Source organism: Electrophorus electricus, chromosome 3, assembly GCF_013358815.1.
Source record: "Electrophorus electricus isolate fEleEle1 chromosome 3, fEleEle1.pri, whole genome shotgun sequence".
Lineage (NCBI taxonomy): Eukaryota > Metazoa > Chordata > Actinopteri > Gymnotiformes > Gymnotidae > Electrophorus > Electrophorus electricus.
Window position 1 is genome coordinate 16,412,887 of NC_049537.1, and position 72,089 is coordinate 16,484,975.

Genomic DNA, 72,089 nt, shown 5'->3' on the forward strand with positions numbered 1-72,089 from the left:
ACCACCCTGCTGGCCCTTGCAGTGGCTCGTCCCACCTCCCCCCACTCATGCACTCCATCACTCTGGCTCCCTCCCCTACCAGTACATCTAGAAGGCTCAAGACTGACTGGGCAGCTGTTTCTGGGTTGTTACAGACTCAATCGAACCAAGACTAAGACTTTTAGGAATCCAGAACATACTTCTCCTATTACTTATTTTGTTCATTGTTTATTTTGTTCCTATTGTGGTGTCCAGTGTCAATTGGAGGAGGATATATTCCTCCTTTGGTTTCTCTCAAGGTTTTTTTCATGCTGTTGGAGAGGTTTTTCTTGCCACTGTTGCCTTTGGAATGGACTCGGACATCTGTAAAGCTGCAGTGTGCCACAGCTGTTGTAAAAATCTATAGATAAATGAATTATTGTTTAAATAATTTGCTTAAACAATAGTTTGTCTCTGCATCCTGCCTCTCCTCCCATCGGTACAGTTCAGAATCTTGGATATTTGTTTACAATAAATGGATGTCTGCATGCCCAGTGGGGGATGGTGCTCTGTCCTGGTTTGAGTGTGTATGTGAATGTCTGTCTGTGTTCGTGCATGTCTAGTGGTGGACGAGTGCTCTGTCCTGGGTGTTGTCCTCTCTCCCCTCCCTGCACCTGATTTAGTCAACCAGGGGGCTTTGATTTCTGGTTGAAAGTACACTGTGCGCAACTGGCATCTCACCAGTGTGTTGATTGTAAAGTGTCCTTGGGTTCTGAGAAAGGTGCTATATATGTGTAACCTCATTTATTCATTCATCCATTCACTACAAGTAAGGCATTTCATGAATTTTCTTCAGCAATATTTGATCTATATTCAATAGTTTGGTTAATTATAGTATGAAGAGCCTAAAACAAGTTCTAACGTTAACTGGTGGCAGAAATTTGTCAATAAGCTTTAATGCTGGCTTGAGCAAGAATGTTTGACATTTTAAAGCTTTGTGCCTACCATAGCTACACTGTGAACTCACCCTGAGGGTCACTCCACACAGGGATAATATGGGTTTGTCCGCTTATGTATAGCTGGCCCAAATTCTAGGATGCTGGTGGGGTTCCAGTGAGTGGTATTCCATGCGAGTTTGTGTGGGTTTCCAGAGGTCCACACTGCCCCAGTAAGCCTGCACTGGGTCAGTAGGGGCATGTTTGCTGGGTTTCCAATGGACAATGTGATGGAATAAAATATATACTGTGCACATATAGATATATAGATTTTTCTGCATGTTACAGGTCCAACTGTCAACTATGGTGGCTGTAAAGTCCCATTGCTCTGCAAATGAAAAAAGCATATTCATCAAAATGAAATGACATGTGCAAAATTCAAGAAACACATGCAACTTCAGAAGCGCTGCAAGTCTTGCCACAACACAAAGGAAGTGTTTATGGGGAATACACAGTGGGGATGGACTCCTATGAGACCACCAGTAGCCGAGTAACTGAATAATTTTATATTTTAGATAGCTAAGGATTCTCCATAATATGACGAGCTATTGGCAATAACATAGGTTTTGTGCACATATTGTATATACAGTACAATTGTTAATAATTCATTGACATTTTCTGTATATTTCCTTTATAGAGCCATAAGGATATCAGGAATGTAGACATCAAAATAAAAACATCGAGTGAAAAGGCATTTGAAGCAGTTCTCAAATCAGCAGTACATGTCAAACATCTCATGTATTTGCTGTATAAAGGGGACAAAACAATGCCCACAAGGTGGCAGCAGAACAACCAGTAAAGTGTTAGTACTCTGGAGCCAACTGTGAATAACCTTATGCCACTTCACGACTTTCAGACTCGTTATACTGCTCACATTGCACGATATTTATCTCCTGTGACGTTTTTGTAGTTGTTGACGTAGAGGTGTACACACTACACAAGCGATCGCAGAAAAAAGTACTACATTATCTTTCAGAGCTTCTGATACGGAAATACCGCTCCTTCACGAAAATACATAGAACTGTATATAAAGGTCATTCTGCAGAAACGTCCGCATTTGGAATAACGTCGTAAACTTTATTTCATGATTCAACATTAAACATCTATGTTACAATATTAGACATATGCTTTTATGAATCAACATAAAGCTTAATGCATTTTAAGTTATAGGCTACGTTTTATGTTCTTTTTGTCACTAGTGTTACTCTACTAGTGTCACAGTATTAAAGGGCTTTTCATAAACCCTTTTTTATTTTTATTTCTCTATTTGTTCTGCACACAACCACAGCCACATTAGAATAAGAAGCCATTTTTAAAATTATTTTAATTTGGTTTTGTGAAGTGTGGAAGAAGGAATAACATGCTTAAATTCCTAACTTTTGAATGAACCAAACGTAACTCATATGAAATCATTTATATATTTTGACTTTTCGCCTAACATGACTGAATAAAAGACACAGTAACACCAGAGAGACATACATAAAAACCACCCATCAAAAATTATCCATCAATATTAATCAATTACATGAGATAAATTTTGCCTTTGGTATTAAAAGGTTTGAACAGTTTAAAACCTAAATATTTACATTTGGAACCCACTAAAATGTCCATTACAGTACATTTGCAAACTCATGCCATATACTCCCATATTACCATGTTACTGAGCTAAAAGGAGGAATGGGCTGGAGCCTAGAAACTGGCTAGATATTGGGCAAAGCCTAGATTTCCCACATACATACGAAAAATCCCACTAAAAATAAATGAAATTAATAAAAACAAACAAACAGTAAATATCTGCTCAATCATTTAGTAATAACTGTCATTACTTTGTAAAAAGCAACAACAAGGGACATGAACATTGTAATAGTACTCAGCATACATACCTGCATTGAACCTTTTGGGGCTTGTTGGGGGCCAGTGTGGGTTTCAGTTAGCCCAAACAAATCCCAACAAACATTGGCCCAACAAGGGTTTTCTGTAGGCAGGTACAGAGTAGCATACCCACTCAAACACCATGCAGGGCAACCACAGGTTCAGCCAAATATTCCCCCCACCCCCCTCCCCCTTTATGTCCAATGTATGTTTTCTGTAACATTTGTGTACCTACACAAATCCCATTAGGTTAGCCTTTGTTGGGCCAATACCTGCCCCCACCCCACAATAAAAGCTAAGTAACATTTTACCTATGCAATGTTAAGAAATTTACTAACTTGGAGCTAAAATTGTGTAGTATACACCCAGAATTCCAGCTTCATATAACAAGAATTAATTTTAGATTAGACACACACATATAAAAATAAATACAAAAATAAAAATAAATAAAGCAAGGCAAGTGGTAGGAATAGATTTATTTGTATTTACATATAAAAGGCACTGGTAGGTACAAAACGAACTTGGTTCTAAAATTTTAAGAGTCAAATGGGTGTGTGAATGTGTTTACAAAGGATGCTCATCAAAACCCCTTCTGAGCAGAAAAAAAGGACATTCAATATTCTTAGGAATATTTAACATACAAAGATGTCATTGAGCTCAAACAACAAACAAAACAGATGGAGAATATGAGTGAAATTATCACCTCACAGACATACCATCATGACCAATTATAATATATAAAAGCTTTAATTACAACCAAATATTGATGTAAAAATGTAGCAATACAACCAGGGTTATGCATCAGCACATGAATTCTCCACCTGAGTGGAATAATGCATTAGCTTATTAAAGGAGGATGGGGAAAGGGAGAGAAGGAGAAAAACAAACAAACAAACAAAAAAAAAACACTTGAAGCATAGATACTACACATCAAGACAGAGTGCTGCATACGGTTGCAGTACAGAGGACACACTTTTAAACACACCACATGCTGGTGTTAAAGAAAAGACATTTCATATGATCATCAATTAGGCCCAATGATCATCTAATCATGGGTCTCTACACAGAACATCTTTCATCTTGATACCAGACACAAACCCGTACGTTTTATACCTCACTCACTGCTGTATCTGCAAACATCAGTATGGAAACTGTGACTAGGTCCTGAATATAGCCCAGTTTTAAAGGCTGAAGACTACAGACCCCAAAAAAGATACTTGAGCATGGTCTTTGGTAATACAGCATGTATTGATCAACTTATTTTGATACAGTTCAAAAGACTGACACTTGAGTACTTGTCAGATTTTTAAGGAGCCTGAAATGCCACTTAAACAGTTTAGGCTTTTACAATGATCTGTTAGTCATGCTCCATGGGCACAAGCCACTAGGCAGGTCTGAGCTTGCTTCAGGAGGGAATATGAATGAAATGCTCTTTGACTGCTCAAAGATGATTTGCTGCATTGCAATTTGTCCATGATTGAAAAAACAAATGTGTGACCGTCAGTATCTCTCCCTCTTTGACGGGAGAGAAAATTGTCTCAGTGGCTGGCTCTCTCACTGACCACATCCTGCAGACGTTTGAGAAGGACGTCCTCGCTCTCCTGGCTCAGGCGTTTGGTAGGGGACTCTGTCTCGTCTCCCTCCATGGTGAAAGCCCTCTTTTTGCTCACACCTCCCTGACGGATCATTCGGTTGATGTCACTCAGCTCCTAAACATGCAAAATTGTAGCATCATGTCCAGAATTAACAAATGTAATATTTAAAAATATAATGTAACCAAAGTATATCTAAGCTCAAATGATGCCACCTTTTTATTTAAAAGATGGTCAAAAAAAAAAAAAAAACCCCCCAAAAAACCGCACCACAATTAAACGTTTCAAATATGTACATAACCTTATATTTAAGAGAATACCTAAGGTGAGAAATTCCTCACCTTTGACGGGCTGCCAGTGAACTTGTATGTGTACGCGGAATTGGGGGTGAGGCAAGAACCGTTCTTATGAGGAGAGAGGTAGATAGAATGTCTCTGTGAGATACGCCGTGGGGAAAGGGGCTGAGCTCGTACTGAGGGAAACGGAGACGACGGCGGAGCCTCCATCTGCGCGTGCATGCATGAGGATTTGTAAAAGAAAGGGAGAAAAAAGGCATGAAAAAGATGTTTAGTATTATATTCAATTTACATTTGCAAATAAACAGGAGAATTTAAGGAGAGGCATGTACATACTTTATCAACTGCTGGCAAGGTGTACTTAAGCGCGAAAGGCTTTAGCTTCAAAACATAAACAGAGTTGTAGAATTGGATGAGGTCACCCCTCTCTTCTGATTCTCTGTCACCTTCTGCCCTGTTGGAACGCTCTGTCCTGACGTTGGCTGAAATCAAACCACAGGAACCACAACAAATGCCTGCTTACTACACAGGACATCTAAATATTCAGACAAAAAACAGAGCCAAAATGATAAGGTGAAAAAAACTTGGGTTGGTGACTTTACACTGATCTGCTGGTGGGTCAACCTCCATATTCTCATCAGCTTGCTGATCTCGGACTCTCTTCCTTAGCAACACACAGCGGTATACCTGGATATACAATCACATGCACTCAGGTCACAAATGGAGCTTACCACCAAGTCCCATTTTCCTCTAATTAACTGGACTACTTACGTGGCTGCTTGCTTGAGGCTGGCTGCGATAGCACTTCATGATGTCCTGGAAAGTGTGCTCCTCTTTTGAGATCTGTCCAGACCAGAGGACATGTGAATGCACCATCTACTCTTTACAGCCTTCAGCAGAGAAAGTTACAAAAGTGCTTCGTTGTCTCCATGGTTAAAACTCATACAAAACATACAAGGTTTTGTATATACAGACACCATTTTTATATATGTATATTCCAATTTGTAGTGAAGCACACAAGGTTTATAGAGAAACAGGATGTTTTGGACAGATGTCCTCGCTGACAATATACTGGCAACACTGAGTGTTATGTAGAGCAAGGCAAGGTTGTTGTTTTAGTGAAATTATTTAACATTTAACAACAAGGCATTGGGACTCATTTAATTAAAACTGAACCTTTGACTAGAAGACAACACCTGTGTGTGGCAACAACATTCAAAATAGCCTCCAACAGAAAGTCTGATGCACAACAGGCTGGTTTCTCAGACATGGATCATGCCCAGTCTTGGACCAAATGAGTAAACACTAAAAGTGCTGTTTTGAATAGGCTTAGGGCTAATCTGGGTCTTGGAAATTGGCCAGAGGTCTGTGTGCCCCGCCTAAAGCTGTTCCACACGTAGTGCTACTGACCTTGGCTATGATGTAGATGGCACAAAGCAGGAGCTGATCCAGATGTCTGTCCTTCATTAGATCTGTGCAGTAGACCAAGGAGTGCTCAAAGCACGTCCAGATCTTAGCTCTCAAGTCTGCAGCGATGTCCAGCTTCAAACACAGATCCCTGAGGCGGACACTTGCCAAATGATACACCTTTTTACACACACACACACACACACACACACACACACACACACACACACACACACACACACACACACACACACACACACACACACACACACACACACACACACACACACACACACACACACACACACACAAATAAATTAATTAATTAATTAATTAATTAATTCAACCAACACAAACAAGATATATTTGCGATGCATTTATTGAACAGGTGACCTCCATCCATAAACTGAAGACTTAAATAGATGGTTAATGAATTTTCCAGTTTCATACATCAGTGACAAATCTCACATACTCTTAAGCCCAGGACTCTCCTCATCCTCACCTTTCGGAAGAAGAGGGCAAGGGAGCCGGTTCGGCGGGGTCTGCTGGCAGGCTGCACTTGCAGATCGGCAATAGGGGCTGGGCCTCGGCCCGGGGAGGTGAGCAGCACCTGGGCCGTGAGGGGGTTCATGTCGTTGGCCTGCACTTGGATCACCGTGATGCCTCCCATGTCATTCTTCACCACTGCATACAGGGACAGTCGGAAAAGTGTCCATTTGTTACTCCAGAGGTGATGTGTAATACTTAAAGTGCATCAGCTTCACTTCTGGTGCACTGTGCGCTTCATGCGCAGTGAACTCTAAACACCGCAAAAGGCAAGATTTAAAGCACATTCATGTGGTATTAAAACTCTGGACTGAAACTTTTAAGGACATGTATAGGAAGCTGGGAACTAGTTTGAAAAATTGCTTGTTTCTCATTTGGTTATCAGAAAGCAACCAAGTCTCATGACCAATAGGTCACTGCTAGCTTGTTGGCACATAGTTGACTTTGAATTAACCAGCGTTTTTGAGTTCACCATTTTTTTGTGTCAGAATTAGGCTTACATCAGGAACAATCGAGGTACCTGGTAAGGGTATGCTGAGCTGCTGGCCATTGGTGGTGGCCATGGAGAGGACAGTTGCAGCACTGGTATTCTGGCTGCTCTCTGTAGGGGTGTTTGGGATGAATTTTATGGGGGTGACAGAGATTCTCTTCACTGGAGACTGAGGGTCATCCCCAAACAAGCGCCTTTTGGCACTGCCCGCTGCTGGAGAACTGTATCGGTCTTCGAGGGAGATGGGAGAGGAGGGCACGTCTGAGAGGAGGAGAGACAAAAGCATGCATTCAAATCGCACATTTGAAAATGTATCCGTTAATTAATGAAAAACATAGATCAACATGCATTAAAAAACTATTAAATGGATTAGGCTGTAACAATTACTAAAAACTATGCACCGGTTTTTACTGACCTACTCGCTGTTAGGAAGAAAAACACTAAGCAGCAATATGCTCATACTTTTTAACTCAGGTTTGACTTTGGAGGACCAAGCATTCAGAACAAACCAATACCAGTGAAAAAAACAAAAACAAAACATAAGTAATCAGTATGTTGAAACATTTTATGGGAAGTACTGCCACCCCTCAATCTGTGGACAAACATCTGAATATGCACATTCTCTAATGGCTTCACTTTATCCAAGTGCTGTAGCCTGTAATGGTCTGAAAGCCATTTCTCCTGTGTGCTGCTTGGTCTGGTACCTTTGCGGATGCTGGAGCCCATGCCAGTACGGACCTCGCGGATGCGTGGGTGGATGATGGGGGACAGAGCCACCAAAGGGAGGTGAGTGGGGCCCCCACTACTGTTATTACCCGAGTCCAAACTACTGGGGAAATTCACCTGACACACACACACACACACGCTTTCCCATGAAATCTAATAATTACTCCTTAATGTCATATTATATGCCTTCAGGACCCCCCCCCCCCCCCTCCAAATTTCCCCTCACTGAAACAAAGGCAAATCAGAAATAATTTTATTCTGTCCATGTCATATTAATAGCATCTCAAAGTCTTGGTCACGTCATATGCTAAGACTGAACTGAGAAATCTTGTTGGCACCTTTGATTCACACCTAGAATCTGATGGGGGGGGGAGGAGGAGCAGATAATTCTATCTTAGGAACATTGCAAAACTTAAACCTCTTCGTTCCTTATTTATGTGGGTTCAGTAACTCATGATACAATGGGATTAACCGGTTTCTTTTGTCCCACCTACATTTAGGGTAGACTGTTACTGTTCGTTTACTTGGAGACAGAGTGAGAGCAAGAGAAAAAACAGCAAGTACCCTGGCTTCGGTCCACTGGCTGCCAGTTAAACTTATGATAGTTTTAAGTGACCTTTTTGCTTTTAAACCAGTAAATGATTTAACCCCATTTTATATTGCCAGTTTAATTACAACTTGAGTAATGCAGCAATCCTTGAGGTCTCCCTCACAGAATGTGCTTGTTCTAAAAATGTAAAAATGCTAAAATGTAAAAGGGTGACCATGTGTTTTCAACCTACACTCAGACTGTGGAACAGTTTGGCATGTGATATTCTCAAAACCTCAAACTGTCCTTGATTTTTAAAGACCTGCTTTGCTTACTTGCATTTTAACAGAGTAAGAGATGGTAATGTTCCATGTCTGTTTGCACATGTTAACGAGTAGGATATGGTAGTAATATTCCACATCTGTGTACATTTTAACAGAGTAGGGGATGGTAGTAATGTTCTACGTCTGTTTGTACTTTTTAGTTTGCTTGTTGTGTCACTCTTATCTTACATACTTGTCAATGCAACTGGTTTTAAATGAGCTTTATAAATAAATCTTACATACACTAGTCACTTATGTAAATTATAAGGCTCCAGGGTTCACAGATTAATTACTCCTAATTTTGATCCTGTGGAATAAACAGATCTGTATGTGTATATACTCACATACAAATGTACACAAGGGAAAAAAGTATGTATTTCATGTTGCATGATGGGGGTATCCTCAGGCTCCAGGCTAACGCACCAACATTAGGATTACTTGCATAAGATAAAAGTACTTTTACTTTTAAAAGCAAGTTGCACTGGGTGGAAAGGTACATACCTCCTCTACAGTAGGGACTTTATTATTAGCATTCTGTAATGCTTCCCACAGTACAGAGTCTTTGGTCCAGGCTCTGCTTTCCAGCACTTTTTCCTCTATAGTGTTTAGGTGCTTTACCATGTCTCTGGAAAGACCTTCCTCAGAACGGATGAACACCTCAATAACCTGCAGACAAACCCCACCCCACACCCCAAAACAAACATGAAAACAGCAGCAGCAGCAGCTTACTTGTGTTTTTGTTAAGATTTTTAACACACATTATTCAGTTTCATAAGAACCCACAATGGCCTGTAGACCACCGTCTGTCACACCAGTCCTTGAGAACCAGATATTCCACATTTTTACTCAAGCCAAGCATACCATCACATACTCAGGATTTTAATCCTGCACCCTACATTTATTTATAATTATTTATTTTAGACATCTGACCTTATAAAAGTAGAAAGGTCTGATCTGGAAAGTTTCTAAAATCCAAGGGAAGGTTCTCTGGGAGCTGTAGGCAAACAGCACCACCTCCAGACAGCAGGCCAAGAGAGAGCAGTGAAACACTTCCTGCTCCAACAGCACCTGAAAACAGGCAGCAGTCCCTCAATGTAGCACAGAAAGGAACATTTGAAAATAATTTAATTACATCAAAAATATTCATCCCAGCATTGTCATACAAGTTAACCAAAGAAAGTATTTAGCTGACTAAGAATATTCCAACAAGAGGACTAACACTTTCTACTAAAGCAGGGATTTTCAACCTTTTTGAACCAGCTCCCCCTTCTGTTTGTCTAGTCAGTACCTGCGCGTCCTCCAACTACACCCCCCCCCACCCCGACCCTGAAAAGTATTGAGCCATACAGGTTGTGCAAATAACACCAATGACAGGCTCAAAGCAACATCTAAGTGTGTTCCCATTTTATACAAATCTATGGAAAATAAATAAATAAATGAACCAATGGATTTCATTTAGAAAAGAAACATTTATCTTAAACCATTATCTCTACTCAAAGTATTATCCACCAGTCCAATTTTAAGACTGAATACCAACAGGTTGTAAAAGGTTAGCCTTCCTAGGCAAGAAGTCAATAATCAAATATTCCTGACATTCTAGCACTCTCTAGTGGGAAAATATTGAATTACTTAATATTACAGGTAGAACAGTTTCACTGCTGTTTAAACACTCCCATGAAAATACTGAATCATCTCAAACCATTCTTTATGGATTCTGGCTCCCTCTTGGGGGGGGGGGGCTGGTAGTAAAGAATGAGCACAGCAGGCATCAATAAAGCCAAGCAAACTTACTGTCATATCTTTACCCTGGAGTCTCTTCATTTCTTGAGTCATCACATTCTCCAGGACCTTAAAGTAGAGGATTTCTGCCAGCTTCAGGCGGTTCTCCGCAAAATCTACACAATCGGCAAATCCAGAGAGAAAAAACATTACTTAACAAAAATAATATAAAATATTCATTTTATATAAAATAAAGGAATATGCATTTGGGTCTTAAAATAGAAAACACATTCCTCACAAACACCATTATCACCAATCTACCAGACTCATACACTTAAGCATTAAGGAATTCTAACCCATATGAGCTCCTGGAAGGTCAGCTGTTTGTTTAGTGTATGCTTGCTTAAAAATCTCTCCCAGAGTCTTTACTCGATTTAAAATGGCTTCAGTGGGGTCACGAGAACAAGACCTAAGGGACAGAATAGTATTTTAATCTCAGGACAGGCCATGTTATAAGCATTGTTGAGAAAGCTGTTAAAATTCTCACTTGAAGATCTGCAAGAGGGTGTCACTGGGTGCGTTACGGAGGCCAGATACCATGCTCTGCAGTCGACTCACACTTTGAGTTGCTGAGGAGACCGGGGTGATCAGCACCTCTTTCTCTTTGAGGTATCTCCGACCCGTAAGTGGAGTAGAAGGAGCCAGAGAGCGTGCCTGTGCCAAGAAAAAACAAAAAAACAAAACAAAAGCCAAGCAAAACACCAACATGTTTTCACATATCACCACTTATAAAAAGGGCTTGACAAACTTAAGGTCAATTAAGTGTGTCAGGCGAAACAAAACTAAATTCAGTTTACTGTAAGAATGACTAAGCTTAGCAATCTGTTTCAGATGTTTTTCCCCCTCAAGTCTCAAAATGACAATTTCTCAGTCATGCCAAACCACTAGTTCAGGTTTAGGTAGTTACCAGATACCAAACACTATTGATCACTTATGGAAAATGAAGTTAAGGCCTTAGCATACCCTTTGCGGTTTACCAGGCTTTGTCGAATAATATGTTGTAATTGCAGAGAAAACAAAAACAATTGCAGATTCTGCACAGGGGCGTCATCTGACAACACTACACAACAAAAACTGATTGGTGGAGCGTTTGCGTCAGACAAAATAGAAAAGAAAAGTGTGAGCTTGTAAGCTCGCCAAGGCACTGTCAGCTTTGTGCAACCCTAGTCAATGTCTCAGCAACAAGTATGCTGAGCACTTTAAGGGTTTAAGTGATAGGTGTGCCCGGTACCTTCTCAAAGTGCTGCTGCAGGCTGTTCTCCACCTGCATGCGGGCAGACAGGTGGCCGGATGGCAGCTCAGTGGCAACTTTACGTGGGGTGCCGATCTCTTCATCCGCATCAGCCCCCAAAAACACCCGCTCATCAAAGTCACCCACAGTCAGGACATACTCTTCATATTCACGATTTATGGCTTTACTTCATTACAAATACACAGATAAAAACAAAAGAAGACCTATTTATAAAACATACCCATCTCCTGCAAGACCCCTAGGAATACAAGTCAATACAGATGGGATTGAACACCACTAGATCTGTTAAAGCTATTTTTCAGTCATGACAATCACGACACTTAACACATAGGCTGCAAAAACATTACAAAATCAAAAACGTACAAATGGAAAGACATTACAGTGGAGTTTCGAAGATTCCTTGGACTGTTCATAAAAATATGTCTCCAAAAAACAAATATTTCAAAGTGCTAGAAGCTAATAAAATTAGATCAAGGAAAAAAGAAAAATGAAAGAAAAGCACTTGCTTACTTATTGTCTTGGAAGTTAGGGGTGTCTAGCAATTCTGTGAGGGTCTCATCATCTCCTTTCAGAATCTGCCAACACCACATCAACCATTTGAACGTTTAGCTCTTCTGTCATTAGTTGTCTCTTCAGTAAAGAGTTGTGGTATCAAAGTGTTAAGTGAAAGATTGCTGGCACACGTGAAAGTGAAAGGTGATGGCTAGATATGAAATGCGGTTGTAAGCATTTTCTCACTTTTTTCTCAAAGAGCCGCCTGATGTAGGGTTTGAAGTAGTGTTCCTTTATCCCCTTTGCCTCTACGACAAGTCCGTCATGCAGTTCACACAACTTCTCAATCACGCAAGGAGCCTCTTCTGAGTTTTCTAGATCCTTTGGTAAACCTGGAGAGCACAGGGATATGGTTATGGTTTTCTTGCTACCATTACTGCACTTGACATGGAAATTAGGTGGCAGGGGGTGGGGGATTAGCAGTGCACCAAAGATGCAACTCAAAAATACAGTGGCATGTATTGCAGTAAGCACCTCCAACTGTGCACAGTTCCTAATGAATGTTTCTAATCAATGCAATGTTAAGGTGCATGTGAGTTTTAGTGGGGGTAGGGTTAGGGAAATATGTTCTAATAATTTGTGTTTCTGTTTTGACCATTTACTGGTAGTGGCAAGGTCTTCTGATTGAAGGTTAATCAACTCAAATATTTGCCATTATTGTTGAAGAGAAAAAACAAAACAGTAAAAAGACACCAGTGTAACTTTGTGTGAAGAAGAATCACCTTTGAAGCAGATGCTGCAGCCAGCTCCTGCAATTAAACTCAAGGTATCCCAACACCCAAGAACACCTCTAGCTCTGGTAAAAGGGTACTCCCTTCCCTCATCAGGTCTCCACACCACACTGTAAGGAAGGTTTATGCTGCCAGGAAACATGGCCCAAGCTTTACGACCCCAGCCCTGAACTGGGAGGCAACTAAAGTCATAAAAACACCTTATGTGGATGACTTAAAAAATAAAATTTAAGTATTCCAGCTTGTGAAGTTTCCCTTGATCTTTCTGAAAGAATACTGGAATTTAAATGTTCTCCTTGTGAAAGGTCTTCTTGCAAGGATCACAAGGAGACACTGATCATGGAAGATGATTTTTAACTGTTCCATTTTTGCTTTCACTTTCTTTTAACAAGGCGATATTTCAGATGGATTGTAGACAATGGATCCCCAACACCCTTCAATGATTAACAGACTTCCAACTGGACTTGTTTACTATGTACATCCAACAATGTATTGTTATGTATATAACAGGCTTAACATGCTCAATTTGGGATGAAATCTAACTATGAAGCCATTAGATCCATGCCTTAACCCTTTTATTCTAGTGTTTGCATATTAACCTTTAGACATGCAACACTTAGTGATTACCTCCTCATCTCATAGCAGAGAGGAAGATTTGCATTATTAATAAGAGGACAATAACATAGAAAGCATGATTATTGCATGTGTATCTCCCTCACTAACCAACTCTGCTTTTAAGTTGTATACTTCTGGGAAAATGTAACTGCTTTCTTACATATAACTGTGCTTTATTACTTATCAGAATGTCTACACTATCTAAATGTGTCAACCAAATGGCTCAGGTGGATTAAGGTAACTGATCCCACCTGTTGGAGTTAAAAGACATATGTCTCATAACCAAAATACCATCACCCATTTGTTTTATTCCCCCTCTTTCTATTCATTAAAGTTCTTTTCTTTTTTACTTTAACTGCCAAAGCCAGAGACAAAAGAAAGGCATGCATATGCATAAGCAAACCTGAACAATCTATCCCCCTCCCCGAGTAAGGGTTATAAACATTAACGCTCAGAAACAGTGTTAGTTAAGGAGTTGAACAGTTAAGAAATTTAAAAAAAACAACAAGGAGTTTTAGGTGGATCCAGAAAAGAATCAAGTACTTAGAATAGTCACTCATCTTATGTTTGTCTTATAACTACTGTGCAAGTTTGTCTAATTTGTTCAGAACTATTCAGTCAAGAGAGTCGAATTTGTTTTGCATCGTTGGTAAAAGTTAGAATTAATCCTGTTTGGCTAACTTTACATTTCTATAAACTACATCTAGGATACACCTTCACATTGACACAGTTGCTACATTGCTACGGTTACCGCCAACGCAGTTAATTTTTTTGGGATAGGCTAGTCTTAGCCAAGATAGTACCATAGCTAAACAGTGCTCTGGCTTTTGCAAAAGTCTGTCCCTCAGTTCTCGTCTTTGTTGTTGGTTTATTATTCGATTCATTTTTATCTCTTCCGCACCCTTCCTTTTCTCACTCAGGTGTTATTCATTAGGTATTCTGTATGCCTGAGCCAAGTCCATCATAGTCTGTAGTACCCATTTCATAACATCACTAATTTGTTTATTCATTGATCAATAAGTTTCCCATTTATTCAACAGGTTGGTTGCTGCGACAAATATATTTGAAGCAATGATAGTCACTGCACAAGATATGAACTAATTTAAGAATGAGACATAACGTTAATAAGCCTTCAGTACTTCACCAGTTAGTAGACATTGTGGGTGGTGCCACTTTTCAATAATTCAGAAAACATGCTTTTGCTACACTTTAATATTACTATGTCATACACAAAGATGTTCGAGCACCCAGCTACACACAAGGTTCAACCTTGATGAGATAAAGAAGGAGCCATGTGAGTGATGGGGAAAGAATTCCACTTTATCTGTGGTAAACTGCACTTCAGTCAGCTAAGTGACCGCAATCTAGACTTAGCTGTAGGCAGAAACAACAAAACAAAATGAATAGAATGAAGGGCATGGCAGAAATTATTTTTTATGAAGTGAAAAATGAGGAACACTCAGTAGCATTGATCATCAGTGAAAATAAGTCCACTGTGGCACTGGTAGCTCAGTGGTTAAGGTTACCAGCATAAGGTACTTGACTTGTAATTGGAAGATTATGGGTTCAAGCCCCACCACTGCCACGTTGCCACTGTTTGGGCCCCTGAGCAAGGTCCTGAACCCTCAACTGCTCAAGCTGTACTCAGTCAGTCATAATTGAAAGTTGCTTTGGATAAAAGCATCAGCTAAAAATGCCATAAATGCAAGTTTGGACAGTGCAAAATGACACGATAGTGTAAGGAAAACAAAAAGGGTAAAGCACACACATGAGCATTGTGCTTTTAAGGATGTATACACAGGTCTACCTGTGGCTTGAAGTTGGTGAGATTTAACAAAAAGACTAAGCATCACCTTTGAAATTTTGGTTGATGAGGTCTTTCCTGTTGGTGCAGAGTAGAGCATTACCATAGACCAGATCCAGACAGCAGAGGAGGAGATGGTAGGAGTTCACCAAATCATCACCAATCATTCGGAAGTTACCTGCATTACAGCATCACAACAGTAAACAATGCTGTAAAGAAAATTAAAGCTACATGGCATTACATATAAACTTAATGCATCATGTGAAACATTTCATGAATATATTGATAATATGAGCATGAATATATAATAAGCAGGAAAAGGTCAGAGTGATGTTAACCTTTAGTATACACAAAAAGTGTCCAACAGAACTTGAATACATCGCTGATATGGCACGGAAGACGCCTACAAGAAAGACCGTATTATACATCAAATGTTTTTGCTCACCTTATAAAATAGTTACTGTACAATAAATTAGAAGAGACATAATGGCTAGATAATAAATATGAACAAAGTTAAGCCAACATAAAATTCACCTATGTTTCCTGCCTCTTGGCTGACGGGGAGGTTCACCCTGAGGATTCTGAAACATGTCCAAAAAAATCGGCTCAAATTTGCGGAAAATCACAGTCGATACTTCGAAATTCCTTTCTAGATGACTTATGCGGTTACGGAAATCCTGGGAGAGGTTAGACATGTCCGCCCATTTTTTCATCTTGTTGAAGAACTCGATCAGACTAAATTCAGAAGTAAAAACAGGTGAAAGTGAACAAAAAAAAAAACAACAACCAGATAATGCATCTACAATAAGATGCATACCATGTTAAAATTAACTATTATTCTTGCTTGCCAAGACATCAGACTTGTACTTTGATTTTTCATATTAGCTTGCAAGCTACACTCCAGTCAGTTAGCTGATATTTTATTTACCAGCAAAAGTTCACATCATCAGTTTCCACCTCAATGTAAATGTGCCAGAGTTAGCTAATACATTAATTTTCATTGCAGTTGATGGGCAGGTTACGCATTGATTTATACAATTTATACACAAAGTCAGTGAGAAGTTTATAATTTAAAATTACACCAACTTAATTTATCCCCTTGTACTTTTAATACTACAAGGAAGCAAATCAGAAAGGGGATGGCATGATGCTCTATTGTCTTAAATTTTGTGAAACAGCTCGACTCTGTTCCTGGTGATAGGACGCACCCTCTCAGCCACGCGAGCGCCAGTTCTTTACCTAAGTTTGGAAGAGCGCAGTATCCTGGTGAGGGAGACACAGTTGCCCTCTACCATACCTCTGCCAATAGTGGGAGTGGAACCTTTACGGCAGGCAGCATAGAGAGAGCAGGCCAGCCAGTGCACCACCTCACCCTAAGAGTGTGCAAGGAGACAGAAAGGTGGTCTAGGGTAGTTGCACAAAAACATTCCTGTTATAGAGTGAACACTAGAAGATAAACTGCTAATAAATGTATATAGTTTACCGATCATGACAAACCTACAGCATTAACACAAAAGCAGGGTTCATAAGGGATTAGCACATCATCCTACAAGCCAGCACATTATGTATGTTTGCTAAGCAAATAGTATTAAATATGCATTAAAATACTGAAAACACCTCAACTATAGTGATTTCAGATGAGCATATTTATGCCCCAATAAATAAGCAGTCACATACACCATTTATGCTTCCTAACTTTTATAAAATTGTTCACAGCACTAACTAAATGATAGCTTGAGTTTATAACGTTATTAATCGTCAACAGCCCATCACTGGGCTAAAATACAAACCAAATGGTGCAATCATTAAAAAAAAAAAAAAAACAATTTCAAAAACTAAAATTGTGCTATGCAGTTTAACTCAGTGGTGCATTTTTTTAAAAGAACATGCTGTGAATGACAAGATGCTCACTTTATTTGTAAGCCTACTTGAAATTGCCCATACCATTTATAAACATACACACAAAGAAAACAAGGCTTAACAGAGACTTTCCCCCTTCCTTAGAACATCTACACACCCACACAACTACAGTGCCTGAGCTTTATCAGGGTCTTTAAAGGATCCAATGATGGTTCAGGCATAATATTTCACAATGCCAAGGTTTTCCATACTTTTAGCTGGTTTAAGCCATTTGTAGTCAGTCACTCATTCTATTTATATAACATTCACTATTACACTAATTTCTCTACAGGTTCAATTAACAGTTAGTGCAATCTATAGCTGTATACTAGAATTTCTTCAATATGCTAACGTTACAGCACACACCAGCAGAGAAGTTTATTGACAGCCAAATTATTAATAACAACGTGACATTCTAAAGTAATAAAATTATGCTAAAAGAAATTTGAATAGAATTATTACGCTTCTTTTTGAGAAATATGCCGTTAGAGGAAACCACTTAGCCAGCCAGCTACCCAAGCCATCCTGACAGCTTGTATGTGAAGAGACTCGATTCGCATAACTTTGATCGAATTAACAAGGTTGTGTTTTAACTGAATCAGGTGTTACAGCAAGCAAACAAAAGTCCTCAGTACAGGAGACCACCAGGACGGTTTACACAAAGACGGTGGTTAGCTAGCTAGATGCCTCAATTGTTAAAAATACCTGAATGCAAAAACCTAAAAGGATCCAAGGTCCCTCTTATCTAGCCAATATGTAGCTTTGCAATATTAGGACGACAGCTAACTAGCTTGTTAGCTAGCTACTTTAATCGATGTTGTAATCTTTAGTGAAATATTTAGCTGCACAATTACAAAACATTTGGCCCTGAACTCGAGGCTAAGTAATAAACAGCCTTAGGACAAGCGACTATAGTCTTCTAGCTCGTCGCTATATTGACATACACACCCACCACACAGAAAGGGGGCGTTTTAACTGGCACCTTAACCAGCTGGCTAGGATATCTAACGCTAGCTATTTAAGTAATGTTACTGTCGTCAGGTAACGTAGTTTCACAAACGCTGTTGATGCTAGTTAGCCAACTTCTTAAAGTGAGGGAGGCATTTTGTCACCTGGTAGAAAAACCAATTAGCTAACCTAATACATAGCTAGTTCGCTAACAATTTACGAAACCGTCTATCTAACAAAACAGGCTGTGATTATAACCAAAATAAGACATCTAGCTAGTCAGCTAACTAAAAGTCAAATGACTAGCTACAGAAGATAATTAACTAGTTAACGTTTGATAACGCTAGCTAGGTTAAGTGGCTAACACTACAAACTTGGTGTACACTGCTTACTGAATTTTGCACTAACCTACCTAAGACCGTAGCTTTAGCTTAGTTCACAAACCAGTTGGATAAAGTAGGTTATAAGCACAAACTCCAAAGGTAAGATAGATCGCTAATAAGATAAAAGTGTAAACCAATTTGGCAATACGCCTTGTTAGCTGTTGGCTAATTAGCCAACATGTCAGCTAGTGAACTCACCTCTAGAGTGTATGTTTTCCAAATGGAAGTGAAGTCTTGCATAGATTCTGTTGCTGTCTCTTCATCCATATTTAGTTCTTGACAAAGCATTTCAAGACTTCTCCGAATCAAACCTCCGTCGTCTGATTTACCAGACTCGGTATCTGACTCGTCTCCTCGCATTGTACCGCCGCTAAAAAATCTCCAGTAATTTTGAAAAAAACTGCCCTAAAAGAAAACGAAGACAGAGCACCAGCAGCCTCGAGCAGCTATCCCATAATGCTCTTAGACCCCAATGGCGCGAAATTGCTGTGCGTTTAGCCAATAGAAGCGAGACATGAAGCTTTACATTCTCACGGTAACACAATGACCAACATGGATGTTTATGTTAATCTGGTAGTAGTCGTCTACCTTTTCGCTTCTCAGTAATACTCTAATTCCAATCGGAAAAGTATTGTGTTTATAATAAAGTGGTATTATTAAGCAGTTTTTGCATCATATCTTCGTGATTTGGGATAGTTTTGATGGATTTAGGTAAAGAAAAGCGCCCACCAAATTATTTTAGACGGTGTAATTCCGAGTTCACACTACACGATTTTTGCCATGTGTGAATTCAAGCGGTTTACCGATCGCTCGCAGAGTCAAGAAAATATATATATAAGCCAGCACGCTAAATATCTGGACCTGTAGGCGAGTCCAAATCCTGCAGTGTGAAAGGGAAGTGTTGCGACCAGGTCATGACTGGTAGTGAGCGCGATGTCGAGGTACAACCAATAAAAAGGTCACACTAATATTTCGTTGGACCGCCTTTAGCTTAGATTACGGCACGCATTCGCTGTGGCATCGTTTCCACAAACTTCTGCAATGTCAACATTTATTTCTGTTTGGAGCTGCATTAACATTTTCCCCAAGATCTTGTATTGATGGGAGATTTGTTCCACTGCACAAAGTCTTCTCTAGCACATCTCAAAGATTCTCAATGGGTTTCAGGTCTGGACTCTGGTGGCCAATCCATGTGTGAAATTGATGTCTCATGCTCCCCCAACCACTCTCACAATTTGACCCTAATGAATCCTGGCACTCTCATCTTGGAATATGCCTGTGCCATCAGGGAAGAAAAAATCCATTGATGGAACAACCTGGTCGTTCAGTATATTCAGGTTTCAGCTGACCTCATTCTTTGGGCACATAACATTGCTGAACCGAGACCTGACCAACTGCAGCAACCCCAGATCATAGCACTGCCCCCACAGGCTTGTACGGTAGGCACAAGGCATGATGGGTGCATCACTTCAGCCGCCTCTCTTACCCTGATGCGTCCATCACTCTGGAACAGGGTCAATCTGGACTCATCAGACCACATGAGTTTCTTCCATTGTGCGTGTGGAGATGCTCTTTCTTTCACTATTAAACATATCCCTGAGTTGTACTGTTGCTTTTCTATGATTTGATTTCACTACACGTTTAAGTGATCGCCGATCACATTCAAGATTTTTTTCCAACCACATTCCTTCCTCGAAGATGATGTTTTCCCACTGTCCTTCCACTTTTTAATAATGTGTTGGACAGTTCTTAACCTGATTTTAGTAGTTTCAGCAACCTCCTTAGGTGTTTTCTCTGCTTGATGCATGCCAATAATTTGACCCTTCTGAGGCAGATTAACATCTTTTGACATGGTTGTTTAACAAATGCGAAGCTACTCACTGCATCAGTTAGGGTTAAATAACTTGTTGCCAGCTGAAACGAAATCACCCATGCAGTAATTATCCAATGGGAGGCTCTTACCTATTTGCGCATACACAAGATATTATACGAATATACAATTAAAATGTATACATGTTCACATGCATCACAACAAAGTTACATCAAAAGTGATGTAACTGCTATTGATGTTAATGCTAACCCTACCTTTTGCTGCAGGTCAGAGATGTTAGCTAGTCAGCAGTGCTTATACTGTGGTACGGTATTACAAGAATAATAGTGGAAAAAAAAAACATTTATATATATATATATATATGGGGGCGATATATATTTGGTGGCTTAAAGTTACTAGCCACTTGTGTAAAGTCGAAATACATGTAACAATTAATAGCACATTTGTACTATGTAATGCCGTTACTAAGAAAGAAATGCAAAATGAATAAGTACAACATCGAACAACAGTAAATACTAGAAGTGTTCAATTAATTACTAATAATTAGTAATAATTAATTACTAATGTTGGATGAGAAGGCCTAGCTCAAAAACTCTGTTCTAGTTCATTGCAAAGGTGTTCCATGGGGTTGGGGTCAGGGCTCTATGTGGACCAGTCAAATTCTTCCACGCCAAACTCACCCCTTTATAGACCTTGCTTTGTGCAGTGGGGTACAGTCATGCTGGAACAGAAAAGGGCCTTCCCCAAACTGTTCCCACAAAGTTGAAAGCATACAGTTGTCCAGAAGGTCTTGGTATGCGGAAGCATTAAGACTTACCTTCACTGGAACTATAGGTTCTAGGCCAACCTTTGAAAAAACCCATAGCATCATCCTTCCTCCACCAAACTGTACAGTTGGCACAATGCAGTCAGTAATATTCATCTGGCATTCACCAAATCCAACAGACTGCCAGATAGAGAAGTGTGATTCATCACTGCACAGAACATGTTCCCGCTGCTCCAAAGTCCAGTGCTTTACACGACTCCAACTGATGCCTGGCATTGTGCTTGGTGATGTAAGGATTGCATGCAGCTGCTCGAAACCCATGCCATGAAGCTCCCAGCACACAGTTTTTATGCTGATGTTAATGTGCTGAGGTTTGGAACTCTGCAGTTATGGAGACAGCTTAGGGTTGGAGACTTTTATGCACTATGTGCCTCAGCACTCAGCTCTGTAGATTTATGTGGACTGCCACTTTGTGCGTGAGTTGTTGTGGTTTCTTGAAGCTTCCACTTTTCAGTAATACCCCTCACAATTGATTGTGGAATATCTAGGACAGATGAAATTCCACAAACTGGCTTTTTGTAAAAAAAAAAATTCAGTCATCTCTTTAGAATGACTCTTTGGAATTTGTTTACAAATGTTTGCAAAGGCAGATGGCACAGCTAGATGCTTGATTTTATACACCTGGCTCTTTGGTCTGGTGGTCAGGGCATCTCTTTACCAGCTGTAGGTTCTGGGTTTGAGACCTGGTTGCTGCACTAAGTCTCATGGTGTCAGAAACATGCTGGTACTGTGAGGTCATTGAGAGTATTCCAATGCTCTCCCCCTTGCTGTTCTGGAACCCCCCCCCCCCCCCCCTTGCTGTGAGGGGATGGTATAATACCCACTGTGAACCCCTGGTGAGGGTCATGGGTGTGACCCTTGATGAAAACATTCAGTATGATGGGATCTTAAAACTTTGCAGGGAGTAATGTATAACAGATTATTAATATGCAGTAAACTGACATGCAAATTTACCCACCAATCATTCTGTGTCTCATTAAGATTTTCTAGCTTTTGTTTGTTCAAGTTGTGTTGTCATCTCACTGAATTTCCCGCCATCTGATAGACGTGCATCTACTTTGACACTATGTATGTATTATGCAGATAGAGTTAGAAAAACTGTAGGCAGTTTCAGCTCATAATAAAGAAAATTACATTTATCTCACATTCTGATCACAAGTCAAGTACCCGAAACATTGAGCTATCACTGCCCTCAGATTGAAATCTGAGATTGTTCAAATCTGAGCTGGTTATTATATTAGTCTCCTGAAGCTAATCAATCCATGACTACTGGAGTCAAGAAACCTTTTTCAGTGAGTTTTCCATCCTCAGGTATGAACAGAGGTCAGTTCAGAGTTATTTATTGGAACATGCATATTAGTGACCCAGATGAAGATACTGAGAATGGTGGAAAGAAAAGTTCTTCAGAATAACGGCCTCTTCACACTGAAACCCTTCCTAGGCTATTAGTTTTTCCTGCCAATCTTATTACCACCCACACAAAAACGTAACTGATGAAAGAATGGTGGCAACAAAGGTGAAAAATGCAATGCTCAAATATATAAAGGCAAAACCTACAAAGTGGGATTTTCAACTTTTTATTTTGGTTGATTCACAGTGGTTATGCTCTACATTTCAGTGTTTAAATGGACAAGAGTAAGTTTCTGTCAGGGCAAGGTTTTATGATGTTTTGAAACGATGCATATTAGGAGCTGGATGCAATCTTTATGTGGACACCTTTAATACAAGTCCAAAACTTTTCAGACTTGTATTCATTCAAATTTGAAGCTTGTGGTGCCTACAGAGAAAACAGGAAAGGCTGACCATATGTACAGACAAACACACTGACTAAGAAGTCTTTTGGGTGGATAGAGATGATCACTTGCTGTTTGTGAAGTGGATGGACTCTACAGAGGTGTCTATGTTTGACAATTCAATGAGTTTTCTCAGGAGACACAATTTAGAGTAAAAGGAAAGATGAGAATGGAGTGTGGACATGTAAAAATGTTCTCTGCCCAACACCTGTGATTGAATACAATAATATTATTGGTGTTACGGACCTATCAAACAAGTCATTCACTACTATGTTCACCACAAGACTATGCGGTGGTACTGTACGTTATGTTTCCAATTTATTAACGATGCAACAGCAAACACTATCTACTGCATGTAGAACTGTGCAAGGCCAAGAAAGCAAAAGCAATGAACCCACAAGGGATTTGTGGAGGAGCTCACTGCACAGCTGCGTGGAGGTGACCTCATGTCCACTGGCTGTGTGAGAAAACAGGGCATGTACCTGTGCTAATTTCTCTCTCAGGAGCCCAGCAAGAAAGTCTCAGTGGGGAGACAGTTACAAGCTCTGCAGGGAAACCAAAAAAGTGTACAATTCCACTTCCTGGAAATGCCAAGAATGGGATGTCCCTCTCTGTCTTGGACAGGAACTGCTTTGAACGGTGGCACAGCTGAACAAAATGCTATCAGATCTTGGCAAAAGAGCGCTCAGCTGTGGAGAGCATGATTGCACCAGCTGCATATATTGCTGTTTTCTTGCTTTACAGTACACAAATTGTGGGATAGAGAGTGAAATAGCTCTATTTTAAACACAGACCAGTGTGCAAGAAACAAGTGGTATATGCTTTTCTCTGTCGTTTTTCTGTCATGTAAGTTGGCACCCCAGGCAGGGGTCAAAGGTGTGAAATAGAGCAGGTGTGTGTGTGTGCATATTGGTTTGTGTGTGTGAATACGTTCAAGGCCCAGGAGGACTTGCATGCTGTTTAGTGACTTGCATGCTGCTTAGCACAGCAGAGCAGCCTAGAGTAGTGCAGTGAACTTACGTTTCTGTATAAGGAGTAAGAAGTGCTCATTTTAGACAGGAATTATGTGGAATGGTGCAACAGTGTACATTGCTTGAATATGTGTAAGCAGTTCTTAATTACATTTACCGTGAAGCTTTATTTTGAATGGACTTATACAAGAGGCCTGGGGTATACTTTTGCTGTTATAAGAGTCCCCCGTCAACATATGCCAACTGTATTCGCAAAAAAGTATTTATTTATATATTTATTTTCAGTGATGCATTTTCCTCTTTTGAAGGAAGAGCACTAACCCCCCCCCCCCAAACATGGTATACAAAATATGTTAGACGCCAGAGATTAAAATTATATATCATAATAATTGACTTTGAATTGAATTGAATTTGTGTACAATTATAAGAAAAAATTTAGCTGTTTTGGGTATGGTTAAAAAAAAAAATAAAATAAAATAAAATTTGGAAACGGGTTAAAAATCTGTTTATAAAAATAAAAAACAGGAAATGGCCACAAGATGGCAGCAAATAAACTATTTTGGCTATTGTCTTAAATCAGTGTTGTAACAGGGATTTCAAAGTTTGTCTTGAGCCTGTGATTTTACACATCATGCAGGCTGCGAGAACAATATCTTGGAGAATCTGTTTGAATATCTATGAATATACATACATTTGTATGAAATCCATGTTTCTCCAGTACACATACTGCAGACTACTGGCCTAAGAGAGGGACTTGATTGGGAATGGTTATAGGAAAGGCTGTTAAGCTGTTAATGACTAGGAGAATCTGTACAAACTAGGAGAAACTGCCTCAAACCTTAAATTAGATAATAAAAACAATGTGTTACAGGGGTTACAGACTGCTATTTAGGTAATTCAGCAACTGTACCTTATACTGAATTAGGTTTAACTCTAAAGCAGTTTTCTTAGTTTGAAATATGCCATCATTTTGGACAGTGTTTCCCATATTAGACATCTCACTTGATCTTCAAAATTTGTTTATAGCAAAATAATACATTTTAAGTATTTGAATGGTGTGTGTGTGTGTGTGTGTGTGTGTGTGTGTGTGTGTGTGTGTGTGTGTGTGTGTGTGTGTGTGTGTGTGTGTGTGAGAGAGAGAGAGAGAGAGAGAGAGAGAGAGAGAGAGAGAGAGAGAGAGAGAGAGAGAGAGATTTTAATAATTCTACATCATTTACTAAAATACACTGCAGTTACTCAACTGGAATCCTCTTTAAGGGTTAGACACGTTATACACACACACACACACACACACACACACACACACACACACACACACACACACACACACACACATACACACACACACACACACACACACACACACACACACAATCTTATTTTCTGTCTTTCACAGCTGGAGAAGTTGAATCTGGAATCTGGGCAGTGAGTGCATAAACAAGAGTGATCTTACTGGCTGATAGGGTTGTTCCTTTAAAGGGAAGCCAAATAAGAAGACCAGGTAACAGCAGAGAGCCTGAGACACGGACTATCACCCACTAAGTCAAGCTAAGCAAAGATGAATAAAGAACTTCTATCTTTCTCCGGAAACCATTTTTAAATGAATAATGCTTTTAAACCAATTTTTATAGATTTTCATAAAAAACAAATAATATCTCTCGAATATAGGTCACTCCTTTATCAGGCAGCAATACCAGCTATCCAGCAAACACATTTTTACTTATATTTTTCTGATACACCCTGAAGAAACAACCTTTTGCTCTCAAGGAAGAGATATCCATATCCAAGTCATGCATTTATCCAGGGTATTCATTTTGCTGCTCTTCCCTACAAATAGCAATGTCACCGACCGGCTGTGATCTCCAAGCTGAATCTCACCTATACAGTGGGACTCTGTGCTGCTTCATACTGTGTGGGAACAGGATATATTGTAGTATGTGCTATAATGGGTTTTGAAATGTTTGATGTCTTGGCAGTTATATTGAATCAGCTGTGAACAACATGACCTGTACTCTTCCTTGCAGTGACAGCTCTAGGAAAACTGCAGAAACCATTTTTCCCCACATTGTTTGAAGACTTTTGTCCAGTCAAACACACTATATATTCTGAAACTTGAAACTCAGACCCCACAGCTGTTGACAAGCTTTCCAAAACAGTAACCTCCTCCCAAAGTGTACAGTGTGACAGTTATCAACCGATGAGTTTCTTCTGAACACTGTTGAACTGATATATGATATGTCTGTAGTTGGGGTCTATAGTTGCCCTGACGTTTACCAATCAAATATATTTGTGTACTTACTTCAGCTTTTGTTTAGATATTTGTTAATATTAATTTCCATTTGGAGTTCAAACCCTGTACAGAAAAAAAATCCCAGTATTTAATTTATAAAACTTACCCTGTTGCATTAACTCTTGCAGTGTTAAATTGTGTCAGTTTGTGTCACAAATGAACAATAGATATGGTCAAATCAGGCACAGCCTACTGTATTAAGGCTTTCTTTAGAAATTAGCTTAATTTAGAAGCAACATGTATTTTGACACATACAAATTAAAGGATTATTGTGAGAAAAAGAATTCTGGCAGCATACACTGCAGTCAGCATACACAGTCAGCATGCAAAAACAGCTGCAGTGTATTACTTTGACCACTCTTTCTAGGTTCTGCCTTCTCGCACGTCAAAGTTGGTCGATCATATGCACACCCTGCTTCTCTTCTCAGACTGCTTCTCTTAACAAGGCCTAAAAATGCCCAACACAGAGCTGATCGTGAGGCTCTGGTGGTTGGGCTCTTTTTTTTTTTTGTGATGCCTGTTTTGTCTGTGTACAGCATGCATGTAAAAAAATTATTTGAAAAAAATCAGTCTCCTTATGCTCACACCCCATCATCTACACTGAGATTAAATTTCTTTTTGTCTCATTAAACAGAAATTAAAAACAAATGTGACAGAATTATAGATGTGAATTCACCAGAGTAGGTGTGGATATCTATATTAAATTCCCACATGTGGACTGCATATCTTGTTAAAATAGCATTTTCATACAGAAATGTATTGCCTCCCACTCCCCATTTTTTCCAGAAAAAAACTGTCACTGACAAAGGCAGCAACCACACATGGGTCTTGAACCAAGGTTCTAGAGACAACAAACATTTGGCTGAACACTAGACCAAAGAGCCAACTGCCAGGCATAGCACCCAAGGCACCCATTTCACTTACCTGAAGTGACAATCACCATCACTCACCCTCTCTCTTTCAGGGGTTGATGGTCTCTGTCACCACACTGCCTTCCCCTTCAGGGAGCATACACCCACGCTTCATGCCTTCCATGGGTCCTTCATACTCCAACCCTTCATCATGCAGGGTCATGTCCCAGGGTTCACACCCCCTCCCCCTAATGGCAGGGGTTAGGTTCCATAACCATATTCACGCTCCACAGGAGCACCAGACCAAAGAGCCAGCTCTGTGACATAGCAGCCAGAGCACCCATTTCACCTGCCTGAAGTGACAGTCCACGTCACATCACACTCTTTCCTTCAGGGGGTGACAGTCTCTATCACAACAGTCACCCTATAGAGAGATTTCAGCCAGCACCCAGGGGGTGCCTTTGAGCAAAAAAAAAAGAAAAAAAAAGTGGCCCAACGATTCCTTAAAATTTCATTATTATGCATCACGTCAATGAATAAGTGTGCAAAAACAAAGACTGTATTACCCCTCCCCTCCGTTATCCACGTGCACAATGATTTAAAGAGCCAAAAATTACATCTGATATATCTTACTGAAAACTACTACCTAAGGGAACATTCACATGACGCATCACGCGCTCGAAAAAGCTAAACTTTTGGGGTGGGCGGTGCCAAGTAGGTAAAGACTAGACAGTAAAAAAAATATGGCAAAACTGTACAGAAAGTAGGTAAAAAAGAACAAATGGCCAATAAACATTTAGAAAATTAAAAGGATTTGGGTCCTTTTTTTCACGTTCGGATTAAGGTAATATTTGTTTCAAATGTTGTACAACCCAGGGTGTTATAAAACAGCCCAAACTAGTTTTTTTTTTCTCAATTTCGGATGAGTAGAGAAAAGGCGTCATCAGGAAAGACGAATGGTCAGCGCAAATGTTTTTTTTTCTTAACTGCAATTTAAGGAGGAAGCACGCCGGAAGAGTGCACTTCAGCAGCGTAAAGAAGTACACAAAAAACGAAAAACGTCGGAGGGGTTTAAAGCCGTCATGTAAACTCCCCAAAATAAGTAGAAGCTACATAGTTTAAGTGGTTTTTGAGCTTGAGTAAACTGAATCACGTAGGTAGTAAACTATCTAGTTTACTAGTAGTAAACTAGCTGTAGGTCCTGCAGGTGGGTTGGTGCCGCTAATGACTCCCATCGTTGCCAATTTCATGTAGTTTTTAGAAGCCGCCCAACATGAGTGGACAAGCCACCATATCTTCTGTTCATTTTTCTTCGTAATAGAACTGTCAGGGGAGGTGGGAACAGGTAGCGAAAAGTAGCCCCCTTCCACGATGAGAGAAACCCCTGCTGGTTTGGGGAAAATGAAATTCACAGTGGCTGCCACACAGCCGGGCGATACATCATATACAAACGGACGAGGCGGAATAATTTAGCTTGAGTAGACGAAGTCGGCGGTCGGAAACACAATCGCACCTGCCCTTTGCTCTGTACTGAACGTGCAGCAAACACCTAATAGAGATGCGGTACCTTGTGTAAAGTCCATGCCAAAGCTCAAGTGCAGCCAGTTTCTACGGTACTGGGTTTGAACAGCTCATGTGGTTCAAACAGTTCAGTCAACCAAAAGGCTTTATACAAGAGCTGACTCATAGTTAGCCAGACAGAAGTGGGTAGAATATCACTAAACAGTAAAAGTATTGTTACATCATCTTCTCTCTTTAAGGATCTCTGATATTTTGCATGTGAGAATAAGAATAATCACAGTGGATTTAGTGATCATTTTGTAATTAGCCTAATTTGTGGAAATACTCTAGAGCTCTTTCCCAAGGTAACTAGAATGACTTTTTTGTCAAAAATCAATTAAGCTATTAGTCAAAAGAGCAAGAAAAGGGGAAAAAGCAGGCTTCGGGGTTCCCTTTGCATATATCAGTGGCACAAAGTCACGATAGACATATAAACTAGTTGAAATAGGCTGGTGCTCTAGTCTTTTTTGGTTAAATGATCTTTGCAGTGGTGGGTGTCAGTGTGTTTATGTTTTCTCTGCTTGATCACCCAAATTGTTTAAATAGTGTTTGTTTTGGGGACAATTTTCATTTAGACAATGGCATGATTAAGTCACTTATGACTATTTTTCCTTAAAGTTAATATATAGAACAGTGAAGATACTTGTTATTTGAAAAGCTGTTATATGTGAAATAACATTCAGTGCTGGTGGTAGTTTACTTTGAATGACTAGACAGCAACACTGAAGTAGTCTGTATGCATATCTGTTCTGACAAACCTTTTTGATTTATTGTCTCCTTTTTGATGTAGTTGTGATGTAGTTTAGTCTTGCATATGCCCACACATCACTATTATGGGGTTATTGGGAATTGAATATTAACTTTCTTTCTCTTCATCTGAAAACTGTTAAAACATTATAGAGACTTATTTTTAGATAACTGGATTTTTACAAGTAGACAAAATTAACCAAAATTTTCAAAGGAAAAGTAGGGTTGAGGAAGCCCTCAGTTCAGTGTAGATTTGTTGCTCCATTGCTGAGCTCTGCAAACTATAATTTCTGAGACTTTACAGAGGATGTTTGTGTTCTCATCACTGTGTGGTATCTTTTCCAGTTCCAGTATTCTTTGTTGAATTAGATGTCATTGTCCTTGTTGTCTGTTAATGCCAGGTCTTAAAATATAAAATGAAAGACTTTATTTTTGTACTGTACAATACAATACAGATTTTTGTTTCAAGAAAGTCACTCAACAGCTAACAATGCTAGCTTTTGCAGGTCACAATGGGGATGGCACACATATTAGAGAGCTTGTCTGGGGTGGCAATTTTCAAAATATAAATTGAATGGGTGTGTCTTGGAAACGTCAATGATTTCCTCGGGCCATTTCCTGACAATGGTGATCACAGTCAGCACATTCAAAGTCATAACTGTTAATATTTTTGGATATAATACTCTGTTAGAAAATAATGCTCTGTGTAGTACATTAGGAACATTTCATGCTTACTTACTAAATACCTTGACGCTTTTCTTGTCGTGGGTGGAAATCTTTGTAGAGAGATGTTTCCAGATGTGTGCTGGTACACCTGATGCAATAAGAGTTGCTCAAGAAAATTCAGGATGCCTTACCTTAGAACTTTCAAAGGCTTTGTTTTGTAAGTTGTATAGTTAACTCGTCACAGACTGCGCCTTCCCCCATAGTCACGTGGTACGGCCCGCCGCGTGCAGGGGGATTCACAAATGTACTGTGTCTTTGTTTTTGTAACCACGCCCCCCCCGCGGGATTGCACACAAGTGTATAGCATTAAATGTTAATGTATTGTGTGTCTATTTAAATCCTCGTCCGTGTGTGCTCCCTTTGCTGGTTATTGTCACTACGTATGTGTTACTGTCTATCTTTGTAACCGTAACGTTGGTTTGTGTATGCCACGAGTTACTGTGTAAGTGTTATTCGTCTAATGTTAAGTGTAGATTCACGATTACCGTAAATGTTGTATGTGAGTGTAAATAAACGTCTTGCACCGTCGAAGAAGTCTGTGCATCCTGCACCGCGCCCAGCGGCACTCGGGCCATCGTAATTACATAACTCCTAAACTATAAGAAACTCAAACAGCAAATCAGTGCATTTAAAACACAAAGGTACTTATAGGGAAAACTTAAGTTTTTTAATATTTGATGGTCAGGTTTCTAAGGAATTTTGGAATGTTTTGATTAAAAACAATAGGGCAACCAAGATCTACACCTTAAAAAACAAAATGGTAGCGAAGACAGATAATTTTTAATATGCAAAATTACCAAATAAATTGGACAGCTGGTACAAATGAAAGGCCAAAGGACCATGTTATTAATTCTACACCAAAGTTGCTAAAGGAAGGGGAACAAAATTCTCCTTATTTCTTCAGACAGGAGAAAGCTAAGACCTTGAATGCAACAGCTGACTAGCTTAGAATGAAAGAATACTCAATGACCTTGAACATAAATAAATTGCAGCTTACTGTTCTGCATTTTGTTCAAAGCTTTATATGCCTGAATATTCTGAAGTTGCAGCCAGCTCAATCAACAAAAGTAGGATTATCTTGCCAGAAGATTGCAATGCAAGCGTTTGCAGCATCCCCAGAATGAAGTATTACAAACCATTAAAGATTTGAAACTTAACAAGAGTCATGGTAAAGATGGCTTTACTTCAAAGCTATATAAAATGTTTGATGAACAATTTTGGTTAAGGTCTTTATGGGAAGCAGAGAGATGGAGGCATTTCCTCCAAGTAAGACTCAAGTGTTTTTTGAGGTTAAGAAACAAGCCAACACTGACCTCTCCACTCTGCAGATCAAAAACAGAGCCAGATTTATCCTGGATATGCTGGTCCCAGAGACACACCAAAAAAACCCCACTTTGTATTGAACAGACCTTTTCTGGTCTAACTCTTATTCCATATGGGCCACAAAAGAAAGAACTCCAGGAAGTAGATGTTGCTTTCTTGAGAGACCCTGGAATTAACAGAAGGTACCTCATTAACATTCGCTATTAATGCAAAACTTATAATTTCAGTCATGTTTCAGAGGGAGGTGAAAGTAGTGTTATGAGTCTTGCCCAAGGGCTCTTATTGATATTTTTGCTTTTAATTAGCAAGAGCTTCAACATTTTCAAAGTTTCAACATTCTCAGAAAAGTGAGTGAAAAAATGAGCTAAACAGCCGTATATTATGCAGGTGTCCAAGCATGCAGAGTTTCTTAAACTGCACTTATTATTACATTTTTAGGCTGCTTATTATCTTATTACATTCATTGCCTCAATAAGGATTGATTCTTTTGCTATATTGATCTGAGACACGAATCTGTATGTTATTCTTTTTAGATAATGTGGTGGAACATTTATGCATCCCTCCTGATGTGTATTGTTTTGTGTCAGTAATGTAAAATCACAGGTTGTTCTGTTTTTAAGTGTAGATGCCCAAGCTGTGAAATAAGCAGGAAGCTCAAAAATAAATCTTTTAAAAAAGAGATACATAGTGTTCTGTTTTGCTGTTGTTTAGACTTAATGCTATATAGTTTTGAATAGCATACACACACAAATGTCTGAGTCAGGTTAGTCTGGTGTTATGCTGTTGTACATTAGCCAAGTAAAATCATCTATAAACTTTTAAAATGTTTTGCACAAAGGTAACGGAATTAATATGCATATCTACAGAATAGTAGTAAATCCATTTTGTATTATTTGCTCAAATGTAATACAATAAATATAAAATTTTTAATAAATGTAACATTTTTTGTGTGTGTGTGTGTGTGTGTGTGTGTGCAAGAACAATGACAAAAGGAAAACAAAAAGACAATTTGAAACACTAATGGGTTAATGAATGAACAGCTTCTTGTTCTCTCTTTATTTTGGTCTAATTGCTGTTAATCAGTTGGCTAACTTACTGAAGCGGTACAGACGTGCCGCTCAGCGTTGGCCTTTAAAGATCTCAGTAACCCTCCCACACTGGACCGACCAAATCATGGCAACAATGGCAGTTCAATGAAATGCACAAAACTTGCACTGAATTACAATCATTTTAAAATGCGATGGGAGGAATGTAGAGAATGGGAAGAACAAGGACATTTTTGAACTTGCAAATGTACTCGAGTAAGACTATTAAATAACCTACTTTAGAAGAACTATTAAAAGTACAGTTTGTTCAAAAGGTTATTTGAGTAAACCTTAAATAAACCCACCTCTGGTTACAGGAGATTCCTTGGTCATCTGACTACTGGTAGTACCTGCTGTACTCTAATCCTAAAGACCTGCTTGTGTACAGTCATTGTCACTGTTATATGAACTCTGCTTCCAGTTCAACATCACTTTTAAATAGTTAGGTTAGATGTTAGCTAACACCAAATTATGAGGAGGAAGATTTTCATTTCTCAGATATAATACGCAATGGCACATGTGAATTGAAATTCTATGTTCAGAACGGCTCCCCTCTTTGACTGTTTTCATATTTTGTGCTGACTGCAACAGAGAGCCAGGCATTAATTGAGAACAGCATATAAATCTTCCCTCTGTTGTGGAAATTAACCTGTAATCAAGTTGAGTATAATGCTTTTCATTTCAGATATATTGTCTGCTTTAGAGAGAGAGAGAGAGAGAGAGAGAGAGAGAGAGAGAGCGCAAGAGAGCAACTGTCACAAAGTCTAGCCCAGCCCCATTTCTTATATATGAACTCATTAAGACTTATAATATATTCCTTTCTTTTACTGAGTTCTTTAAATTTAGTTTTTTCATTGAGCATTTCAGAGCCTGTTTGTTGTTGTTTTATTTTTCCCTAGTAATCTATCTTGTCCACTGTTTGACCCTGTTGATTTGTAACAACCACTAGGCCCCTGAGGTAAAATGACTCACACAAAATGAACCAGTAATAGTTCTGCAACTCCAAGGTTTATATTCATACATCAGTCCAGATTCAAATCAAATAAACCACACCAGAAATTGAGAATTTCACCTGGGCATGATTAAAATCAAATTAACTTGTATTACATTATATTATGTCAATAGCCATGGTTACTACTAAATCTTTAGGACATCTGAAATGCAGTTCTGACAAAATAAATAAAGCAAATGTGACAACTGTCTTAGCAGTCTGAAATATTTTTTGTTTTGTTGAAGTGATTTTCAATGCAGGTTAATTTAGCGCAATTGAGCACTGTAATGATTTTCCACAGGAAAGGGGAGACAATGCATTAAATACCACTTGTTGAATCCCTTGTTTTGTTGAGAACCGACTGAAACGTGGTTTGTAAATATAACTTCAGTACTGGTAAATATAATTTTATTATAAAATATAATTTCAGTACTGGTAGTACTGTGTGTCCTCTCCATTTTGGCCAGTTGGTAAGCTTTCAGTATTACCTGTCCCTTTAAAAATTAAATGTTAATGATTGAGGGCAGTGTCCTCAGGTAACATTACTTACGCTTAAAAACCTCCACCAGGAGGTTGTCAGTACAAAGTTGAATCCTTTGTTATCTTTTGCTTATTTTTGTCAGTTTGGTATAATGAAAACTACAGAAATTCACAATTTATATGATGTCACAATTTATATGATGCATGCCACTGAGCTGACACTAGTGGTTGAGAGGATGGTGATTGGGTGTGGGAGGAAGGTATGTATGAATGGGCTGTAGTACTAATATGCCTCTGTATGTGGGTAAAATCGGTCCCCCTACCTGGAGAATTAGGAGGACCAAGGAGGAGTGTATGCACGGAGGACATGGGAGGAGGTGGATGAGGGAAAATGTTCTGTGGTCTTCTCTCTCACTGCAAGATTGATACTGCTCTATCTCACAAGCAAAAAAAAGCACCAACAGGCCATAATGCAACTGCAAGTCAGTTGGTTAAATGTGTTAGCAGTTGTTGCACTCTTTTATCTTGCAGTGAGGAAAAAACAAACATGAAATTTGTGAAGGACTTTTGTGAAGACAATGTTAGATATGGAGCAGACAGTGAACAGGTTTTCTCTCATGTGAGCAGGGAGTGGGTAATGGAAAACCCAAGACAGTGTGATTACAGAATGCTTTGAGAGCAGAAAATTGCTGCTGTTCCACTTATACACTCCAGTCCAACCCATTCCTCTATCACACTCAGGTTGGACCTCCCCAAACTGGAAGCGCCACTATAGGCCTGGCTCTGATGACCTTTTTGGTCTCTCTACTCCACAGGCCATCCTTGCCATGCCTCTGCCCTCTGTGTTACCCACTGCTCGCCTCATCCGCTCTGCCTTCCCTGTTCTGCACCTTGTCAGAACCCGTCTAGCTGGGTGACACTGTTCTGCAAGCTCAGATCCCTACGGTCATACTTCCTGCCTGCTGTCATTCCAGCTCCCATAGTTGCATTGGACTGAACCTGCTCAAAGGCTCGCCCCCTACCCCCGTTCCAAATCCCTTCGTTCCTGGGCATGCTGAGGTCTCTTCCAAAGCCCCTGGTGCTGCCTCTGCTATTCCAGGATGTCTGATTACCACATCACTGGTCCTTCCCTCCTCAGCCACCTTCTCTCTAAATCTGTGTTCTTCTATCCCATTTTCCCACTATGGCCAGTGCCTCTGGCCTTTAACCTTTGCAGTGGTTCCTGAAGTCTTGCATCTACAAGAGTGATGTCAGTGATAGGAATACTGCACACACCAAATGAGGATGAGACTTCACAGAGGGGGCATAGCACATAAAAGTCAGAGAGTTTTTTGTTTTTTTTCTGAGGTGAATGGCATGTGTGATGATTTGACCTTATCCTGCAGAATCAATGCCACTGGGGTATTTTGCAGAAGTGGTATCCTCTTTTGGCATCAAAACATAAAGCTCAACCCTTGTGTTCCTGGGTTTGATTCCACATTCTAATAATGAACGTAAATTAAAATTTATAATGAATAAGACTACCACTGATGTTAAATATTATACGACCATTATGTTACAACTGATTCTTACAAACAACTGATTTTCTTTCAACTGATTCTTATGTTTCCTTTAAAGAGGCACTAGAAAAATTATCCCCTGCAGCACAGCATGTCACCAGAAAGTTGTTCATCCCATGACACCATGTTGGGTGGTCGGCAAGTAATTCATACCTCAATCCTCATCCTAATTTACTCACCAGTACACACGCACACATATTCATGCATACTCATCAATCGCCAGCCACAGCCATCAAGTCCAAACTCCAGACAAAATGTACTTTGGGACCCGATTGATCAGGGCCTCTTGTGGACGCCATGTGTCCATGACAAGACAAGGCCTTGGCTGTGCTCCAAATTGCCTGTCTGTAACCAGTCACACATAAATAATGACAGGCACACATCATTAGGAGCCTTATTTATCAGGACTGTGCCAGATAAATCCTCTTTATCGCTCTGTCTTTCATCCTCCATTAAATTTTATGCGTGGATCCCCATGGACAGAGGGAGTGTTCTGGATTGTTGCAAAGTTCACATGAAGGGGAGACAGCGAGAAAGGAGAGCAAGAAAGAAAGTACATACAGTTATTGCTTTGTGTTATATGGTGTGGGAACCAATCACAAACACAAATTTAGATCCTCAATGTAAGCTCAAATCCTTACACTTATTAAACTTGGCAAATTAACTTGTTCGTTAATACTGCATATTCCTAGATAGGCTATTGCATATTCATATTAATGTAATTATTTTAATGGAGGTTAATTTCAGCTAGAAAGGCACTTTAGACTTATCACATGACCATGAGTCCTTCACAATCTGGAGCAGCTAATAATGATGATATCTCTGATAATTGTCCACACTCCACTTGACATGATAATATAATCGAGCAGTATTTAAGGGACGTTCAAAACATACTGTAAAGCATTTATTTATTTATATATTGTGTATACCAAAGTGAAGATGAATCAAGGAAGAAAATGATGAAGTCAGTCTACATTTACCTGATGCTTTTATCCAAAGCGACTTACAATTATGACTGAGTACAACTTGAGCAATTGCAGGTTAAGGGCCTTGCTCAGGGGCCCAACAGTGGCAGCTTGGCAGTGGTGGAGCTTAAAAATGCAACCTTTTGATTACAAGTCAAGTACCTTAACCACTGAGCCACCACTACCCCTGCCCCTAGATCAGCTGTGCCAAACCTCTGTCCTAGAAGATCAAATGATTTGCCTGATCTAATACATCCACAAACTTTATAACTAAGTGATTAATTGAATCTGGTGTGTTTAAGAAGGAAATTACTAAACTGTGCTGGGCTCCAGTCCTTCATGTCCGGAGCTGGGTAACCCTGTTAAATATTCATTAAATATCAGTGCAGAATGAGACTCATAGATTAAATACCAGTTTCCCATTCCAATAAGATTTGCCAAACTGCACTCATATCATTGTTACATGCTACACTATTGCATCATCAGTTGCAGTTGAAAGCAACTTTTTTCAAGAGTTTAATTATTATTTTTTTCATGCCCCTGGAGCATTTCATATTATCTGTATATCTTCCTCCAAGCATCTGACTTAACTTTCTCAGAATAATTAATTTCTCCATTGCCAGAATCAAACAAAGCTTTTATTCTATTAATTAAACCCTATTACTTTCTAGATTGCACTCTCTCATGCCCTTTGTACTTCTTATCTACTGAATTGCAAGGTGGGAGGAAGACAAACAGAATGAAAACACCCCTACCCCGAGAACCTTTATGAATATCGACTCAGAGATATACTGGTTTGAAAGCATTTCACACCAGTGCTGGTTCAAGGTGGACAGGATTGAAAAAAAATGGATTTACTCAATGAAATGCCAAATGTTTCAGCCTTAGCTCAGTCTGAATTCTGAGGACAATTTGAACATTGAAGTAGTGATTTAATATGATATCTGGTATCCTCTCCATGACCTTGGATTTCAACTGACCACTGGCTGACCCTTGACGAAACACAGGAGTAGAGCAGTACAAAGTGGGGATTTGGGTGTAATTCTTATTTTGGTTGCAGGGACTTAAATACAATGTTCCAGCCAGCCAGCCAGGTGACTACGCCTATACTTGGCCAGGTTGAGCTTTTTATTCCTTCTCCAAGCATACTGAGGCACAGTGTAGCCTGGCTAGCCCCAAAACCTGGCACACTTTGTTGCTATGCACAAGGTTAATGCAGGCCATTGGCCTCCAAAACTGGTGGTGCAGTCAAGTCAACAAGCTCTGTGAATAAATTGAGAGAAAAATAAAATAAAAATAAAGAAATTATTGCAATTCATGCTATACAGCCATATATGAAATATTTATCTTTTAAGGATGTTTGGGGCTGATTATTATTATTATTATTATTAGGATTATATATATGGCAATATAAGATTATAAAGATTAGGTTTATACTATCATTATACGATGCAGAAAAATTAGCCCATGTGTTTATTTCTTCCAGACCAGACTACTGTAATGTTTTATTATCTGGTTACCACTAAGTGCATAAACAAGTTCAAGATAATTCAAAATTCAGTAGGCGGAGTTCTTACTAGAGCTAGAATATTTGATCACATTACTCCTATCTTAGCTACACTGTGTTGACTCCCACTAAAATATGTTATAGAATACTTTTAATGACCTACAAAGAACTGAATGTCACTATGTGAGCAAACTCTTGGTCTATTATTATCCACAATGTCTGCATCAATCAAAAGATGCAAGCTCTTTATTAGTATATGGAATCAGGTAATCTACATCAGGGGGCAGAACATTTTCCTATAAAGCTCCCATGCTATAGGATAATCTTCCTGTCAATGACTGGGATTCAGACACAGTCTCATTATTTAAGTATAGGCTGAAAAACGTATTTGCTTAGTTAGGCATCTTAGATAAAAGGTTTAGATTTGGGGGTTAATGGGTATTGAGAGTTATGATAAACTGGTATGGTGCAATGCTGTCATAACCGGTAAACTGGTATGTTTTGATACTTTTTTCTTTTGTTCCTCCTTTGGGTCTTTGTTTCTCTCAGAGTTTCTTGCTCATACTCATTAGGCATTACAAAAACCTAAGTGCTGAATTGACACCAATAGTGTTTGTATAAGGATAGCTGTACCTTGATGAACATTGAAAGATTTGAAACTATGGGTGTTCATTTAATACTGGGCATTTTTTGTAGTAAGGATTGGGAAACAATTTTTAAACCAACATGTTACTACAAAAGTATTATCCAGAACTCAAATTTGTTATAAGTAGCAGGTCATGAGTGTTTGCACTCAGAAAACCTTTTTTAGCCATTTATTAGAAACTTGATTAGAAGTTAATCAGAGAAGCAGTGCTGTGTCTGCATATGTTATTTGCAGGTGCACAGGATTCTCTCATGTGGGAAGCTAAAAAATAGGAGAATATGATTTCTTATCTTGGAGTGCTGCTATACCACAAGGCACATCAGTCACACTACCAGCATGCAATTTTAATATGCTTAAGATCCAAACGATTATTATTGTTCCTTAGACTTCATTATAGAGCCCCAAATGTTTTGAAGCTGTAATGGCCAGGCAAGCCCAGACTAAGCTCCAGGCTTTATAATGAGCACCAATGATCCATTTTTAACAGAGTTAGATAAGCATATGTCAAATGCAACTAACAGAAAGGGTAGACCAAAGTAGGTTGTAACACATGGACACTATACTGGAGATCAGATAATATACTAGAGATCAGAACATCTTAGATTGTGCAGTAATTGGCAAGGCTTTGCAAAGACCGGTATCCCGGTATTTGTGGGATAATAGAGTCCACAAGGGTGGAGCAGAATCACTGGGTGGGCTGGCCAGGGGGAAGAGGGGCCATTTTAAATAACTCTAACAAGACATTTTAACAAAACTCCATGTAACTGGCCCAAATGAAAAATGAGTAAGAAGTGTAAAATATTGCATTGGACCACCACAGAAAGCTGGTTTACAGTCTTTTAAGGCCAGGAATGCTCCATGCCCAGTTGGCATTTTGCCCTCCTGTCTTAAGGTCTGTGTTGACAAACTGGCACCTGTCTTCATGTAGATGGAATTATGTGAAATTCCTTCTTGCTTCAAATGCTATACAATAATAACTGTCCCCCAAAACATAGGTATCATAGGACTAAAACAACTACAGACCCATTTCGTTAATCTCTGTAGTCATGAAACCTTTGAAAAACTGGTTTTAGCTAATCTGAAGGATATGACATACTCTCTGCTGGAACCCATGCAGTTTGCGTATCAGGCAACAGGTCTGTTGAAGATGCAGTCATGGGTCTACAGTCCATCCTCCAACACCACGTGGATTACTAACCTCCGAAGGTGGTTAAGATTACTAAGGTGAGTTTGGAGAAGTTCACTTTCGTTCAGAATTGCTTCATACTACATATTGGAAGGTCGTTAATCAGCTGGTCCTGTGGAGTAGTCAGAACAACAACTTGGAGCTGGATGCAGTCAAAACAGTACAGAAGGAGCTACTTCCCCTTACCACCAAACATTTCAGTTATTTTCCTAAGCTTATGTGATATTTTGCATTGAAAGCTTCTCCCATTCAAGCAATATTAATGCTAATCAATCTCAGTTTATGACAGAAATGGAGGGGAAAATGGGTGGCATCTATAATAGCCTACAGACATGGAAACAGCAATGATTTATCCATGCAACTTGAAGAGAAATGAAATCAACCCCCCAGTGTGCAGGAGGAGGCAGTGATTGGAATAATTCTTTAACATTTTTAAGGGCAATCATTTTGGGTACATTTTGAATATATTTTGTTCTACACTTTAGTCTTCTTTTTCGTTTTTTGTGATTCAAAGTCGGTTAAGCTATGGCAATTTATTTTTATTTTATTTTATTTATTTTTTTTTACCACAAACACTGGCACCTCAGAAACCTGGTTTTCTGCAGTTTTCTGATGTTTTTAATTACCTGCCAGCTATTATTAGCAAATCAGTATACAAAAGCGTTCAGTGACAAAAGAATTATTGGTGGAGGATAGAAGATATGTTCCCTGCTTGGCTTCACTAATTAGAAACAGCATGTCTACAATTGATTGGCTATGTGAAAGGAAGAGCCATGTATATCTTTGTGTGAAAGTCTCTTTGAAACCATCTCTGCCTTCACAGGTCTTTCACAGTGGAACTCAATATTCCATGAAGAATCAGTTTGCCCACATACAGAAAGAGAGGGCATTTTCTTATGATTTAACCTTTTCATTAAAGGCATGCCTTGCGGTCATTAAAAAAATCTACATTCCTTCCACAACCTCAACACTCTTGCCTAAACATAAACGCATTTCAGTTTGAGTGGAACAATCTACCACACATAGTAAGATTCATGCCCCACCATGCCTGGTATGTTTGTTTATTGTTGATTCTCCTCATACCTGATATGACACAGCTCTCTGTGAGCCATGGCCATATCATGGGTCATTTATGCTTTTCCTGACTTCAGCTGAAAACTCTTAGTCTGTGATTTTTCTCAGATGGTTTCATCATATGGCCATTCATTTCAAAGATGGTCTTTTTATGACATTTCTGAGCGGTGTTACCCCTTGCAATCATAGATATCTCATTTTCTGAAGATGTCACACTGACCCTTCATGTATTCCACAGGCTTTGTGGTGGGCATGCTTTGCTAAATAGTTTTTTTCCTCACAAGTCTGTGAACATGGAATTGTCAGTTGGGATGGCATACTTTGCCTTTCCAAGTGATGTTAGTTTTAGATGCTGGTTTTGGATGCTTTAATGCTGCCTAACTACACATAAGCAACTTTTCAAAGTACTGGTTGAAAAAGAGAGGAGTATTCCTTTAATCCCTCGATACCAAAGAATTATAAATTAAGTCATTTTTATGGTCATTCCTACACTTTGGTGAACATTATGGTCAGCCTTTTTGGAGTTTAAAGACCTGGTTTACTTGGCTTATAACATTCCCACTGTCTTTACTACTGCAATTAATATCCATATACCATATTATAAGTATTGTCATGGTACCCCAGTCACCCAGCCAGGGGGACATGTCCACTGCTACACACACCCTTTGATTCCCCACTCCTAATCTCCTGGTTCCTAATTATCTGCACCTGAGCCTCTTTTTTCTCCATCCTATTTAAGCCCACAGGAACTCTCTTCCAGTGGTGCACATTATTCTCCGCTACTTCATTCAGATGCCCCTGATTTCAGCTCAGCTACTCTCTCGTACCCTGTGCCTCGGGTTCTATTGCCAGCGCTGTTTTGCTTTTGTTTGCTTTTGCCATCTCACTGTTGTGCTGTATTGTTTCACTATGGAGAATAAGGACACTCCAAACCTGCTTGCATCGCACTCCCTCCCTGTCCCTGTCACAAATATGAATATGTTTAGTATTCATATTTCAGACTGACCAAATCAGAATGTCAGCAAGAGCAAACTAAGCTTGAAATGAAACAGTCTTTATGAAAATCAGTCATGGAATTTAAATTATTTTCTTTCCACTCTTGAGTCTTCCTTTCAGTAATTTAATACTGTTCAAATGATTAAACTAATATTGTGCAATGGATGTTTTTCATTACTTTCAGTGTACACTTGAAATTACATTTACCAAGTCCTACCTAATGGCTAAGAATACACCTGGGCCTATGTCTTTAATTAGATAATTATTTCACTGATTTGCTTGCAAATATTGATTTAATAATATTATTATTTATGAAGATGATAGACCTGGGCTGATGTTCACAACACACCTCAGAGTAGAAGTGATACAGCTCTGCAGTGTCCTTCTGTATCTGCTCTGTGTGTACTGCCTAAGGATCAGTTTGTGAAAGGTATTTTGGAATGCAATGGCTCTATCTGATCAAGGATCAGGACCCATTATAAAAAAATCTCACAATTGATCTGGACTAGGATAGGTTTTTGCCTTTAAGATCATCTTGAATACTGTTCTGGTATCATGTTCTGGTTTGGTCATGAAGTTGACATGGAGCTAAGAGTGGAACTGGGCCAGAGCTGGTGTACTGATGAGTTAGGTATAGAGAAATCTCTATTTCTTGGACTTCCTTTTTCTTTCTCTCTGCCTGTTTCTTTTTCTCAGGCACTCTCTCTCACCCTCTTTTTCTCTATCTATCTATCTATCTATCTATCTATCTATCTATCTATCTATCTATCTATCTATCTATCTATCTATCTATCTATCTATCTATCTATCTATCTATCTATCTATCTATCTATCTATCTATCTATTACCTCATTAGAATATATAACTTATTGTATTGCAAATACTTAAGTACTCAACTTTACTTGTATAGATTGCTGATACCAAATACCTGTAAAATATCTGATCTCTGCTGCGCATACTTACTAGGTTAAACCATAAATTAAGCTAGCCACATGGTAAACATCTAACAACCCAAGCTGTATTAGCCTTAAGGAACAAATATTCTCTTGAATATGACTTGTACTAGCATATATGATACATCTTCCTCTTTCCAACACATTTCTTAATTCTAATTTGGAGTCAGATACATTTATTATATTTTAAACATATGAAACCTATGCCTGCATCTATTTTCATCATTGGCTGAAGATAAGAGGGGTAGGGGAAAGCAAATACAGTAACAAAAACAAAGCAGGGTTTGGTTATGCTCTTGTGAACAGATTGAGATGTAATGAACCCCTTAAACAACCCCTGTATGTATTAGCACTACATCATTACACACACTTCCCATTTATATTTCTGATCTTACATGCAGCACGTCCACCACCCACTCATCCAAGCCACACCTTGCCCCATAAAGACTAAGTCACTTATATCACCAACTATACAGATGACCCAAAGGGGGCGTGTTAGAGTTGAGCGCAAAAGACTTCGCATTCCCTGACACAATCTACTCCGTCCTGTTTAGTTCTCCAGTGAGAGGCAAGTCGGTGAAGCCGAATTCACTGATAAATCCACAAGAATAAATGAATCGAATAAACAGATCTACATCAAAAGGTTCCATAAATCATGCATGGCATTTCAGTTTATTTTCCCTTGTCAGTTCACTGGGTGACATTTCCGATGAGAGAGAAGAAAATACTGGCTCGCACAGTATGGTTGAAATGCTTAGCTGTGTTTTGGATTCTGTTCCTCCCTATCGTCGCCTGCAATTCTCCACATTTGTCCATGAAAATGCTGTACATTAAAATAACACTTCAAGCTGCCTCCTTTTTGATAAATGGGGGTAGCCAACATTCTCTGTATTACAAAGGGTTGTGCTTCATTCTGAAAAATGCATGGGATGAGACACAAAGCACGTGGAAACTCCCCTGCCACCTACTGACTCTCTTTGTCTCAGTTCTTAATGAGGATGTGGAGAATTAATCTCCAGCATACAAGGACATCTCTTGTTACTCCATCTGTTGTCAAATGGAGTTTGAGGCACTGATTTCCCACATAGCTTGTACAGAACTTGTTAATTGGTAGTGTAAACTGGGCATTACATAAAAAAAATATCTCCATTATAGAGATGCATGTCTCCACGTTAAAAGGTATTTAGCTGTTCTGCTAAAAAAGATCAATTGTATTTTTTATATTATAAACACTGTACTTCAGTATACTGCAGCACTGCACACATTTGTTGCAGTAGTATACATTCTTTAAAAAGTGATCTTGCTCTGAAAAAGATTTTTGATAGGGTTAAATTTATCAATTTATCAAGACATTCTTAAAGAAAATTTCAAAAGACAAGAAACATCAAGCATTCACATTGAAAAGATCAAATAGAACCTAACATTAAATAGAACCTAGCAATAAACCTGCTGTTTAATGTCAAAAAAATTATTAAATATATATGTAAGATGAAAGAAATATTGCTAAGATCAATCAAACAGGTTTGTTAGATTATGTACCTATAAAAAGCTTGTTTCTGTATGTTCACTTCAAATATAGGATACCTAGATTTTCAAAGTTTTGTATGGAGTGTTATAGTTTTAACCTTAGCATAACTATACTGTACTATTATTAGCTTTATTGTTCAATTCTGTATGGTTGTATAAGCCAGAAACACATATTAATATTTTGACAGATTATTTCAGAAAGAATTTTGTATTTGGCTACTTTTTCAAGCCTAATTTCATCTGATCATCTAATACTGATCTGTGCTTGATTTTTAGAACAACTTCTCCCTGCCACAGTTCCAACTTAAAAAAAAATCAAAGTTAACAATGAGGTGAATTAGCTATATTATGAGACTGCAGCATATTAAAATGGACCAATTAAAACGTCTATTTTTATGTCTGACGGCTCCATGCGTGAAGCGAACATTCCCACCTACTGTAGCTGCTGTAACACGGAGGCTGGAAATGTTTGTTGCACAGCATGAAAATTTTCAAAAGAAAAGTGAAGTGTCAAGGGGGAAACAAATGACTGAATTAAACAGAAATGCCATTCATTGAGAGACTTTTGTGGCAGACATTTCAAGAAGTTTAGATGAGTTAGGAGCCTAATGCAGTTAAGTAAAACACTTTTACAGTTCTGTTGAGAAACTGTTCTATAATTATTATTATTAGTTATAGTTATAGTATGTAGTTATTTAGATATCTACTTTGAACATGAATACATTCATATAGTGTCTTAAAATAAAGTTTTTGTGCCCTTGTGAGCCATATATGTATGAATTTATCTCTCAAAATCACATATGAAAAATAAGACTATGCTGTTTTTTTTTATTACAATCTGTATAGTTGTGATTGCTAGAATAAACAAAACAAAGCAAAAACCATTCCTCATTGGTAGATTCCACAGTGGTTGTGTAGAGTATTTTGTGTGGAATTCAAGGTTACCTGAAGCTTGACAATTGAATCCTGAATGACAGTTATACATTTTAAGGGCCCTGTTTTCTGTGTTTTCCTGAGGGAGCGAGATATAACGGAATAACAGCTCATGTAACTGAACAGCAGCCAGAAGGACACCTTAAAACTCAACAGAGAGTTTGAGCATGGGATATAGCTTCTCAAATAGGGAAGTACTGCATTGTAGAATGTAACTTTGAAGGGAATAACATGCAATAATAGAATTAAATAGAATTAAAATTTAAAGGATTTACAAACCATAATAAAATATTTGAATATGTATGTCAATATTTTGTGCTGATATGTCTGCAATTCGCTCCCTCCCCAAGACAGACAGCCAGTCACTGCTAAACATTACTCTGTGTTACCCTCTTTTGTTGCACAGTATAATTCTGCCCTGAACTGACATACAGAGCATTTACCTAGCTGCATTCTGTGTGCTCTGGTTCTGATCCCCATGTTTGTTCACCTCTTTGCCTGTTTGGATGGTGTTTTTGGACCTCACCTCATCTGTCATAACCTGCCTGACCTTTTGCCTTTTTTTTTTTTTTTTTGCCTTTTTTGCCTTTTCGTTGCACTTTCATATTTTTGTCTTCCGATCTCCCAGTATCAACTTCGCCCGCCTCACCTCTTAGTTTGGGTTTGGTTTGTTTTTTTTTTTGCCTTGCCTTACACCTTGCTATTGGATCCCCTTGTTCTACCTGTTGTGACAGATGCATTCATACAATAGTCATTTTAGTAGAAATTTATACAGCCATGTCTTTTTTAAAAAGTTACTTTTTTTTCTATTTTTTTGTCTATTGTCATCATACCATAAGATTTTAGGATTAATTAAATGAGATCAAAATAGCAAACACAAACAAACATAATCCTATGATGAAAGACCTGTAAACAGCTATTCATTTAGTAGTGTGGTGTGGCCTCATAGTAAAGGGATCAATGAGAAGTAACTCAAGCATACATTGTGCAGAACTAAATACCCTGGACGCTAATGTGTGGGAAATGACCTGTATCTTTTGCTGTGTTGTGGTGATCCCTCTCTCTTGCCCTCCTTTGCTTTCTGCCTTCCTGCCATCTGTTTATGCATTTAAGACTGGCCCTAAATGACTTCTATTGCCTAAATGACTTCTATTGCCTTCTATTTCACTGGTTCCCATAAATTAGCATCTGCTTAGCACCGTAAAAACCATTTGCAATGGCTCAGTTTAAAGGAATCAGATAATTTAATTCATTAAGGCCCTAACATTAAAATAGGCTGCTGTCCTTCCCTCCCCCGAGTGTCTTGAACATACAACTTCTGCTATAAAAAGAAGTCATTTTGTTCACACATGCATCGGCGTGGACCTATTTAACGTATTTTTAAATGGAATTTAGCCAAAGGAGGAGGTAGACCTCTGTCCTTCATCCGTCAGTGAAGCTAATTGGGGGGGGGGGGGGGTGTGTTTTGCGCTACGTGAATAAATGCAAGTCGATCAGTCAAAAGCCTCTCAAGTGCTCCTCAGGCATCCTTGGAATTTCAGCAAAGGTTGGTTGACAATGAAAAGCAGGATGTGTGGGTGTTTATTTGCTTTGAATCCTACCTGATTTCATCCCCTCACCCATGTTTCACACCATCGTTCATCCTCCACTCTTGTGTTGTACCACGAATTAATCCTTGAGGAACACCAGTGGTTTCTATTATCAATTATTAATCCATTTCCAAATCCCCCCCACACACACACATATAACCTTAACAGGCTTGATGAATATAATTTGAGAAAAAAAGATAATTTTAGAACTATGTGATGTGGTGTTTTGTGTTGTGGTGGAACGACAATGTAAATGATTTTGATTCACTGTTCAACTCTCCATGTTATAGTTCTAGCTCAGGCTCCGTTTGGTAGAGAGGAGAGAGCAAAAGTGCATCACTGCTATGCGTACCAGCAGCCCTGATAACTTAACCAATGTTCAACCTGGATAATGGGCATCTAATACCAGACATGCACCACCTCCAGGTAGAGTCACCATTTCTGATTGAACTGAATCCAACATAATTAATTTAGAGTCAGAACAGTGTTGCTCTGTGGTAACTTTAATTAGAAAAGCTTAAGCATTTTTGGTTTTTAGGGGAATATCACACCTGGAAAGATCTGCAAATACACAAACCTGCACTGAACAAGTTTGAAGAAGCTCCAATATTCTGTTGGCACACTATGTCAGGCTGAACCCGTATCCACACAGTCTGCCCTGCAGGATCCTGCCCACACCTTGCCCAAGACAAGCCCCCTCATGCACATGCACGCATCACCAGTTAGGCACTGCCCATCATCTCCTAAGTACTGATTTCTGTCACCTGTTCTTCATTGCATACACACTTATTTAAATGTCTTTGTTCTCTCATTCTTTCACTAGCTAGCTCTTTTCCCTGCACATATGTCAGCTAATTTCTGCATTTTATATTATAGCTTTTTTCAGGATGGGCATCTGGAGTTTTTTCTCTCCCTTTTTTCATCCTAGTTATTCATTTTATACATGTTTTATTTCTGTTTGTTTGTTTGTTTAATTTAAAAAAGATATATATTTGAGAATAAAGAAACCCTGGTTTGGACTGGTCTTGTGCTTCACCTGTGTTTGTCACATGTGTGAAACAGACCAACAGTTTGTTAGAAAACAGCACCAAATTAAACACCTCATAAACTACTGGTGTATGTGTAAACCTTGCTGCATCAAATTATCTGGTTCATTGTTTGCAGGTCATGTTGTACACAAAGCAGTTGCAGCTACCAAGGTTGTGATATTCACCATGCAACTTTTAATGTATGCTTTAACTATCATAAAATCTGCACATTCAAAAAGAAAGTGTGTGCATGGGGTATGGGGTATGGGGCATGGGGGGTTGGGGGAGTCATCAGGAATGGTACGGTGCTGCCCCCCCTAAGCATCAACCTTCTACTTTATGCAGACAGTGGAAGAAAGCAGGCATGTCTGCAGTCTCGTTCAGAGAGGAAACTAATCTCAGGTATCGACTTTACTGTTTCAGGGTGGGGGGGGGGGTGGGCGATAAAAAAACAAACAAACAAGGGGGTCATTGTTTTCGTTTGTGTGTCTGAAGAATGTGTGTGCAGTTTGTCAAATGGACCCCATGGAGGGAGTTGGTGCACTGGAATGGGAACTGGGGAGGGGGTAAGAAATAAGACCTGGGGAGTGAGAGAGAGTAAGTGAGTGTGTGTGTGTGTGTGTGTGTGTGTGTGTGTGTGGGCACATGTCTGTGAGTGAGAGAGCACACTGCATGAAGTATTCTACTGTTCATTTCCTTTCACTGTTCCCATGAGGGGCCAACAGTGCCCCTCATACACCTGAAAATGAGCATTCTTAAGTCTTACTGTCGCCTGTGGGGTTCTAGACAGAGTTGCTGGTTCATGATACAGTCCTAGATTATTTCTTAGAGTTCTCTGTTGCAATCTCTGTTGTATAAAAATCATATACTAATACATTGGCAACCATAATAACAGAGTATTTATTATACTGGAAGCTGTAAGCATGAGTTGTGACAGCAAAATGTTTCATATTCAACAGTAGTTTCTGATAATCATAATCACAGCGTTAAACAGCAAAAATGAAATAAAAAAAACTGAATGGCAGGGACATTCATTTGCTGATGAATTGTAATGAAAAGGTGACATGGCAATTAAAAAAAATGGCTTTATACAGAACCTTTTTTCTTTCTTTCTGATATTACCAAAGGGCCTTAATTCAATAATAGAGGATCAGCTGATGAACCCCAAATGGTTCTACATTCACCTTGCTCTTCTAAGACTGAAGCTAGACCTTGCAAATCTTGTCTTGATTTGACCAGTCCCAGGATGACTGACCAGTCTTTTGAGCCAGGTCTACTTGGATTTAGAAGTGTAGAACTCCAGTTGAGCTGATGCAAGTTTTATCTACCTGCACACTGGATTTTCATCTAAAATGCTAGCTAGAGGTTCCTGCCACCATGCTGAGCGACACATGCCGTGATTAATATCCCCCATGCTTAAGCCCGATAACAACCGCGTGTCTCACTATCTGGCCTGGCCAGAACTGGTAGCATCCATTAGAAAGCCCTAAGAAAGTAATACATTTAGGACTGGCTGAAGGATGTAAGAAAACATTATCTCCTGTGAACTGCTGGGAGAAGATAGGGGCTGGAATGTGGTGGAGCAGAATGTAGTGACTGTGCGTGTATGTGCGTGCGTGTGCGTGCGTGCGTACGTGCGTGTGCGTGTGCGAAAAGCACGTGTGGTTAGAACTTTGGCCAGATTGGTTTTGAGGAGGTGGAGAGAGACTGATTGAGAGCTATATAGAGAAGGATTGTGACTAAAACAATTTATCAGGATACTGACATGTTAACATAGCTTTTCATGGCTATGAAAAAAATAGTCATCTAAACTGTTTATATAAGAAGGGAGGATATTTTTTAACAGTTACTATTACTGGCTTCAATATGTCATTGCATTAAGGAGACTGTTATATTTTTTGTTTTAAATAACATCTGGTGGTTGAAGCAATACCTTGTAGTCTAAACCAGTTCAATTCTAGCAAGAACCCCATATTCACTGTGTTTCATTGGACTCCAATCAAAATTTATGTCATAACTTGCATGAAAACATGGGCACAATGCACAAGGTCTAAAAAACGAAAGAGAAAAGACATTCCCATTTGACTCAGCCTCAGCTCTGCAGACAAATTGCTTACGTTTCCTCCCATAACTCATCTTGGAAAGATAACAGAGCATTCAGGATATCAGAAATACTCAGCTTTTCCCAGTCTTGAACATTTATTGTGATCTGTCTGACATTAACTGCTATAAGTCACTGCTTGAGGGTTGGGTATGATACCTCTCTAGAGCCTGACTGAAGACAGGTTTGGCACCTGGCCTAGAGAGAGGACAGAACCAAGATATTCTGTTTCTCTCCCATGCTCTCCTTTGAGGAAGTATGCATCCTGAGAACCAGCCTGATACTGGATGTTTATCTGTACTGCAAGGTTACCCTGCTCCATCAGGACAATGGAGATGGATTTGGCTGAGTGTAAATGGATATGTTAATCTGTTCTGGACAAAAGCACAGCAAAGGGAGCAGGTCTGCCCACAATTCAGGTCTACCCACAAATCTCCTTCACTTCCTTCCTTCTTTACTAGTCATTCAAGGGTGCCCTTAAGAGCAACAACATGAGTAGAAGCAAACACATCCGTTTGTTTGACGAATTATTTTTCATAGCCTCATTTGTAAACATGTAATCAAAGCCAAATTCTGCACATTTCCTGTGTAAAAGTTTAAAACAGATCACCCTGAGTAAAACAGATTTTTATCACAACTTCTCCTCTTTTGGTAAGTCAACTTAGATTTTACTTACTATTTAGGTTCGATTTAACACAATTTAGGACAACAAGGTTAAATTGGATTGGACACTCTAAATTGTCCATTATGAATGTAAATTGTGTACATATGTATGTGTGTATGTGAATGAGTGTATGTCCAGTGATGGTTGGTGTTCTGTCCTGGTGTTAACCTCTTCCCCTTTTCCTGCACCTGGTGCAGTCCCTTGGGGAGCTGTGGTTTCCGATAGCGAGTACCCTGTGGGCAAATTGGCTTGCACATCTCATTGGTCTGTGTGTGAATTGATTGTAAAAGTTGATTTCTGTCTGTAAAGCATCCTTATGTTTGACGTGCTATATAAAGGTAAATAATAATAATAGTAAGAAGTAACATTGGTACAAATTATGCTGTTTGACATCAGCATCTACAGGTACTTTAAATCTTAGCTTCACTTGGACTGGGATTTTATCACTGTGGTTCCTCATATACCTTAGATTATTAAAATTAGGGGAAATGTTTTAGATTTTATTTCCTTGTTGGTTGTGCAAGTATTAATTTAATAGACTGTGACTCCAAAATGAAACAGACATTCTGTCATATATTAAGACCTGAAGGACAGCCATTAGCATGAACTGATGTTTCTTTTTTTATAACTCATTTACCTTTTTTTCCCCTGAAACCAAATGTCTGCTTCTGCCATCTGTAGCCATTAATCAGCTTTCACCATACACAAAAATCAGTGAACTTTTGTAATACTATGGTATTTGTGCACCAAATATATGAATTAAACCTAATGAGGTCTCCACATTTCTTATTTGTGTTACTGCTAGCTTCATTAGCCATGGTTAATAAGGTGTAAAATGTTTTCACTACTGGGCTGAAGCCAGCTGTCTTTTTGAGGAGCAGAGTGACAAAGGATTGGCATGATGGGATCAGATGTGCAGACTGAGGACATGATTCAGGGGTGTTAACACAATGTCCTTGATCTCGATCTCGATCTCGATCTCTCTCTCTCTCTCTCTCTCTCTCTCTCTCTCTCTCTCTCTCTCTCTCTCTCTCTCTCACACACACATACACACACACACACACACACACACACACACACACACACACACACACACACACACACACATATACATACATACATACACACATACATACACACATACATACACACATACATACATACATACATACATACATACATACATATACACACACACACACACACACACACACACACACACACACACACCACACACAAACAAACAAAAACAAAACACAACAACCAAACGTAATTGTTTGGGACCAGTATTAGTATTTTAAGCTTGCCTAACAGAGCAAGACGAAACTAAATGAGATCTAGAAAAGAACATAAGTTAGAGTTCCCAGACACAGCCCTTCAGCAACTCCATATTCAGATGAGTTTCTCTAGAAAAAGAAAACATCAGTGAAAAACAGCAGTGAAAACCCCAAATATATTACTTGAGTTTACATGTCCTATTTAGGAGTGCCTATAGACCAGTGGAAGCAGCAGGTTAAGTCTACTCTGCAGTCAGACACAGCTAAGTCAGAGATTCAGTTTCCTGCCTATTTCACCAGTTTGCTATCTGGATTTACTCCAGATTTGCACAGACTGGCTGCAAAGCTCATACTAAATACAGCCATTTTCAGATTTATAACTTCTGTCTAAATGGTCCCCAATAAATGCTGCAGTAGGATAATGGGTAGCACTAGTTGAAAAAAACAAACAAACCCTTTCTACCTTTCAATTATTAATATTGCTTTATTTATTTATTTATTTTTATCACAGGGGTCGATACTTCTCCAATGACATACAATCACTTCAGTCTGAATTACATCTCTAATCTTGGACTCCCCCAAGCTTTGGCTGCTAAAATGTTATCTTCTTGAGTGTTTTTTGTTTTGTTTTTTCTTTCTGAAACTGGAAGCTGGTTAATGAGCCATTTACATTACAACAACCTCTTAAGGACTGCATCCATTTTTTGTCAGTTGTTTACCTTTGAACTTTTGAAATTCTGAGAAGGGACTTAAATGTACTTCCAGTAGCCCTCTTGTCATCCCCTTATCAAGGTTGCTTGCATTGACAGTAAGGGTAAAGCAATACTTTATTACCTTTTGCAACTGCATGTTAAATCACATATTTTTGAAAAGGTGAATGTCTCATCAGGGTAAGCTTGTGTTCCTGGGTACTTTCCCTCAAAGAACATTCCTGTTTTCTATTTTCTCTGCAATTCAGCCTTCACACCAAGGCTACGGTCTCAGTTTAACGAGCCCCTCCACCACGTTTGATCAGTGATATTGGAGTTCTAAGTGGAGGCCAGGAACCTCTGACCCACACTTTCACCTGAAAGCCATGAAAGAAACGCACATGGACTCTTGACTGGGGACCCAGAATTCTAATTGTGTGTGATTGGGCAGCCAGGTTCTTTAACCTCTTACCTGGCTTGGCCTTTGAGGTCATTCTAAACCTTCAGTTGCTTAATTTATTATACCAACTCTCATACTCAGTGTGTCAGTAAAAGAGAGCCATGGAATTCAAAATTCATTGTCCTTTAATGTTTTAGTACTCTTAAATGTTTTAATATGCATAATTGTGCACTTTTTATTTTGGTTCTTTGTTCACTGAGCCAGGGCAAATGGAATAAAGATGCATATTTTGTTACTTTGATACATATTTCTAATGTGTGACAATGAATTAATGATTAAATGAATTATTAATAATGAGAAATAATAATCTTCTTCCAGGCCCCTGATGGACACTGTTCAGCAGTTGCATTAAGTTGGTGCCTGTGTTACTAAGACTCATTGAAAAAAGGTGATGCATGATTAATGTAAATCCATCTCTAATAACCAACATTCCTCTGTCCATGCTGTCAATATATATTTGGTGTTCTTGTATTTTTTTAATCTAAGCAAAGTGTACAGGCTATTGCATTAGCGTGGTTTCTGTCTGAGGCTGTACCCTTCTGACGAGAACCCCTGCGATTAATTGGTCACTTTTGTTTAATGCTGAAAAGAAAGCTACCAGGACTTGTCACATGGGGGCTGGAGTGCTTTGCAGAAATGAAAGCCTGACATCCTTGTAGTGCAATGAAGATCATCATTGGAAAAATCTCTCTCCGGAACAGCAGTTAGTGGTTAGGTTGTTATTGGCCTGTTTTGTCTTTAAGCCAGTAATTGGTTTAATATTTGTATTTTTTTCCTGCACGGATACCTATGGGATTGGAAGAAAGCATAATTTTCCAGTGACTCTGCAGCATTGGACTCAAACCAGTGTAGTTAGTCATTAAATGAGAGCAATTCTCTCTTTCTCTCCATTTCTTTCTTTCTTGCTAAATTGCTGATGAAGAACACTTCACTTCAAATGCAATCAGCTTTGGATTAAAAACTTAGATACTGATTTTCTCCTTTATATACAGCAAATAAAGAACCCCTCTTATGTGAATACTCATTTCAATCTTTGAAACACACACACATGTGCACATGCACACACACACCCCTCCTGAGCATGCACTCCATGACATTACACTGAACAGTCAGTTTTGTGCAATACACTTCTCATAGGGTACAGTGTGTGTGTAATATTGTGCCTGTTCTAATTTCTTTATGCTAAGTAGTTCAGAGGAAGTCTGGGATAGTAAGTGGATGGTAATGTTGATTGGCTAAGTTGGCATTATAAGGGTCAGAGTTTATGCACACATGCCAGCGTTTTCATAAAATTTCAAATGATGTCTTGGCAGGAGTAATGCTTCGCCTGCCAGTAATGCCTAACAGTATATTGGCATCAGTGCCAGTCCAAAAGCAGAGAAAAAGAGAAAAACAATAAGCTTTCTGACTTAGTCCTACGGCAAATGATACACATGCACACGCACACCTCCTTCCATTCCATTCAACAAAGCTGAATGTTTTTATTTTCCCCTTAAGAAACCATAGCTGTGTATGTTTGTGGGTGTCTGTGTGTATTTCTGAGGAAAGAAAAACCAAAAAAACATTTTTTTAAATATTACTAAAAGACAATTATTATACAGCTGAATTTAAAGTAATTATAACCACATTAATATGCAGCATGTTGAGGATTACTTGGACATTCCCGTGTGTGTGTGTGTGTGTGTGTGTGTGTGTGTGTGTGTCTGTCTGTGTAACAGTACATTTTATAAGAGAATGTTTTCTGTGAAAGAACACACTCATTTAATCAATAGAACAGTGTTGTGTTTCCTTCCAAGCAAATGAGATGCTCAACCATTGCAAATAAGAGAGTTTTGTGTGCATAGAGTGACACTAGAAAGCTGCCCAAATTCTGGTGTTCTTGACTACCACCACAGCACATTAAAACTCCAAGCGCTTCACTTCCTTGCTTCTTGCCTTTAGGCTTCCAACAATGCTAGCTCAGGATGTTGTTTCCTTAAAGCACAATCCAGATAGAAAAGCATACTTCAATGGAAGGCTTCGGGCACTTTAAGAGAACTTGGATGGGGCTGTCGAGCTTTGAAAAAGAGCTGTGTGAGATTATCATGCAGGTGGAAAGAAAAGCCCAAGTGAAAAGGCGCAGGTGTTTCAAAGCTGGCTCTTTACTATAGTGTACAGTATTGGGAAGAAGGTTCATAAATCATGAAATTTAAGTCTTTATATTCCTCTCTGTTCTTCGTCTCTCTCTCCCCCTCTCTCTCATATAGAAACGTTATGCTCATGTTCTTTATGATTAAGCTCTCAGGTTCTTTGGGGGAGACACCCAAAAACACATTCTGAAAAAGCTCTAGCTGGTAGGCAGGGTCAACGGGTCATTCTCACTCAATCACCTTGAGCAATTCCTGCTTGGTCCGCCACAGATTAGTGGGCCACATCCCAGAGGCCACCTCCCTGTTGCATGCACAAGGCAGCAGACTGAACCTTGGAAGGACAATTGGCCTTGTACTGTTCACCCTGAACTCAGTTGCCTGGCAAACTCTACATACCATATATCTTCGTTCCATTGTACCACTAATAAACCTAATAGAATTTCCGTTTGGTGTGTGTGTGTGTGCTTTAAATCCACATTCTAAAGTTCTTGAAGTGAATAAAAAAAACTAATAAACCAACAAGCAATATCAGGACTATCAGGAATGAGTGATGGCCATTTTTCGAGAGGCACTGAGACGAGTGCTCTTTTATGATGTCATGGCAGCCATGTCCCCACACCTCTCTACCTCAGCACTGTAAACAACTAGCAAGCACCTCTGCTGGTCTGTGGTTAATCACATGCCCTCTCAGACAGGTCACTCCATTATTCATAAGGTGTAAGACTGATTATAAATATTTTGAAACAGATTCAAATTTGAGATTAATATCTCAAGGATAAGTGAGCTGTACATGCGTTTGTTAAACTTTGTTTATACCTTAAGGTACAGAGGGTTAGAAAATAATGTAAATATTGCATCTGTACACAGGCTTACATTATAATAGTAGGCTGAAGTATCCCTTTTACAAACAGGGATGCAGTCCCTGCAGGAGGACACGGAGGTATTCTGGTAATATCTTCCGTCACTAACTTCTGCCTTGGGAGGGAAGAGGGAAGCATCAATATTCACCAGGCAATAACACCAATAAACCATATGAGTGAGGAAATGGGTGATGACCTTTGAATTTTGGATACTTTCAAGTTTCTTTTCTGCATTTCCTCAAAGAGACTCAGATATCAGCTTAACCCTTATAGAGCAAACCTTTCTACCAGGATTTTGATTAATACCTTCATAATACTCTCTCATTCATATACACACACATACACACACATACACACACGGCCGTTTAGGGTATAGTCAGCGAAACACTTGTATGCACGCATACTACTTGCACATAAATATGAAACATTTTCACATAAATAATACTACTTACATTTGCATATGATAAGTTGCACTTACATATACCTACACATGCACATTCACTGGTGCGTAAACAGAATTTAACTAGGATTGTGTGCATGAGTATACCGCGTAAAGTAATTTTCAGTGCACCCGGCAGTCATTTCATTGGAACAGGAAGGCAGATATTTAACATGTGTACAGCATGCTCAATATGAGATGGAGAGATCTCCAAAAAAACGGAAACACACGTCAGCATCTAATTCTGATTATACAACAGTTTGAAGATCTATATAAAGGAACATTCTTGCATTTCCACCACCGTTTTGTACAACTCATATCCCTGTCGATCGTTCCCATGGTCCACATGGGATCATATTACTCTGTGTTTGGATCTAGGATTTTATTAGCACAGAAGTGTTTAACTTTTTGGAATTGATCTATGGATGTTTGACACACACAAAATATTGGCCTCCCACCACTAGAAAACCAGCCTGTAATGATGTGGCTACGTCATTGCATTAGGCTACATGTCACTTTCTCAGTATCCTCCAATTGGCCTATAGTATGTGAGAAAATATTCAGAACACATATCTCGTTATCATTTATTAGAACACACCCCTGATATCAATGACATTTATTCTAAATATTTGCTAAGATAATGTAGCACATAATCTTATTTCTAATAATAGCTTTGTCCGATCATTAACCCGCAATCTTTAATTTCAAATTTCCATAACTGATCAGGAGTTCATATCATAAGGACATAGAGCTTGCTTATAATTAAACAATTGGCATACCACTCTATACCTCATTTTCATGAGCCTGCTGTACACATGTTAAATATCTGCCTTCCTGTTACAATGCAATGACTTCTGGGTGCTCTGAAAATTGCTTTACACACAATCTTAGTTAAACTCTATTTAGGCACTAGTGAATGACTGCACGTGTGTGTATATGCAAGTGTAAGTCATCATACAGAAACGTGGTAGATTATTTACCTGACAATGTTTCACATTTATGCACAAGTATTTCATAGATATGTGCAAGTGTTTCACTGATTTTACCGTGAAGGGCCCTCCACACATGCAAAACATGTGTTGCTTGTATACTATCTTTAGAGATGTACTTAAAGTCTGCATCACACAATAGCTAAATAGACATGAAGTTGAATAATGGAAACTAGTATTCAGAGGTACAGCACACAATTCATTATCTTTTTGATTATGTATAAAATCCACATTTTAGTATTTGTCACTCCAAAATTAGCATTTTTGTAGTTCCAGAAGACCCTTTTTTCTTAGGAATAATGTAGCACAATTATACCACTTACATCTGACCTTTTCTCTTCTCTCATCTATTTTAAACACCAGACAAGAGACCCTGCATTCATTTACACGACAGGTCAGTTATTGTGAATATGGATGTTTCGGCCGGCTCTTGGACACATGCACACCTCGGGACAAGACTAGGAGCTCTAGAAAGATAGATTAGACATTAAATTGGTTATTTTTTTTCCCCATTTAATTTATCTCTTTGAATTGTTACTGTAGTGACTATTGTTGGCCAGAGGAGGATGGGGACCCCCTTTGAGTCTTGGTTCCTCTCAAGGTTTCTTTCTGATGCGATAGGGAGTTTTTCCTTTGCCCCCGTCACCCTTGGCTTGCTCATTTGTAAAGCTGCTTTGTGACAACTGTTGTAAAATGTGCTATATAAATAAAACTGATTTGTATAGAAAGCACATTTTGTGTGTGTTTTACATAGGAGCAGGAATTCTGCAAATCTCTATCCAAGGTAGCATACAGAGTCCCCCATCCACCAACCCACACACATTAAAAACACAAGAGCTACAAGCAACTAGAAAGATTTTAAATTATGGCATCTCCAAGTGTATGTATTTGTGTGTACCCCATTCTTTTGCATTTTTTGGCCTGGCCAGCACAGCAGTGTATAACAGATGGATACTGTGTGCTGAAAGGCCTTGGTTACCTCACCACAGAGCAGAGAAACACCTTGGCCTGAAAACTCAGTGCCTCCTGTTAGCACCTTTGATCTCACCTTGGCCCCAGGCACCAGCAGCACACCATACATGTTTTCCTGCATTACTATTGGTGAAGCCTAATGAAACCAGATGCTTGTCGACACAATCCTAATACATCCTCTTCAGCAGAACCCATGTGCAGCTTGCAGGTCACCTCAGGAGAGAACACTGGAACCAGTTACATCATGCAGTCAGTACACTCGAGTCCCAACTTTTTTTCACATTACAATCATTTTGATGGATTTGCCTCTGCAGCTACAGGAACAGTGGCAAATCTAACTTATTACCATATAGCAAAAAACAAACAAACAAACAAAAAAAAAAACCATATGTAACAGCACGTTAAGCATTTTTATTAATTATTTTTTTTTAAGCAACACCACCAGTACAAGGGCAGACAAGTGTATTAATACAATTTAAAAGCCATAAAACTAAACACAACGAGTGGAAATCTGAATCTGAGTTTAGGCGCAAAGGGCTAAGGGATATTTAACGTCGTTACCATCACACATGCCCACAAATCACTTCGTCAGTACAACTTGTGACAACTACAATATTTCCACACCACACCCAAGAAAACCCTACATCATAAAAGAACTCAGAACCAGAAAACACTCATAACGGGAACAAAAGCGTGACTCAGTCACTGCACACAAAATACAAAAGAGATCACCCCACATCATAAATTAAGCACAGTCAACAAACATTAAAACATCATCTCACCTTACATCATATTACATATTTACCGAAATTGCGCTTACCCATTTAAATTGTTTTTACTTTTCCCACCGTTCTCCTTTCATTGAGGACGCAACCTACTCCTAAATTACATATAAAACAAATACGTACCAGCCATACCAGCCCCAGGATCGGGTCTCTTTAAAAAGAAAACTCCCGAATCACTTACCGCTGCAACACTTATTTTCCCGTGTATGTTCGCGCCGACTCGAACACGTTCCGAACGCCATCCACCCGCACTTTTAGCCTATGTTGTCTTTACACCACTCAATTCGCCGCACTTAAATACACGTGCTCATAAGGAACGGGCTTGCCCCCTCCTTAATCACGCGGGTTCTGTGCACGCGCCTTTCCATCAATCGTTCACTTAATCCTATTCCGTTTTCACTATATCACACATACACATAAGAAGGACAAACGGTTTTGTCACCAGACGCCAACATATTTTATACTCATTAATCACATGAAACACAGTAGCCTTCAGGGCATTAAAATGCGTGAACATTCCCAAATGACACGACACAGCACCTGCTTTGAGCGCTCCCTAGAGAAACCAAACCTTACTAAAACACAAGGCAATGTTAAACTAAAGTTATTTGGAGGTCAATGAAATGCCACGCAGATGGGTGGGAGGCTAAATATATCCGGAGGGTTGGAGAGAAGGCTTATAAGGAGGCGTCTGCTGGGATTTATCTGCAAGTCTGATGTGTTTAAGGAGAAAGCAGAAGGTAAAGGCTCCAGTCATAATATCTGTTGTCTCCCTTGCAACCAACTCTTAACCCTTTTTTTTCTGGTTGTCTTCATTCTTGCGTCTTCGCTCACTCCTAAGTATCTCCACTTCTCTATTCTTCTTCTCTATTTTCCTTCTCCTGTCTCTGTCCCTGTGTCAACAATAAAAAAGGCTTGCCTGGAGGAAATAGTACAAATTAGTTTGATGTCTTCTAAAGCAGGGGGTCTCAACTTGCAGGAACTCACTATCTTGCACACTTTCTTGTTCATGCTGCCTAACCCAGTTTCATAGATAAAACACTAATTAGACCTACCTCATATAATGAATATGAATGCTGTTACATGAACATGGAGTCAGCATGTTAAACTCTAGTCTGAATGCTATTTTAATTGTTCTGTAGTCATTAACAAATCTAATTAAAATTATTGTAATTAAAAGCAAATTTTAGACTGGATTGGAATGCAATTGCCATGTAACTTTGCTTTTAAATTCATAACATTACTCTTATGTTTCAACGATGAGCATAATTTAAACCTGTCTGCAGTTCATTTGAAAACTATTTAAACTCATCCATGACTATATGCTTAGACCTGATCATCTCACATAAGTTAGCCAGAGTCATTTTAGATGTTGCAATCACTGATCTCTGAGAGGATTACTTACATAGGAGGAATGTGTAAGGGTGTTACTGCGAACTCTGCAGAGATTTTCAAGGGCCTTACTTCCACCCTGCCTCACAATGTCGTCCTATGGTCATTTATTCGTGAAATGTATCTTGACTTTTCGGATGCATCAGTAGTGTTGACCCACAGAAAACCAATATTGTTTCAGCCAATGTCAAATCCATCCAGAGATATGTCCCCAAGTTACAATCTTAAAAGAGACTGAGCATTTACTATTTGCTAATTTAGCTATAAAAAACACAGAGAACACAAAGAACCTTACGAGAATCTATTTCTCCTGTATAACAACCATACTGACAACCAATATTCCTTTAGTGATTAATCCCATCCTTAACATCTCCACTAAATTATTCTCTTTTGATAAATCTATTGAGTTTACTGAATTCTTTTGTATGGTTTGTTTTGGTCACTTTTTTCCCCATCATTGTCATGGTTGGCCCCTCCTAGCAACCCTATCTTCATGGTTTCCCTGTCTTGTGTCAATGTTTCATTTTCTCTGTTTCTTTTCCGGTCATTCCTGTTCCGGTCATTGTTTTGGTTTTCGCTTTCTCATTTGTATCACCTGTTCATTGTTAGTCCTCATTACCCTGTGTATTTAAACCCTGTGTTATTGCTTTTTAGATTGTTGGTCTTTGTGAATCCATGTCTTTGTTGTATGTCTTAAGCCTTTATTGTTGTGTTTGCTCTGCCTGTGTTTCTTAGCCTGTTTGTGTAGTTTGTGTTCCTCATTGTAGCCTGTTTGCCTATTGTTATCATGTATTCCTTGACCCTCCATGTTGGCTCATTGACCCTGGACTGTACTAACAACTCTGATTATGGATTTGCCCATAATAAATCTCTTTATTCTCAGTGTATGCCTCCGCCTAGTGATCACTCCAACATTACAGTCATGCACAAAACACTGAAGTCAAGTCACTTGTGAAGTCTTCAAACTGCACTCTTAACCCTTTACACCTTTTAGAGTAAATTATAACACATTATTGTCTGATGTTTTGAAAAATTGTCAATATATCACTACATAAAAATGTATCCACATAGTTTCAAAACAGCTGTTCTCGGGTTTCTACTAAAGAAAAGGAATCCAGCAGTTCATTTAATGGATTATTTGTGAAAGAAATTATTGTGAAAATAGGTTCAATTCAACTGAATGACTATCTCAGATTTTTAAGTGTCACAATTAGTCCCTCCCAGTTTCCATGTTTTCAGTCTTGTGTATTTTAGTTCCATTCTGTAGTTTCATTTTCTCTGCCCCTCATTTGAGTTTCCACATCTGTCCCTTGTTTCTAGTCTCGTTAAGTCCATGTATTTAAAACCTGTTGTGTTTCCTGTTTAGTGGCTGTTCATTGTTTATTTGTGTGTTAGGTTCATTGTGTTTGACTGGTGTAATGTCTGAATGTTTTTGAAAGCCCGTCTCTGAATACCCGTAAATTTGTACTCCATGTATCCTATCCATCGTGTTTCTTAGCCCCCGAGTTTTTCCTAGTCTTTGTTATAGCCTGCTTCCCCTGTTTGCCTTCGTGTGCTTAATAATCCTAAAAGAGTTTAAAAACCAGATAGCATCTCACACTTAACAGCCCTGCACAGTATTTTCCTCCTTACTCAAAATGTTATTAGCAGGAAGTATGATTATCTTCATACTTCTGCTTCAGTTCAACATTTATTGAGCACTAATAACATGTGTACATAAAAGTGCATGTTGTTTTGTATACTGCCCCCTAGGTTCCATTTAGGAATTACAGTTTATTTGGCGTTATCTTTGAGGTCACATCTTAGAGAACACTAACTATAGCAAATTATACAACAGCTATAGTGCATTTTACAACAGTTGTTGTCTCAAAGCAACTTTAAACATGTCTGAGTCCAAGCCCCCAGTATGCAAGCCAAGGGTGATAGTGGGAAGGAAAAACTCCCTAGTGCATAAGGAAGAACCCTTGAGAGGAACCAAGACTCAAAGGGGGGGCCCATCCTCCACTGGCCCACACTTCACTGATGCCACATAGCTCTACTTGCGTAACAGAGATAGCATGTGTGTACAAATACTCCATTTTTTGATGCAAGCGTGAGAAAGGTTACTCTTTACATTTCATTTCAGAAAACGAGACCAAATCAGAATGGCTCAAATTTCTTCTAGGTTGAAGTAACACCAAATAAAAGAGTTTGTAGTAGGACTTTTGCTGCAAATTCATTCGAAACTTTGGCTCAATATATCTCATTTGCCAGAACACTAAAGTTTAAAACGACATCTTTTCTGACACTTACTGGAGGCATTGTGGATGGTAAGTAGGTAAGTCTTTATATTAAATTAACGTCCATTGTTTTCAATTGACACTTCAATAATATAACAAGCAATGGGAATATAACAAAATGTTAGTGTAGGCTAACGTTTCCTAATTTTATATAATTTTGTTTTTAGCTCAGATACAAATTAATTTTTATAACGTTATATGATATACACTGACATTTTTAAATTGTCAATGGTCATTGACTTTCCCACGTTTATCTCCCACCTTGGACAGTCAAAGCCTGTTAACTGTCATGGTATTGCCCCCTCCTTGCTACTGGCAACCGGCTGTGCACATGGAGTTTTGTTTGTGTTATTTCTTTGTTACCTCTTTATGTCTTATGTTTGTCCACTCCTTCCTCAGGTGGTGTGTTGGATATTAGTAGCCACACCACCTAGGGGTTATTGTTATTATGTTGCCAGTATTTAAGCCTGTTTAGTTTGTATGACCAAAGTCAGTCATTATTGTTTTGTGCCTGTATGCCTGTGTTGATTTTTTTTCTCTCTTTCTCTCTGTTTTGCTGTCTTTTTGTCTCAATGTATCTGTTTCAGTGGACTTGGCAACGAAGTAAGACAACAGTGTGGTCTTCCCCAAGATTCCCTCTTGGGGTGGTGTCCTACTGAGTGATTTTGGACCAGGCTCTGCAGTGTAGCAGAGGGAGTGGCACCACTTTTATGGACAAAAATGTTGTGGCTTTCCGACATTTGTGATCATTGTGATAACCCCTCTGTGTGAAGAGATGTGTAAGAACTACAGTATGTTGTGCTGGTCTTAAGAGTGATAGCTGTTTTATGTATTACATGTGTTAAATGTAGTGTTTTTATGTGAATTGTGTTAGGTTGTGTGATCTTTGTAGGTATGAAACATGGTGTGCCTATGTGAATTGTCTTGTTGTGCTATCATTAAGTGATATGTCATAGCCAGGTCTGTGTTGGTAGTGTTAACTGTAACTAGTAATACCTATTTGTAATGGTTGTGAATGTTAGTCGTGTTTTTGTTTGTGTTTTTTTGTTGTCTATCTGGGGTAGCTGACTCCTGGAGCTGACTGAGAAAGAAGATGCAATGCTTAAGCTACACTGGAGTGGTAGCGCTGGGGATATTGGGGGGGTGGGGGGGAGGGGGGTTTCTCCTGAATTTCTTGGGGGGGGCTATTTGATCCCTGGGTCCTGTGGGTTAAGGGCTGACCATTGCATGCTAGATCGTAATGTGGGCATGCTGGTCGGTCTAGCAAGGTTCCCTAGTATGTGTGTGTTTTTTAGCACAGGCACATGGCATGGAATTTGCCGTTGATAAAATGGGTCTCAGTTGGCGTCGGTGGGCAGGGTTGGTTGAAGAAGCATCCTGGCAGCTATGCGGGGTTAGCATTCTGGTCCAGTCGGCAAGAGGGGCTCTGTCCGACAAAGGGAGCCATGATGGAAGGAGGCCTCATCCAACAGAAGGGGTCCTGTCGACGTATGGAAGGGACCAGCTTCATACCTGTTAGCTGCCATGTATGTGAGGAGTTTAAAGTAGGCAGAAGTCTGCTAGGAGGAAATTCAGGCTCACCGTGCCCAGGATTGGAGAGGCAGGGTGTCCTCTATTCTATGGGCTTTGGGTGGCCTCAGGTTCAAGTGGGGTTGCATTAGTGCACTTTTATGTTCGGTTCCTTTTTTGTTCATTTCATTAAATACTTCAGTTGGAGACTTGCATTTGCTTCGCATTCTCACTTTTATTAACCATTTTGTATGGCCCTGACATTAGCTAGACCTGGTTAACCAGCCGAATATGCTAGCTAGCTAATGGTAGCTAACACTAATTAATGTTAGCTAACAGCTTTAATGTAAACATGATCAATATGTAATAAATTCACAAATGATATTGGACTAAATACTTTATCAAAATATGAACTGAGGCATCCTGCAATTAACCAGAGAATTTGATTATCCTCTATTAAAACACAGCAAGGATTCTGCTATTGATCGACACCCCTAACAGCCTTTCACCTGTTCAGGTTCAAGTAAAGCCTATATGCAAGCCTATATTTGTAAATATCCTCAAAATCACAAATCTTGAGAGAATCTCTCATTATTGCATGGCAAATCCAAAGATGGAGGTGAATGTGTTGCATCTAACAGATCTTGTTTGTGTATTTATATGCACAGACAGGGCACTTAAAAGGAAGAAAAGACTGTGATAATTCTTACAGGAGACGTTCAATTAGCAGCTCATCATTGTGGTCCACGGGACATGTTCTGGTGCAATTTTTATTTTATTCTTCCAGCGCTCCCATTGGCTACTACCAGTATCACTCAATTTTATTGCTAACTGTACATTGCAGCCATATGTTCTGAATCATAAATATCAAACATATTTGATAATATCAGTGGGCTGAATATTTCCGAGCTCGACTGGAGAGCTAATGATTGACTCTAATGATTGATTCTATTCTTCTCTCAGTTCATCTGTGCCGTCAATTTCTGCCAATTGAACTTCGACCTGTAAAATTGCTTCAGATTGGGAAAGTTTGTCGCAAAGGACAAATCGTTATTAAATTCAGGCAAAGAATTGTGTATTGTAGGCCCTTAAGTTTCAGTGATCTTGTAAGACTATATGATATGATACCGCTAAAATCTTGTCAGAATTCGCGTCCAACTGTGTGATATCGTGTTTTAATGTCAAACTCTATGTCAAAGATTCTCTAATGATAGATGTGTGATTAAAGGAAATGACTACATTCATTGTACGTCATCAACGAGTGTGCCATGGCCAGTTGCCGTAGTTGTCCTGAGGGTTTCACGTCACCCAAGAGGCACTAAGTCGGCTGTGTATTCTATGTCCACCAGTTGTAATTCATGACCAGAGATATTTGACCCACAACAGCAAAATAAAGCCGATTAGAACAAACTGAGAAGTGTATCAAGGGTACAATTAAACATTTTAAGTTGCATTAAGTTTAAAGTATTAACTTCACACATTCTAAATTCATACTTTAATTTTTTGAATATTGTCACAAAATTACACCTTTTTTAAACATGACATGAAACTGGTTTGGGCCAGTGTGTAAATATACTCACTTTCTTTTGAACTTTCTTGTGAACTGAAGAAAATTAAATTGAATTTTTAAAAATGAGAAAAACTGAATTCTATGTGATTCCCATGAAAATCCACTTCCAATAAATTGATAGCAGATCTAGAAATATAATTTATTGCTTAAATAAATTATATGAATACTGTAAACATAAAATAAAAGTTAATGAAAATAAATTGGATTACTGTAACAACACAAACGTAGCTATTAGCACTGAGAGTATACAAGTGTTGCACAGGGAAATAGAGTGTGTGTGTGTGTGTGTGTGTGTGTGTGTGTGTGTGTGTGTGTGTGTGTGTGTGTGCCTGTAGGTGTGTGACATCCATCACTAATTGAACCTTGTCCAACAACCACACCACCTGCTCAAGAGGGCTTCACTCTGATACGCATCATTAGTCACAATATGGCCAATTACCTTGATCAGACATGAGTACTAAAATATAATAAAATATAGATGTATAATGCAGTCTGTATAATGCATGTCATATTTGTTGGTGTTGCTGTTTTGTTTCTGTATTCCAACACAATAGATTTTAAATTTAACAGTGACTATGAGATTCACCTTTTCAGTGCTTGTGCACATACACTTGGGTATCTGGATTGCCTACTTACCAGCAACTGTAAAATAAGTCAACCCAGTTTGTTTTGTGGGCTGCCTATGTCAGAAAATGTTAATTAAAACAACCTATTCAGATCTGGCCCCCTTATACACAGCACTACGGAAATTCGAATTATAATTAGAATTATATCTCCCCCCCAACTTAGGTTGTCCACCTACAGCTGGAGAACTAGCTATCTATGTGAAGGTGTGCTATTTTCTCTCGCAAGCAATGGAGCCATTGGCATTATGTTGAAGCTATGAGCTAAGCATGGAAACTGCTGTTGTTGCCTGCCCAGACTAGCTCAAAGCACTGCACCGTCCAGCCTCAGGTGACAGAAGAGCTATAGGATAAAGTCGGCTTTGATGGCAATGTCGGCAAAAGCCCTGATGTGTGTGCTAACCATTTTGTGTCTGACTGCTTTTACAACCTGGGTCAGTAAAACACAGGACTGGCCACAAAATGTTTATCCTAGATTACTAAAGGAGGCACTAATAACTAGTGTTCATGGCAAAACTGCAGATGAGGGCAATTTAAATGTAGAAGAAAATGTACTTTATGTCTGTCTGTAATATGGCAAATGAGCACACTTTGTAAAGTGTGGGTTAGGACTGGCAATGAAACGTTTAATAAAAGAGAATTCAAACCTGCAGTTGAGGGAAATTAAAGTGTTTCAAAAATAATTATGCTAGGTATGTGTTTCTTTGGCCATTTAGCACTAGGTAACACTAGCAGCTGATATATAAGCTAACTTAGATGTAACTTTCTGTCGTCATTGTCATTACTTGCTGCAGGTTACACAATAGTGTTAGTTTGTCACTTGAATGTATATGAACTTCATCTTATCGAGAGTTAAACACGTCCTTTTCCATCATGAGTCTCACTCCCATGCCAGTATGAGTCTCACTCACATGTTATCGTGTGTCTCACTCCCATGCCATTGTGAGTCTCACTCCCATGCTATCCTGAGTCTCACTCCCATGCCTTTTGGGTGCTTTTAGCAAATGTTTAAAAGTGAAAGAATTTACTGGGAACATCATAACATTTGGAATTAGTGTGTCTTAGACTCTGTATTTTAATCTGTTGTTACATATTTAGCATTTCTAAATGTTAGAATAGATTTTTAGCTGCATGAAGATAATTACTCTCATTATTATAGATGTTTTACTCTATAATATTATTAAATTGTAAAAATTCCAGCACATTCCCATTATGGTGTGTTTTACATGTGAGGATAATTCTTGAGAGAATAACAATTATGCTCAAGGAATATTGTAAGAGACGAAACTAAATAAAATTCCTAGTAATGGATATTCATTTGTTACATTTATATTGTGCATAATTGTGAAGATTGTGAAGAAACCCTCTCATCCAATCAACCAAGTTACTATGAACTGTTCCCCTGCTGTCAACTCTGTTACTTTACAAGTTTAGTGAAAATAGCATCAAATTAACTTCGTGAGTTCTTTATTTTTAAAGTCACTTCAGTCTGATGATGTGGAAGTTCACCTACAAATATTTGTGAGAATACAACTAGCATTTAACACTGAAATGGGAAAAAAATGTTATTATAAATAACAAATCATGCTGTAAAAATTGGTTTCACTCATGAGGAAAATCTAATCAGAAATGTTCTGAACCAGTGAATGGTACTGTTCCTCACTTAATGATAATGAAACAAGGTTCTAAATGATACTCATTCAGCTTGGACCAACCACAGCACACAACATATAAAACATTTTAAAAATCTAAACAGGATATCTTTACAGTTTTCTGAAGGTTTCAAACCTGTTTTCAATATCATAAAACCCTAAAACAAACTAATAATTTTTTGAAGACTACTGATGCCTGAATGGTAGAATGTTCCAGTCAGATTCTGTAGCAGAACCAATAAATTTGGGTTGGGGAGGTGGGATATTCCTCAAAAAGAAAAGTGGCATGGACTGAATAGTGACACAATTGCCTGAACTCAGTTGTCAAGTAAATGTTTTTACTGTGAAGCATTATCTAATACACACTTGTTCAGCATTTGCATTATCACACTATGTTAAATTTACTAAACAGTTATATTTCTTAATGCTGCTAACATAGTAAGCTAGATTTGATGTTCTCCACAAATAATAGCTGCTGGAGCATAGCACTGAGCAAAACAAACAACAATGACATTGCTTGTGAAAAGGTTTGCTGAGACATGTTATTGTTTTTTGTATAACCAAAGCTGCACATAATCCTGAAAGTAAGGTATAGTTTGTCAGTAAGTGCTACAGACAATGACCCAGATATTTTTTTTGTCAATCAGAGAAGGAAAAGATGAAAGAGAAAGCAGCCTCTGCTAGTTATTTGGACAGGTAGCTAGCCTGCCTCTTTTGTGCCGGTACATAAATGTATTTGTTTTTATTTATTTTTAGCACCAATAAGAGGAGCACCCTTTCCATTTTAAATGGAGAAAAGATCTCCTTTCAGCATGCCTATATCTTTGGTCATAGAAACTCTATTGTAACATATGGGTAAAGTGCTGGTTAATGTGTGTACATTGATATTTTATAAATATGTCTAATAGAAAAATTGCCATATATCAGGCTTTGAATATTAGGCTCAAGTAAAGACAAATGTTATAGCATTATAGTACATTTGCTAAAAAATTTAGTAATAGACAATGAAGACAATGTCAATCAGTGAAAGAAAATATTATACACCAGTGTGATCTGGTGATTTGGAAAGTTGTGTTAGCCTGTTTGTTACACTTCTGGTGCTGGTTTTATGTAGGTATTTACTATTAGATATGTCCAAATTACACAATTGTTTCAAAATACTGCTATATTTGATAAGATATTAAATACACAAATTTTGCCCCACCACTCTAGGTGTAACGTTGAGCAGTAAGGAGGCGGACACATGCTGAGAGGAGCGAGATTTAATAGGGGCAAATCCAAAATCAAGGTCATTAAGGCAGTCCAGGGTCACAGAGCCGACATGGAGAGTATGAAGAGACATCACAAAACTCACAAACACACAAAGAAACAACCATCAAACATTCAAACATTAATTCAAAAATGAAACCAACAGTCAAACCTCCAAACAATGAAAAGCCAGGACCAAGGCATACAGCAGGGTTTAAATACATGAACTAGAAATGAGAGACAGGTGTACGCAATCAATATGAGGAAAAAACGAACAAAACACAAGACATGGAAAACATGCAACATGGAAGGGACTGATCATGACAGTAACCCCCCCCCCCCAAAAGCATGCGAAACAAGAAAGACCAAAACAAGACTAGGACGAGACACCAACAGGAACAGAACGGGCAAGATGCGAAACAGGGACAGGACCCAGACGAGACACAGGAACCAAACACAGGACATGAGGAGCAAGCACCGGAACAGTAGACACAGAAACTGGGGCAACAGGAGAGACAGGCAAAGAAGCAGGAACAGACGTGGAAGCAGAACCAACAGAACCAGACTGAGGACGAAAGAAGTGCCGGGAGGGAGGACGAGGATTACAAGCACGTAAAACAGACCAGGCCAGGGACAAAGGGACAGGAACAAAAACGGACACAGGTACCAGAACGGACACATGGACAGGCACAGGGACAGAAATAAAGGGAGACACAGGAACCAGAATGGGCACAGAAACAGGCACAGGGGCAAACGCCACAACAGGAATCAAAACAAAACCAGGCAACAGAGAAGGTAAAAACAATGGGGCAGTAGGAGCCACAGGAGAGCTTCGAGGAGTGACCAGGGGGACAGGCCTGGCAATTTCTATATGGTTTAGCCAATAATAAGTTTGTCACGGAATGTTCCCCTCCACCATGAGTCACGTGGGGGTTCACGGAGCCACACCCTCCGTGATGGCACACATCTGTGCAGGGCTTGATGTTACGTGTTTGTCTGTCTATTTCAACCCCTGCCTGTGTGTGCCTCAGCGTTGGCCATTATTAATGTCATTGTTCGCATTACTGTCATTGTTAATGTTAGTGCCAATGTTGTTTACTATTATCGTTGTTGTTACTTATGTCTCTGTTAGTGTTTAAACTGTTTGTATATTCATGTTAACCATTGTCCCTATGTGTGAGTGCTGCTGTTGTCGTTTGTGTTTTATGTCATTAATGGTTCACTACATCAAGGGAATCTGCACGTCCTGTTTCACGCACATTGGCATGCCAATGGCGGGCCAGTGTTATAAAGTAAATAGCTTTGAATAAAAGCTGGCATTCTGCAAAGTAATCACATCGTTATTATGCAATGTGTTATAAGACAAAGCCACACAATAAAAAGTGTCTAATTATTTGTGTACAGCACTATTTATACCAGGTTTATTTAACCTGGATTGTGACTTAAACATATTTATATACAAAATACACATCTATAATACACCAAAACAAAGGAATCGCTGGATCTAGTATACCCTGATCCTGAGTAATAATGAGTTACTGTACTGAACCATGTTTAGTTTTTCCATAGTAATAAACCATCCTGGCCTTTGGGGAATAAACAGACATTCAGCCTAAGGGCAGTGTTCTGCTAGTCCTCTGGTCTGAAACCACATTATTCAACATACTAGACTGCCAGCCAATCAGGACAATGGTCGACAGGATCCTTATTTATCGAATAATTCATTTGCCCTATATCCTGCAAAATCTCTGTGTGATCATGTGGCTAAGATGGAGGCTTCCCTTGCTGTTGCCTTGCTTCTGCATCAGTGTATAAGAATGCCAAAGTTTGGCTTTCTATTTGGCTTTCTGTTTACATTATTAAAGATAATGGTCTGGCGTCTATAATGATACCCAAGTGCCCTGAGTACATGACAATGAAAGGGATGAGTGTTGACAAGTTTCCTGAAAAATCAAATATCTGTCAGAGGAGTTGCTCAAATGTATTAATGAAGGTAAATGTTTTGAGATTAGGGATTGTCTCAGACCTTGCTCTAAGTAGACCAAAGCATTCACCTCATGAATGCTTTACATTAGCATTTTATGGTGATATACAAGGTCATGGAGCTTAAATCGCAATATATATTGCTTATTGTTGTCTAGTGCATGTGCACTGGAGAGAGTATGAAATATATGAGATCGTGAAGTATTCATAGTGCACCTGAGGGAGGGGAAAGGCCTGGTCATTGCAGCTAAAGTTCAATGGAGTAGAGAGAGAAAGAAGAGAGTGAGTGAAAAAGAGAAAGAATGTTTTATTGATGTGGAAGGTCTGGTCTGAT

At 39.0% G+C, this 72,089-nt stretch overlaps 1 protein-coding gene across 1 annotated transcript; it reads right to left on the minus strand.

Annotated features, from left to right (window-relative positions):
• Window positions 1-3,283: 3,283 nt before the first annotated feature.
• rbl1 (retinoblastoma-like 1 (p107)) lies at window positions 3,284-19,149 on the minus strand. Its single transcript, XM_027004994.2, has 22 exons — window positions 18,896-19,149; window positions 16,707-16,840; window positions 16,002-16,202; window positions 15,806-15,870; window positions 15,517-15,645; window positions 12,504-12,649; window positions 12,276-12,340; window positions 11,745-11,931; window positions 11,001-11,167; window positions 10,810-10,922; window positions 10,526-10,629; window positions 9,665-9,802; window positions 9,236-9,400; window positions 7,861-7,999; window positions 7,187-7,417; window positions 6,623-6,804; window positions 6,124-6,300; window positions 5,485-5,556; window positions 5,316-5,400; window positions 5,050-5,195; window positions 4,759-4,923; window positions 3,284-4,534 (listed from the first exon to the last, which is right to left on the minus strand). Exons 1-22 carry the CDS (start codon window positions 19,055-19,057, stop codon window positions 4,364-4,366), a joined length of 3,144 nt encoding a protein of 1,047 aa, XP_026860795.2. The 5' UTR covers window positions 19,058-19,149; the 3' UTR covers window positions 3,284-4,363.
• Between the last annotated feature and the right edge of the window lie 52,940 nt (window positions 19,150-72,089).

Bases quoted from the DNA above. Each gene is read 5' to 3' on its own strand.
- rbl1 (XM_027004994.2), bottom strand. From the start codon at position 19,057: ATGCGAGGAGACGAGTCAGATACCGAGTCTGGTAAATCAGACGACGGA. The intron at 9,803-10,525 runs GTAAGTTTGCTT...GCCTGTTTTCAG, and splicing joins TCCAGGGTAAAGATATGACA to GTGCTGTTGGAGCAGGAAGT. The intron at 4,924-5,049 runs GTATGTACATGC...ATGCACGCGCAG, and splicing joins CCTTGCCAGCAGTTGATAAA to ATGGAGGCTCCGCCGTCGTC.